Consider the following 72,088-nt stretch of genomic DNA (forward strand, 5'->3'; position numbering starts at 1 on the left):
GGGGGACCCATCCTGTGCATGAACTCTGTAACTGTCATACTGTGCTTCCGTGCTGTTTTAGGCCTCTTGCACACAAACGTTTTTTTCTTCCCTTTTTTGCGTTTCGTTTACAGAACCATTAATTTCAGTGGATCCGCAAAAAAAACGGCAGGTACTCCGTATGCCTTCCGTTTCTTTCAAAGATAGAACATGACCTATTATTGTCCGCATAACGGACAAGGATAGTACTGTTCTATCAGGGGTCAGCTGTTCAGTTCCACAATAAAACGGAATGCACACGGACATCATCCGTATTTTTTTGAGGATCCGTTTTTTACGGACCGCAAAATACTAAAAAAGCTGCACGGTCGTATGCAAGAGGCCCTATAATGTGAATTCAAATGATTTGAGAATAAATAAGCTTACGCAGGTTAAGTGAATAAATATATTTACCAAATGTGGTAAAAAATATAAATAAAACAGACAAATCACAACCGGAGTAGTTAAAGGGGGAAGGGGGGGGGGGGACTCCTGCTGACATGTTGTAGCACATGGCCGATACCCCATGGAGATACAAGAGATAGGGATACACCTTACAACATCCTACCTGGATGGTGTTCCTCAATAGAGTTCCACTTAACTGTCTGTGTGCAGCAAAGTTTATGCCTTTCAGCCCCTCTTCCCAGGTATGTCCACCATGCAGCCCGTATGTCTCTGAGATAATCACCCAGGAATTTGGCCTTCTCAGCTCAGTGGGTTCCCTACCTCACTACATTCCAAGGAATAAAGTGCGGTTGTGACAGTCAAGGTGCTCCACAGCATAGAGACAGATCACTATATTCATATTCATGCACAGTACTTGCATCAGACTGCGCATGAGTGAGTAGACGGACATCAGCAGACGGCCGGCGGTTGGAGACAGCATGCACAGTAGCGGTTTAGAAACAAGGAATGCCGGCAGGAGGTGGTGACGTCAATGATGATTGACCATCTCGTGCTTCAGAGAGGAAGAGAGAAGACGGGCTTGGACTGGAAGCTATGAAAATGCTGAAGGAGCGGTCAGGTGACCGTGAAGAGGATCCTGGAAATGCTGCTGCTGAATTGATCTCCCATTCTTCTCTCCACATGTTAGATTGAGGCCACATTTTTCATCTTAGGGCCAGAGAACCCCTTTAAATATAGGAGTTTTGATATAGAGAAGAAGATGAGAGTGATCAGTTACTCTGAAGCCCTTGAAGAAGCCTTGAGGTGACATCAGTTGGGCATAGTTGTTTTATGAAATGCTTTTAAACAAGTGTCTATCTTGGGAGTACAATTAATAAAAGGAAGTTGGATATTACACAGGGCGTCTGCTCCTGTGGTTCTGTGGGTACTAACCTTGGACAGTACAAGAGCGGATCAGGAGACTCTGAAGGTGGTTGAGAGGATAGCAGGGGAGTGGTGAAGGCCGGAGCTCTGCTCCTGGAGGTCCTCAGGTGTATCCGACTGACCGGGTTACACACTGAGATCGCTGACAGAGTGCGGTGTGATCAGAAAAAAGTGACTTCTGATGCTTCACGTTTCACGTTTTTTATTTGACATTTTATCTCACAGGAGATTAGAGGAACTTGTCTGAAAAGTAGTTTTTATTGTGAGATTGCCTATTATAGCGTCCTTGTGGCACTATGAGATGCTTCATTAAATAAAAAAAATCAAAGTAAAAAAAACAACAACACTTAAAAAGGGCAGAATTGCTGCTCTTGTGGAATACCACCAGGAAGAATACGGCTTATTGCGGCTAGCCGGGAGAATTAATGGCTTCAATCGCACAAAGGAAAATACTCAAATAGGGATAGGCCCCCACTCATCTTCTACACATGGCCATCCTAAACCGTACATACATGTCTAATCCTTATTGGATGGGTTAAACTCTCTCTAATCCCCCATTGGATACATCCATGCATGAACAACATGTGCTTTCTCCATGTTCGTCCTAGCCAACATCTGCCATCTAAAAAGTGTACCAATGAAAACAAGTCTTCCTGCAAAAATCAAGCCCTAATACGGCTCCATAGAAAGAAAATTCAGCGATGGTGTAAAAAAACAATGTAAGTGTGTTTGGTATCGGTGTAATAATATTGACCAAGAGAGTAATGTTATTGAGTTATTTATGCTTAAAAATGAAAGCCACAAATCATAGACAATGGGGGCATATTGCTAGGATATTCCCCCATTGTCTTATAGGTGTGGGTCCAACACCTATATAGAGAACATTGCCCCGAAAGTTAAGGAGGGCGCATGCGCAGCCGCCCTCCATTCATTTCTACGGGGCTGCTGGCTCGGCTATTTCCATTGAGCCCATAGAATTGAAAAGGAGTGGTAGGCGGTCATGCGTGGTACGCTCCCATTCACTTCTATGGGGAGCTGGCTTGGTGGTGGCCGGAGTCCTCCAGCCAACGCCTTCCGGGGCTCCGTTGCCGATATAGGTGTGGGACCTGCATCTATAAGACAATGGGGGCATATCCTAGCAATATGCCCCCATTGTCTGAGACAACCCCTTTAATAAAAGTTAATCTGTCAGTAATGTGTACCCCAAAATGGCACCATTATAAAACACAAAACAAGCCCCCATACGGTTACATAGATGGAAAAATAAAAAAAGTTATAGCTCTTGGAAGGTGACGAGGCAAAAAAATCGCTTTGTCATTCAGGCCCGAAACAGGCTTCAATATTGCTGACTGCATTTTATTGCACTACTTTTATTTATTTCATGCTTTTCTGTGAGACTAGGAAAAATACATTTTTTGATATCTTGCTCATTTTAAGTTTTCACATAGAAATTATATAATATCAATTATTTTGTTTGGAAAACTGTCATTTGTTCTCCAGGTGAAGACGGCACGAGAGGCTCCCATGGATATCTCCTGGATCTCCCTATTATGATGTAGAAAATAATCCTTTTAGTCTCTCCATACATGAGAGAATTCACATCAAAAGACTATTTCTTCATATTTAGAAAGTAGCAAATATTGTCCTAAGGAAATCATAACTTAAAAGATAAAGATTCACACAGTAGAGAAGCCATTTTCATGTTCAGATTGTGGAAGATGTTTTAACCATAAATCAGCTCTTGTTTATCCGAGAATTCACACGGGAGAAGCCATTTTCATGTCCTGGGTGTGGACAGTGTTTTGGTCAGGAATCAAATATTATGGAGCCTCAAATAAGTCACACAAGGAAGAAGCCATTTGTATGTTCTGAATGTGACAAATGTTTTACCAAGAATTACAATCTTATAGAACATCTAAGAACTCACACAGGAGAGAAGCCATTTTCATGTCCTGAATGTGAACAGTGTTTTGGTTATAAATCAAGTCTTAAGGAACATCTAAAAGTTCACACAGGGGAGAAGCCATTTTCATGTTCTGAATGTGACAAATGTTTTACCCAGAATTACTATCTTATAGCTCATCTAAGAACTCACACAGGAGAGAAGCCATTTTCATGTCCTGAATGTAAACATTGTTTTGGTTATAAATCAAATCTTATGGAACATCTAAGAACTCACACAGGACATAAGCCATTTTCATGTCCTGAATGTGAACAGTGTTTTGGTTATAAATCAAATCTTATGGCACATCTAAGAACTCACACAGGACAGAAGCCATTTTCATGTCCTGAATGTGAACAGTGTTTTCGTTCTAAATCAAATCTTGTAAAACATCTAAGAATTCACACAGGGGAGAAGCCATTTGTGTGTTTTGAATGTGGGAAAGGTTTTACAGCTCGAACAAGTCTTGTTGTACATCAGAGAAAACACACAGGGGAGAAGCCATATTCATGCTCGGAATGTGGAAGATGTTTTGCCAATACATCGGCTCTTGCTAGTCATATGAAAACTCACAAAGGGGAGAAGCCATTTTCATGTCTAGAGTGTGAGAAGTGTTTTAATAGTAAACAAACTCTTGAAAATCATCTAAGAACTCACACAGGAGAGAAGCCATTTTCATGTCCAGAGTGTGAGAAGTGTTTTAATAGTAAACAAACTTTTGGAAATCATCTAAGAACTCACACAGGAGAGAAGCCATTTTCATGTCCAGAGTGTGAGAAGTGTTTTAATAGTAAATCATCTCTTGAAAATCATCTAAGAAGTCACACAGGGGAGAAGCCATTTTCGTGCTCAGAATGTGGAAGTTGTTTTACCTTTAAATCAGCTCTTGCTTATCATGTGAAAACCCACACAGGTGATAGGTCATTTTCGTGTCCTGAATGTAAAAAGTGTTTTGGTCATAAAACAAGTCTTCAATATCATCTAAGAAGTCACACAGGGGAGAAGCCATTTTCATGCTCGGAATGTGGAAGATGTTATACCGATAGATCAGGTCTAGTTTATCATCTGAAAACTCACACAGGAGATAAGCCATATTCATGTCCAGAATGTAAACAATGTTTTGGTCACAAATCGGTTCTTAAGCAACATTTAAGAACTCACGCCGGGAAGAAGCCATTTTCATGTCCTGAATGTGAGAAGTGTTTTAGTCAGAGATCAGGTCTTACGCGACATGTAAGAGCTCACACCAGAAATAAGTAATTTTTTGTGTACTTAATGTGAGAAATGTTTCTCAGAAATTATATCTTATAGACCATCTAAGAACCCACACAGAGGAGAAGCCATTTTCTTGTCCTAAATGTGGAAAATATTTTGCCCATAAATCATAGCTAGTCATCCATAAGAGAAGTCACACAGGGGAGAAGCCCTATTCATGTTCAGAATGTGGGAGATGTTTTACATATAAATCACATCTTTGCCATCAGAGAAGTCACACATTAGAAAAGCCATTTTCATACCCAGAATGTAAACATATATATATTTTTTTTTTTCTTAGAAATCTGTTCTTATGGCACATCTAAGAACTCACACAGGGGAGAAGCCATTTTCTTGTCCTAAATATGGAAAATATTGTGCCCGTAAATCATATCTAGTCATTCATCATAGAAGCCACACAGGGGAGAAACCATATTTAATGTTCAGAGTGTGGGAGATGTTTTGCCCATAGAGTAGGTCTTGGGAGAAGCCATATTCCTGTTCCAAATGCAACAAGTGTTTGTTAACAAATTTTGTGGTACATCTAAGAACTTACAAGAGGAGAAGCCATATTCATGCCCAGAATGTGGAAAATTTTAGCGCTTGTTAAGCATTTATCCCTTTTGGCTACCGTTTTTTTTTTTTCGTTTTCATTTTTCTTCCCTATTTTACGTGAGCCATAACTTTTTTTTTATATATATATTTCCGGTCATATAGCTGTATGAGGGCTTATTTTTTGTGGGACAAGTTGTACTTTCTAATGCCACCATTAATTATGGCATAAAATGTTGTGGGAAGTGGGAAAAAAATTCCAAATGGGCTGGAATTGGAAAAAAAAACAATCTCTCTACCGCTTTTACGGGTTTTGTTCCCACAGCGTTTTGTTTACGGCAAAACTGAACCATGCCCTTCATTACCTGGGTCAGTACGATTACAACGATACCCGATATGTATAGGTTCTTTATGTCTAAATACAGGTGAAACTAGAAAAATTAGACCATTGTGCAAAGTTCATTTATTTCAGTAATGCAACTTAAAGGCCCCTTTCACACGGGCGAGTATTCCACGCGGGTGCGATGCGTGAGTTGAACGCATTGCACCCGCACTGAATCCTGACCCATTCATTTCTATGGGGCTGTTCACATGAGCGGTGATTTTCACTCATCACTTATGCGTTGCGTGAAAATCGCAGCATGTTCTATATTCTGCGTTTTTCACGTAACGCAGGCCCCATAGAAATGAATGGGGTTGCGTGAAAATCGCAAGCATCCGCAAGCAAGTGCGGATGCGGTGCGATTTTCACGCATGGGTTCTAGGTGACAGTCTATTCACTGTATTATTTTCCCTTATAACATGGTCATAAGGGAAAATAATAGCATTCTGAATACAGAATGCAAAGTATAATAGTGCTGGAAGGGTTAAAAAAAAAAAAAAGTTAACTCACCTTATCCTCTTGATCGCGTAGTTCCCGTCGGTCTCTTCTTTAGCTGTGGGCTAAAGGACCTGTGGTGATGTCAGATCACATGCTCCATCACCATGGTGATGGACCATGTGATTGGAGCATGTGATCTGACATCACCACAGGTCATTTAGCCCACAGCTCATTCAAGAAGTAAAGAGACCGGGAACTACGCGATCAAGAGGAGAAGGTGAGTTAACTTTTTTTATTTTTTTTAACCCTTCCAGCACTATTATACTATGCATTCTGTAGTCAGAATGCTATTATTTTCCCTTATAGCCATGTTATAAGGGAAAATAATACAATCTTCAGAACATCAATCCCAAGCCCGAACTTCTGTGAAGAAGTTCGAGTTTGGGTACCAAACATGCGCGATTTTTCTCACGCGAGTGCAAAACGCATTACAATGTTTTGCACTCGCGCAGAAAAATCGCGCATTTTCCCGCAACGCACCCGCCTCTTATCCGGGCCAAAAATATGACGCCCGTGTGAAAGGGGCCAAAAGGTGAAACTAACATATGAGACTCATTACATGCAAAGCGAGATCTTTCAAGCCTTTATTTGTTATAATTTAAGCTGTAAGCCATAAAGTCTCAATTTTGAGGTCCCCTTTGCTCAGGGGGTATGGAATAATTAGCTGACTAGAGTGCGACACTTTGAGCCTAGAATATTGAACCTTTTCACAAAATTCTAATTTTAAGCTGCATTAATGCAAATCTTTTTAATTTGCATTGCTGAAATAAATGGACTTTTGCACGATATTCTAATTTTTCGAATTTCACCTCCGAGTGGGCGTCATGTTTACACATTGCACCAGTGCCGTACATGTACGGCTCTGGTAGCGAAAGGGTTAAACTGCACTCCTGTCTACAGCATGTAAATCCACCAGTCTGTTCCAACAGAGCGGCAGTGCTCATAGTAGTATTTGTCCGGTAGAAACCTAGCAATTATACCAGAAATTTGTCAGTTCCCATTATAGCCAGTGGAGCACCGGCAGTGTCCAGCTACGCCAGAAACTGTAAATCTAGTCAACTAGCAGAGATTTACTTGGCAGAGATATGAATGTAGCCTGAGAAGACATTTTAATGTTGAGATGGTAGATGTGGAGCTTCACTGAAGGACCTGCTGCCGCAGGATGTCCACTGGTGTAAAACAGAGAGACCATAGGATCATCGGCAAGAGCGGAATGTATATACCATGCAGCAGAGAGTTGGATATGAGGAAGATTTTGATCAGTTTTTACAAAACTTTTTTTTTGGAAGTGAGGTAACCAAAAACTCTGATTTTCCTTTTTTTTTCTTTTATTTATTTTATTTTTTTACAACATTCACCATGCAGTTTAAAAAAATGGGGTACCTTTTACGGAAACTTGAGCCTGAAATCTTTTGGTCACTTAATATTCCTGTATTAAAATGTATAAGGATTCTGCATGTCTAGGGGACGACACCTACACGGCAACCCCGCAATTGTGTTTCATGGGGTGTCGATCAGAAGACAGAGCTCCCCATGAATAACCACTCAGATGCTGTGGTCACTATTGACCTTGGCATCTGGGGGGGGGGTAAAGAGAGTTGGTCATCTCGATTTAGGACCATTATCTACAGTAATAGATGTAGATACGGAGTCAAGATCACAGTTTTTTTTATTGTCATACCTCTCCCTGTTCGCCCACTGTCAGCACTCAGAGCTGCACTGAAATACATTGTCAGGACTGCTGCGCATGCACACATGAGTCCTCCCTATTATGATAGCACAGGACATCAGTCCAGACTGTCTATGTCAGCGCAGCTTTGAGTGCCGACAGGAGGAGAATCAGGGCAGTAGGAAAATAAAAAAGTGATTTGGACTCCTTGGGGGAGGTTTCTCAAGACTGGCATTTTCTGCTCCTGTCCTGTTACCTAATGGCAGCAGTGATTGTAACGGCTCCATTCTCCTCTCTATTCTCTGCGCAAGCAAAAAGGGTGCTGCTAGAGATCAGTGCTGGGTCAGGTCAGATATCATTAGGGCACATGAAGGGAGATAAGAGACAGGCTGAGAAGGTGAATTCTTCGGAGCAACACTTTACATTTTACAGGCTGATTTCTAGTAAACATACACACCCTGCCTTATATGTTACAATATTAATTAGTTCCGGGACGACCATTGTAACTTGAGTCCATAACTTTAAGGAAAACCAGTAATTGGTTCCAAAGTCCAAGAATGTCTTCCCAAAATAAGAAAAAGTGAATTAAAAAAAAAAATAAGTAGATAATGAAGACAAAAAAAAAGCAAGTCTTGCATAGTGTATGCATGAACTAGAAAAATAAAATGAAGCCCCTGTCACCTGGTGTCCAAAGCAGCAGCTCATCCTGGCACAGACACCTTTTTCCTTTTACTCGTCTGTCCATTAATATGCTTGCAAACGGGGATCACTGTGTATTACAAAAATGGTTAAAAATAACTTTCCCTGCACGATATTAAAAATAGATTGAGCTGACACCCTTCCGTGCACCTTCCATCATGCCTTTTACATTACATTGGTTCTCTGACACTACAGAATGGATTTCTTACCTCTAGGATGGGCCGTGTATATAGATTGGTGCAGAGCCCCTCTGATGGTCAACTAATGACATGGACCATAGGGATTCAGTCAGTGCCTTGGCCCCGTCGGGGTTTACCAGGCTCAGCTCTGTACTTTTGGTAATAATACAACTTTCCAATTTACTTGCATTTCTTCTTTTGCCCCGTTTGCCCGCTCTGAAAGCCGAGCATGTCGATGAGGAGTAGCTGAGAAGAGTGGGAGTAATCAAGGGAGGTTGACGGGAGGAACCGCAAGGGGAAGCGTCGTATCGGCGCTGAAGATTTTCCATCGACATCAGCTCTGGGGACTAAGGGACCCGATGACACTCTGCAGCTGATGTCATGTAGTGAGGCCGGCTGGTGTGTCACGTGACCACAATTCAGAGTGGGTGAACGGTGCAAAATTGAAACCGCTAATAAATTGTAAAGTTGTATGGAGGGCTAGATCAAGGCTAACTAAGCAATGTTTTAGGTCTCAGATAAGCCTTTTAAGGATTGTCGTAATGCAGCTGGAGGTGTGAGGAGTTGGAGAAGTAGTAAGAGGCCTGACAAGAGAAGCTGCAGGTCCTATCCATAGGGGGGTCAGGTCCCTGGAGGGGTGGAGGAGTGCCAAGCAGGGTGGAAACTACTAAATTAACAGATTGCTGGGCAGAGGGTAAACTGCCGCTGGAGGAGTGAGTATTGCCAAGAACTATGGTTGGTTTTTATGTATCATGGACAGAGCTGGAAGCATGCTCTAAACTACAACAGAGACCACAAGAGCCGTCATGGAGTCTCATATTGAATCTTTATGTATTGCAACTGCTAAGTGTTTGTGCCTCATAGGAGTGAAACCGTTATTCTTTGCACTGTATATATTGCAACCATTATGAACTGTGCCCCCTTTTGAGAAAATTAAAGTTACTTGGAATTGCACCAGCCTCTGTCTTCTTGTCAATTACCATGTCGTTCCTCGGGGGGGTAGGGTAGTGACCATGTGTGTCCCAATTGACCCAGCACTTCATAGCCAGAAGGGTGACATCAGTGTGTAGTGCCAGCTGTTTGTAATTATTAAATAGGGAAATATTGATGCTTTTCGTTGGTATGTATTAGGCTGAATTTACACATGCATGTTTTTTAATAATATATGGTATAAGTCAATACAATAATCGATCACAGGGATGACAAACAGCAATCCCTGGATAATCCTAAAGTAAAGAACATAATAAAAGTAAATGATAGTCAGAACATATCACCAATAACTTTAGGCGGGTATTAGGCATAAGGAATCCCACACTGTCCGGACCACCGGAGACTGTTCTGCAGGATTGTTGAGGGAAGCTGACTCCAAAGAACGGATGTCCTGCATTCTGGAGAGAAGCATCGACCTAGCAGGAGGGGTGGTCTGTTTCTAGGATTTGGGAATTGGTGACTTGGCATCTGTGCAGAAGTATAGAAACAGCCTCCCTAGTCCCACTGGTGGTAGGATCTAGTGCAGGGATCAGCAACCTATTTTTTTTTTGGATGAGGGACAATTAAAATCTAAACTGAAGTCCTCAGTGTGCCGTGCTAAACAGGAAAGTGATGTAACACAAGCCATATGTGGTAGAAACTGAATAATCAGAACTTACCATGTAGCTGTGCTTTATCCAAGGTCTCAGAGTGGTCTGCAGTAAGCCTGCTTCCAGAGAGGCAGAGGATGGCATCTATATGTAAGAAGATCTGCTCCCACAAATCTGTCCAACCAAAGACTAACAGCATTGCAAATGCCATCTTCTCCAAAGGTCTCCAACGTTTTAGAATAATTGCCTTCCAGCAAATATGATCTAGTCCCTGCTCCTCCAAATCTGCCTATGGTACCAGTATATACCGGACCCCCCACCAACCATATACTTACTGACAGTGGTGGGGAGAGCAGTGCTCATTCAGTCATTTTAACTGCCCTCCATACCACTGTCAGTAAGTGTATGGTTGGTGGGAGGCCACACATACATTGGTCACCCCACACAGTAATAATCAGGGATCCCCCACCCCATGCACTAATCATATTCAAAGTTATCATATGCAGGCTCACGGCCCCCCGGACACCGTTGAGGTGTCACCATGTGTTGCTGCTCTCCGGAAGGGATGGTAAGATGTGGTGCACACAAATGGGAAATAAGTCCAGAGAGTTGGGGTCTGCAGTAAACCAGGGTGCTTCTTTACTGGAGGAATCCAGGTGCAAAACAATACAGGAGAGGCATTAGGCTGGCTTCTTCAGTCTCCTCCCTGGCTGAAGAAGGGCTTGATGCGGAGGAAAGGCCCGAGCTAGCTGCCCCTCTTTCTCTTCAAAAGGCTGGTACCCTGGTCCAAGGCTGGTGATCCAGGGTCTCTGGCAGCGTATCCCTGTCTCAGCGTCTTCTTCTGGTCACTCAGTAGTCTGGCAGAGTCTCCTCTTCCAAGCATTGTTCCCTAACTGCAGTACACTAGGGGCTCTAACTGCTCTCCTTATATATAGTTTTTGCTAGACTGGAACCTTCTAGCGGGAGGAGTGGAGTGGAGAAACTCCGCACAAACAGATACAATGTTACACTTTCCATCTCTCAGACTTACATTAGAGCTTTAATGATACTCAATGACACAGAAGGTTTTCCAGACATTTAAAAGGTCACGGTGTCTGCTTTTTGGTGGTAAACAAGTCTGGGTTTTTCCCTCAAAAACATGGTCTTCTTTAACCACTTCAGCCCCGCTAGCTGAAACCCCCTTCATGACCAGGCCACTTTTTACACTTCTGCACTACACTACTTTCACCGTTTAACGCTCGGTCATGCAACTTACAGCCCAAATGAATTTTACCTCCTTTTCTTCTCACTAATGGAGCTTTCATTTGGTGGTATTTTATTGCTGCTGTCATTTTTACTTTTTTTGTTATTAATCAAAATGTAACGATTTTTTTGCAAAAAAATGACTTCACTTTCAGCTGTAAAATTTTGCAAAAAAAACGACATCAATATATAAATTTTTCGCCAAATTTATTGTTCTACATGTCTTTGATAAAAAAAAAATGTTTGGGCAAAAAAAAAATGGTTTGGGTAAAAGTTATAGCGTTTACACACTATGGTACAAAAATGTGAATTTCCGCTTTTTGAAGCAGCTCTGACTTTCTGAGCACCTGTCATGATTCCTGAGGTTCTACAATGCCCAAACAGTAGAAAACCCCACAAATGACCCCATTTCGGAAAGTAGACACCCTAAGGTATTCGCTGATGGGCATAGTGAGTTCATAGAACTTTTTATTTTTTGTCACAAGTTAGCGGAAAATGATGATTTTTTTTTTTTTTCCTTACAAAGTCTCATATTCCACTAACTTGCGACAAAAAAAAAATTCTAGGAACTCGCCATGCCTCTCACGGAATACCTTGGGGTGTCTTCTTTCCAAAATGGGGTCACTTGTGGCGTAGTTATACTGCCCTGGCATTCTAGGGGCCCAGATGTGTGAGAAGAACTTTGCAATCAAAATGTGTAAAAAATGGCCTGCGAAATCCGAAAGGTGCTCTTTGGAATATGTGCCCCTTTGCCCACCTTGGCTGCAAAAAAGTGTCACACATCTGGTATCGCCGTACTCAGGAGAAGTTGGGGAATGTGTTTTGGGGTGTCATTTTACATATACCCATGCTGGGTGAGAGAAATATCTTGGCAAAAGACAACTTTTCCCATTTTTTTTATACAAAGTTGGCATTTGACCAAGATATTTATCTCACCCAGCATGGGTATATGTAAAATGACCCCCCAAAACACATTTCCGAACTTCTCCTGAGTACGGCGATACCAGATGTGTGACACTTTTGCGCATCTAGGCTGCAAAAGTGCCCAAATTCCTTTTAGGAGGGCATTTTTAGACATTTGGATCCCACACTTCTTCTCACGCTTTAGGGCCCCTAAAAAGCCAGGGCAGTATAAATACCCCACATGTGACCCCACTTTGGAAAGAAGACACCCCAAGGTATTCAATGAGGGGCATGGCGAGTTCATAGAAATGTATTTTTTTGGCATAAGTTAGCGGAAATTGATTTTTTATTTTTTTTTCTCACAAAGTCTCACTTTCCGCTAACTTAGGACAAAAATTTCAATCTTTCATGGACTCAATATGCCCCTCAGCGAATACCTTGGGGTGTCTTCTTTCCAAAATGGGGTCAGTTGTGGGGTGTTTGTACTGCCCTGGCATTTGAGGGTCTCCGCAATCATTACATGTATGGCCAGCATTAGGAGTTACTGCTATTCTCCTTATATTGAGCATACAGGTAATGAGATTTTTTTTTCCGTTCAGCCTCTGGGCTGAAAGAAAAAAAATGAACGGCACAGATTTCTTCATTCGCATCGATCAATGTGGATGAAAAAATCTCTGCCAAAAAAAAAAAAAGGAGGGGAAAGGCGTCTGCCAGGACATAGGAGCTCCCCCCAACATCCATACCCACTTAGCTCGTATGCCCTGGCAAACCAGATTTCTCCATTCACATCAATCGATGTGGATGAATAAATCATTGCCGGGATTTTTATTTTTTATTTTTTTTACATACAAAGCATAGGAACACCGCCTCCTCCTCAGCTCATATGCCTCGGCAAACGGATCTTTTACTGCAGAGGAGAAAATCCCGTCTTGCAGCGCTGCATACACCGACTTGCGTGTAATCTGACAGCAGCGCAATGCTTCTGTCAGAATGCACATCGGTGCTGCAGCTAATCGATCGGTTGGTCCACCTGGAAGGTAAAAAAACAAAAAAAGAAAAAACCAGGCCGCAACGCAATAATTTTATTAACTTTGGAACAGAACATATAAACTTTAACTTTTTGAACTAAACATTAACCTTTTTGCTTACTGGTGTTTTTTTTGTTTTTTTTACCTTTATAGAACAAACCTCTCCTTCCCCATGGGTCAATGTGCAAAGCGCAAATCGCCCAGAGATGTGGCGAAGTGCGTTATGCACTTTGTCCCAGGTGAAAGGAGACGTTTGCAGCAGCAGTGAGTGAATGGGCCCTAATAGCCCTGTGTGCCTGTCCTGGTGAGATGATCCCTATGCTAGGTGTACCTGTGTGTGGTACTTCCGGAAAAACACTCTCCAAAGCATAGGGCAGGGTGGTCAGAACAGTCAGGACAGAAATAGCGGGTGTCACGCCTTATTCCACTCCTGCTACAGACACAACATTTTTTTCGGGGTTGTGGTCGGTTTGAGGTACCAGGAACGACACTGGGGAAATGTCGCTCGTGTAGAAGGCTAACTACACTGGTGGATGGGGCCACGGAACCTCCTGGGTACAGGAGGCTCTCGATGATCTCTTCCTGAAATTTGAGGAAGGATCCAATTCTCCCAGCCTTACTGTAGAGAACAAAACTATTATATGCAGCCAATTGAATCAAATATACAGACACCTTCTTATACCAGCGTCTGGTGCGTCGGGAAACTAAATACGGAGACAACATCTGGTCATTGAAGTCCACCCCTCCCATGTGAAGGTTATAGTCGTGGACCGAGAGGGGCTTTTCAATGACACGGGTTGCTCGCTCAATTTGTATTGTCGTGTCTGCGTGAATGGAGGAGAGCATGTAAACGTCACGCTTGTCTCTCCATTTCACCGCGAGCAGTTCTTCGTTACACAGTGCAGCCCTCTGCCCCCTTGCAAGATGGGTGGTAACGAGCCGTTGGGGGAAGCCCGCGCGACTAGTTCGCGCGGTGCCACAGGCGCCAATCTGTTCTAGAAACAAATGCCTAAAGAGGGCCACACTTGTGTAAAAATTGTCCACATAAAGATGGTACCCCTTGCCGAATAAGGGTGACACCAAGTCCCAGACTGTCTTCCCACTGCTCCCCAGGTAGTCAGGGCAACCGACTGGCTCCAGGGTCTGATCTTTTCCCTCATAGATCCGAAATTTGTGGGTATAGCCTGTGGCCCTTTCACAGAGCTTATACAATTTGACCCCATACCGGGCGCGCTTGCTTGGGATGTATTGTTTGAAGCCAAGGTGCCCGGTAAAATGTATCAGGGACTCGTCTATGCAGATGTTTTGCTCTGGGGTATACAAATCTGCAAATTTCAGGTTGAAGTGGTCTATGAGGGGCCGAATTTTGTGGAGCCGGTCAAAAGCTGGGTGGCCTCTGGGACGGGAGGTGGTGTTGTCGCTAAAGTGCAGGAAACGCAGGATGGTCTCAAATCGTGACCTGGACATGGCAGCAGAGAACATGGGCATGTGATGAATCGGGTTCGTGGACCAATATGACCGCAATTCATGCTTTTTAGTTAGACCCATGTTGAGGAGAAGGCCCAGAAAAGTTTTAATTTCGGAAACTTGGACTGGTTTCCACCGGAAAGACTGGGCATAAGAGCTTCCCGGGTTGGCGGATATAAATTGTGTGGCATACCGATTTGTTTCGGCCACGACTAAGTCCAAGAGCTCCGCAGTCAAGAACAGCTCAAAAAATCCCAGGGCCGAACCGATCTGAGCTGTCTCAACCCGAACTCCAGACTGGGCGGTGAAAGGGGGAACTACAGGTGCGGCTGAAGTTGGGGGCTGCCAATCAGGGTTTGCCAGCACCTCAGGGACTCTAGGGGGTACGACGGGGTCACTACTGCTCGTGCCACCGTACCAGCTTCAACTGCCCTTCTGGTGCTCGCCACTTCACCAGGTTGTACGGCAGTGCTGGTACTAGGTCCAGGGAGGGCTGGGCTGCTGGTGTATGCCTCACCACGTAATCCGACAGCACCAGCCCCACTCTGCTGCCCTTGAAGCGGATCCTGCGCAACCTGTGGTCTAGCGACACGGGGCCGGGTACGCCTGGTGGTATCAGGGACCTCAGCCTCCTCGTCCGAACTTTGGGTCAGAGAGCCACTGCTTTCTACAGGTTCGTATTCTGACCCGCTAGATTCGTCAGATGAGGGTTCCCACTCCTCATCCGACTGGGTCAGAAGCCTGTAGGCCTCTTCAGAAGAATACCCCCTGTTTGACATTTGGGCAACTAAATTTAGGGGTATTCCCTGAGACTACCCAAGAAAAAAAGCAAGCCTGTCTTACAAATGGGAGGCTAGCGAAGTACCGGAGGCCGCTGCGGTTGATAAAAAATATCAAAACTGATTTTTTTATCGCCGCAGTGCGTGTAAAGTGAATGTGCAGTGATCAAAAAATAATAATTTTTTTGTCACTGCGGTGGGGCGGGCGTGGGTGAAGGCACGTGTGGGCGACCGATCAGGCCTGATCGGGCAAACACTGCGTTTTGGGTGGAGGGCGAACTAAAGTGACACTAATACTATTATAGATCTGACCGTGATCAGTTTTGATCACTTACAGATACTATAAAAGTACAAATGCTGATTAGCGATACGCTAATCAGCGAATAAGGGACTGCGGTGCGGTGGGCTGGGCGCTAACTGATCGCTAACTACCTAACCAAGGGACCTAAACTATACCTAAAACCTAACAGTCAATACCAGTGGAAAAAAAAGTGACAGTTTGCACTGATCACTTTTTTCCTTTTCACTAGGTGATTGATAGAAACATAGAAACATAGAATGTGTCGGCAGATAGGACCATTTGGCCCATCTAGTCTGCCCAATATACTGAATACTATGGATAGCCCCTGGCCCTATCTTATATGAAGGATGGCCTTATGCCTATCCCATGCATGCTTAAACTCCTCCACTGTATTTGCAGCTACCACTTCTGCAGGAAGGCTATTCCATGCATCCACTACTCTCTCAGTAAAGTAATACTTCCTTATATTACTTTTAAACCTTTGCCCCTCTAATTTAAAACTGTGTCCTCTTGTGGTAGTTTTTCTTCTTTTAAATCTTCTCTCCTCTTTTACCTTGTTGATTCCCTTTATGTATTTAGCAGTTTCTCTCATCTCCCCTCTGTCTCTTCTTTCTTCCAAGCTATACATGTTAAGGTCCTTTAACCTTTCCTGGTAAGTTTTATCCTGCAATCCATGTACTAGTTTAGTAGCTCTTCTCTGAACTCTCTCTAGAGTATCAGTATCCTTCTGGAGATATGGCCTCCAGTACTGCGCACAATACTCCAAGTGAGGTCTCACCAGTGTTCTGTACAGTGGCATAAGCACTTCACTCTTTCTACTGCTTATACCTCTCCCTATACATCCAAGCATTCTGCTGGCATTTCGTGCTGCTTTATTACATTGTCTTCCCACCTTTAAGTCTTCTGAAATAATTACTCCTAAATCCCTTTCCTCAGATACTGAGGTCAGGACTGTATCACTGATTGTATATTCTGCCCTTGGGTTTTTACGCCCCAGGTGCATTATCTTGCACTTATCCACATTAAATTTCAGTTGCCAGAGTTCTGACCATTCTTCTAGTTTTCCTAAGTCCTTTTCCATTTGGCGTTTCCCTCCAGGAACATCAACCCTGTTACATATCTTTGTGTCATCAGCAAAAAGACAAACCTTACCATCGAGGCCTTCTGCAATATCACTTATGAAGATATTAAACAATATGGGTCCCAGTACAGATCCCTGTGGAATCCCACTGGTAACATGACCTTGTTTTGAATGTTCTCCATTGACTACAACCCTCTGCTGTCTGTCACTCAGCCACTGCCTAATCCACTCAACAATATGGGAGTCCATGCTCAATGACTGCAGTTTATTGATAAGTCTTCTATGTGGGACAGTGTCAAAAGCCTTACTAAAATCCAGATAAGCGATGTCTACTGCACCTCCTCCATCTATTATTTTAGTCACCCAATCAAAAACATCTATAAGATTAGTTTGACATGATCTCCCTGAAGTAAACCCATGCTGTTTTTCATCTTTCAATCCATGGGATTTTAGATGTTCCACAATCCTATCCTTTAGTAGGGTTTCCATTAATTTGCCTACTATTGATGTCAGACTCACTGGTCTATAGTTGCTCGATTCCTCCTTACTACCTTTCTTGTGAATGGGCACGACATTTGCCAATTTCCAATCTTCCGGGACGACTCCTGTTACTAATGATTGGTTAAATAAATCTGTTAACGGTTTTGCCAGCTCACCACTAAGCTCTTTTAATAATTTTGGGTGTATCTCATCAGGCCCCTGTGACTTATTTGTCTTCACTTTAGACAGCAAACTTAGAACATCTTCCTCTGTAAAGGGGCAAGAAGGGGTGATCAAAGGGTTAATTGGGTGCTGGGAGGTGATCTGGGGCTAGTATGTGGTGTTGGTGGGTACTCACAGTGATGTGTGCTCCTCTGCTGGAACCAACCGACCAAAAGAAGGAGCAGAGGAGCACAGCAGCCATATAACCACATCATATTTACTAATATGATGGGTTATCTGGCTGCTGATTAGTTTTTTTGAAAATCATCAACCTGCCAGCCACGATCATTGGCTGGCAGGTTGATGACGAACTTGCCCTTTGAATTTTGCCGGCCCGCGATGCGCATGCGCGGGCCGGCTTTCCCCGAAATCTCGCGTCTCGCGTCCACCCAGAACAACACGACCGCCGCGAAGACGCAATCCTGCGTACGGCGGTCGTGAGCCGGTTAAACTCTATGGCAGCTGTGGAAAATTACTAGCTTCTCAATCAAAGCCCTAACAGTCTCTCAGTATTCATTAACCCTTTCCACAGAGCCCTGTAAACACAGTGCAAATGAACAGGATATATATCACAACATATAAAATACAGGTACACAGTATTAAACAGTTAATCATTTTAAGAGAAATAAAGTAAGAAGTTTTAACTTTGATTAGGGGATATAGCCAAATGTCCAAGTACTCCCTGCTCCAGGGCACTACAGGAGCCCCGAGAATTTCACCCCATGTATCCATGTAATTATATTGGGGACCTCCCCATCCACAGAAGCCAAAATATGATAAATGAGAGAGATCAGACCTCTTGTCGCTGTACCCAATTGACGCAGGCACTCAGAAGGGCTATGGAAGGACAACTGAGAGACCCAAAGATAGAGGTCACATAGTGGCACGCCTGATAGCGGTGGAACCTTTCAGTGGTTTGGAGAGTAAATTGAAGTCATAACTGGGAAAAGATTTAAGTGTCAAAGTAGAAACATCCACAATGTCTGCTAAGCAAAACTGACCCCCTGACAACGAGGCCTGGACCAAAGAAGACGTCAAACATGATGAAATGGAAGGATTATATAAAAAGGATATCAGAGAAATGTGACGAGGCCAATACGAAACGTTTATGACAGGTGTCCCGTATGTGCTTCATAAAGCTCTAACGGAGAAGGGGACAATTTGCGGGACTGGGAGTTCAGTGCCACAAAAGCAAGTTTGGGCGGACCAGAGCCAGCCACAAATTTTCAATCTCAGTCCCTATAGTGTAAGCTTACAGGGAAGCCCAAAATGGAATTAAATCGCAGATGGGTCGGCCAGTAAAAAAGTAAAATATTAGGAACTGAAAGCCCTTCTCTGTCATGTTCCTATGACCTTGTATATATCTAGCCAATGTGCTTCTTCCATGAGTGTGTGTTGTATTAGATATTGGGGGTTGTAGTGATGGTCTTCACATCTCTCTGTTACCAGACATAAGGTTTGCTAATGACCACTGTGACCCTCAGGAAATGTTAGGTTTCGGATCTCAACACTTTTACAGGGGTCTCAGTGGTCTGGCCGTGCTTCAAAGCATTCTTCTCCGAGGGGGTAGTGAACCCTGGGCCCTGCTAGAGATTGTACAGACAGGGGAGGGGTGGATGTGTTTCTGGATATATCTGAAACTAGGGGTACTAGTCAGTTGTTGGGAGGTGTGAGAACAAGCTGAGGTGTTCACTCCTAGATTTGCTTCAATATAGAAACTTGGAATATCTATAGCTTTACCTGCAACTTCATGTGTGAACTCCAACAAACTGCTCACGGGTGACAACTACGGCTCAGTGCCTCTTTGTCAGTCACAAGCCGATTTCATGATATTCTGGTGGCAGCGGTGGGATCGAGGCACTGAGCAGTATGAGGAGGCAAGAACTTGAGGAGCTAACGGTGGGCACCCTGAGGAAGTGGTGCAGGAGTCGTGAGATTGTTCCAGAGAGAAAGAAGAAGCCTGAACTTATTGATCTCCTGATACCACTTCTGGTCCAAGAACAAGATGTCGCCTCAGACTCCGGATACAGACCTCATGGAGGAATAGTTGAACTGAAGGATGAAAATGCTCGGTGGAGAATTAAGCTGATGAAACTAGTCTGTAAGGAGGTGGCAAGGAGGGACAAAGCCCAGCACCAAGGGATCAATGGAGATCTTGGTCCTCAGGACATTCTCAAGCTGTCAGTAGCATTTCTTACCTTTCAGGATGGCAAGGAGGACATTGATGCATGTCTAGAAACCTTTGAGATCCTGTGTAAGTCTCACTGTATTGCAGAAGAGGGCTGGACACGTATATTGGCTGGGAAACTTACAGGTACCGCGAATTCCACCTTTTGTGCCCTTTCAGAGGAACAATGTTTGGACTATGCTGGGGCTAGCATGTTATGCCATCACCCCTGCATATTATAGACAGAGTTTCCGTTATCTACTAAAAGGGACCCATGACACCCATTTGGAGTTTAGCAATAAGCTGTCCCATGCCCTGGACCAGTGGACCCATGGCTATTGGGCAGGGACTTTTGAAGACCTCTGCCAGCTATTTCTGAAAGAGTTCTTAGAAAAGTGTCCAGTAGGAATTAGGAAATGAGCGATGTATCAGGAACCCCAAACATTGGAGGAGACAGCCTGCCTTGCAGATATTTGGAAAGTCAGTCCACAACTCAGAGAATCTCGGCACAACTCACCATAACACCAGCCAAATCAATAAGCGGAGGCGAATAGGATTGTCTCAGAGTCTGCACTGCAACTCACCGATTTCATCCTCACCCATATATTTACAACGCACTGGCAGTAAAATGGCACTGCAATATGCAAATCTCTTCATGGCAAAATTGGGCTTTAGTTGTCTGCCTTTGCAGCAAGTTATTAATGCACCTTGTATATGGACATCGTACATTGTATATTGGTTGCTCTAAACTGTAATACAAGTGTGAATTCTGGTTCTGCCTTATCTGATGGAGACCGATGTAGAAGTAATGCGCATGCGCTTCGATCTAGGTGTGCGCCACGGCCATATCAAGCTTGGAACGCACAGCCATGTCCAGGGCATCATTCTAACGTCCGCTCTGACGTTGTGAGAGTGAGTGGCGCGCACCTCAGATTTCCTTCTGGGGCGCGCACCTAGTCAGGAGATTCCTCTGCCCGATATTACATAGCAGTGTTTGGTGGTATATTGGACATGATCATAACTTCAGCTCCTCTCCGCACATGTTGTTAGGGTAGGTCAATTAGAATCATTCTCTGCTATCTGTTTAAGATATAAAGAGTGACTTGACACTTATACCTCCAATCATAAGCCTCTGGGTGAAAAGGCATTGGGGGAGGACTCTGGCATATCGGTCTGTATTATCAATTGTACCTTCAGTTGTTATTTCATATATTTGTAGCTGTTTGCCACCTTAAACTACCTCTTACATGAGTTATTCATTGGATCTTTTTGGCAATCTAAGCTGTTTATTTGGACCTGATATCAGCAGCGCCCTCTTGTGTCCTCATTGGTCAAGAACCTGTAGCCCCCCTTATTTTATGGATTAAATATTTTGATATACTGTACATTAATAAAGTATACTGAATTTAATAAGTAAAATCACCCAAAATGAATCACCGAAACTTTGGCTTTGTTTACAAGCAGCATTTTTTGGGAGATTTGTAACAACTTTGATTCATTTAGAATTGAAACCCACTTAACCAGTTTGATTTAAGGGCTTTATCCTGGCTTTTAACCTTTACCCCCATACAAGGATCTGGTCTTTGCTGCAGGCTACCCACCAGTACACTACCTTTTGCAATACTCCCGATGTAATTTGCAGCAGACCAACAGGGATCATAAACATTGGTGCGAAGCCCAAGGCAGAGTTCATGCAATGTTTTGAAACTAATCTTAGGCCGGGACAGGCAGCAAAGGGTCTGTACGGTAGACAGACTAAGGTCAGGGCAGGCAGCAGAGCAACAGAGTCAGTGAACAGGCAGAAGTTGGGTACAAGGGCAGATAATCAGAATAGCAAACCTTTACTGGTTAAACTAGAAAACTAGGAGCCTAAACCTCAGGCAGCGGGTGGAACCCCAGTCCAGCATATATCGGAGGGCTTATTAGCTCATTAGTCAAGCAGTTGCAGATACAGAGCCAGTGAAGATTAACCTTTGCAGTACTGCAACAGATGTGCGTTACGGAAAAAAGGCGGCCATGAACTGCACAGAAGACGTCCCCACTGCTCCACAGCCTAGTGATGACGTGCTTTACACCCTCCATCCAACACCTGGCATTGTGCCAATGGAAGGCTTGCATGCAGCTGCTCAGAAATGGAAACCCATGGCCTGAAGCTCCCAGCACAGCTCAGCTTATATGCTGATGTTAATGGCAGAGGAGGTTTGTTATGAAGTCATCAGAGCATTGGTGACTTTCATGCACTTGCTCCTCAGCACTCGGTGACCCCACTCTGTAACTTCCCGTGGTCTCCACGTCATCGCTGAGTTGCTGTGGTTTCCTCTACTTCACAATAATACCCCTCACAGGTGATGGTGGAATATCCAAGAGGGAAAACGTGCCAGGAAGTGACTTCTGGCAGCGGTCTCATCCTATTACAGGACCACGCTGAAATTCAGGGGCCTTTTTACAATCAGCTGCTCTGTCTGTAATGACGACTGCATGGCCGAGGCTGGATGTTATACACCTGTGGTAATGGCAGACCGGATGGCCAGGGGCTGGATGTTATACACCTGTGGTAATGGCAGACTGCATGGCCGAGGCTGGTTGTTATACACCTGTGGTAATGGCAGACTGTATGGCCGAGGCTGGATGTTATACACCTGTGGTAATGGCAGACTGTATGGCCGAGGCTGGATGTTATACACCTGTGGTAATGGCAGACTGCATGGCCAGGGGCTGGATGTTATACACCTGTGGTAATGGCAGACCGGATGGCCAGGGGCTGGATGTTATACACCTGCGGTAATGGCAGACCGGCTGGCTAGGGGCTGGATGTTATACACCTGTGGTAATGGCAGACCGGATGGCTGGGGGCTGGATGTTATATACCTGCATAGTTGCCAACTGTCCTGAATTTGCCAGGACTGTTACTGATTTTCAGAGACAGTCCTGGCAAATTCGCATTGTCCCGGGCCGTAAATAGGCTAACACAAACCCCACCCATATGTGGATACTTCCAGGTGGGTCTGGGCTGTTCCCATGGTCGTGGCTTACATGCCCAGATTTTACTGAGATGTTGGTAAGTATGCAACTGTGGTAATGGCAGACTGCATAGCAGGGGTTGGATTTTGTACACTGTGGTAATGGTAGATTGCATGGCTAGAGCCTGGATGTTATACATCTGTGGTAATGGTAGACTGTATGAGTAGATACTGAATACACGTGTGTTAAAGGGGTATTCCCATCACAATGATCACTGTTAAATCTGTTAATGATTTGACTGTGATAATTTTTGTAAATACATTTTATTACCCAATTCCCACCCTTTTTGAGAAAAAAAAGTCCCCTCTTACCTGATGTTGTCTTTCGTCTCCCCTGGTTATGGCCACCTCTCGCCTATTGAAACCCGTGGCCGCGCTTTCGCAGAAGAGTGAAGATTTTCTCCCGGGCAATGTCCTGAACGTGCATGCGCCATGATTTTTTTCTCTCTGACCAGTATAGTCGACGCAGGTAAGTATGAAAACTGTTGATGGGAATACCCCTTTAATAGCAGACTGCATGGTTAGGGGCTGCATGTTATACTGTGGTAATGGCAGACTGCATAGCAGGGGTTGGATTTTGTACACTGTGGTAATGGTAGATTGCATGGCTAGAGCCTGGATGTTATATATCTGTGGTAATGGTAGACTGTATGAGAAGATACTGAATGTTATACACCTGTGTTAATGGTAGACTGCATGGCTGGAAGCTGGCTGTAATACACATGTGGTAACGGTAGACTGGATGGCGAGGCTGGATATTATACACCTGTGGTAATGGCAGACTGCATGGTTAAGGGCTGGATGTTATACACGGTGCTAATGGTAGACTGTATCGCTGGAAGCTGGCTGAAATGCACATGTTGTAACTGTAGAGTGGATGGCTAGAGGCTGGATATTATACACCTGTGGTAATGGCAGATTGCATGTTTAGGGGCTGGATGTTATACACTGTGGTAATGGTAGACTGCATCGCTGGAAGCTGGCTGTAATACACATGTGGTAACGGTAGACTGGATGGCTAGAGGCTGGATGTTATACACCTGTGGTAAAGAATATATAGTGTGTAAAGGCAGACTGAACGTCTGGGGCTTGACGTTGTATGCCTATGATAGCATTAAACGAAACATCCACTTAATTCAGGTGTTTCTTTCAGCCCCATTGCCACAGGTGTATAACAAGATATATATTAAAAACTCCCTACTAGCAGTGTGATCTCCAGTGCATGTCCACATATATATTTACATGGAATTGCATAAGTAATAACACCCTAATATATTTTCAGACAGCACCTGACACTGTTCTGTGCACTTTTCCTTTTTTTTTGAGTTTTTTAAACTTTAATTAAATATCTGAAGGATAGATTTTTGATTTGAAGCATAGATGAGGGCAGGGTCCCTCGGGGACACATCTGCAGCTCTCTCCCCCACCTCCTAGCTACATAGGGTGAAAATAAAATATTGTCCACGTAGCTCCATTTCTGTCTGTACCCTTGGAGGGACGGCCCTAGAGAAGACGTCCGGCCATGTGGCGGATGATAATGGCAGCACCCAGTGCATAAAGATACCGCTCCAGTATAGCGATTAGTCACTGACTGGTGACAGCGTCTCTTCAACAGCAGGAGCTCTCCATGAATAAAGTGCAGCCAGTCCCCATCCCTGCCGGGCCTCGTGTCTGTGGACCCCCGTCCTGGAGGAGGTCAGCTCAGTGCATATCTCAGGTATAATAATCCTCTACTCTCCGCACGTGCTGGCGTGTGCTTCAATTTCAATGTCCCGGAAACGGAAGCCACAAAGTGGGCACTGAACCCAGGACACGGGGCTGTGAGGAGCGGCCGGCCGCGGCCCAACGTCATCCCAGTCATCATCATCAGACGAGAGAACGATGCTGTGTGACCCTGGGGCTTCTCCGCAGGTGGCGGCGTGGAGCGGGAGGAGGGCTGCCGGAAAGTGACCTGATGATACATTATGTAATAGCACAGCAGCGTTAATAATACGATTATATCACAAAATCCTAACTGAAGACCATACACAACACGGCGTCTAATAAAATGTACTGGAAATCCTGTAATAAAGTTCTAATGTATGTGCGATCCTATAATACACATATAACCCTATAATAATGGCTGTAATAACATTATAAGTCTAGGAGGTGGCAGCTCGTGTGCGCTCTCCATCGTCATTGCTGTCACCTCGTCCTGAGGCTGCTCCTCACCTGCACAGATTGGACAGATGTTTGTGTCGGTCTCAGGGGGGCGCTGTGCTGTGCTGGGACTGTCACGCTCTTTCCTCGATCCCAGGTGTCTCTCGCTGTTACAAGTCTGCACTCTCCTTCTGACAATGGAGAAGAGTACAGAAGATATTACACATTATATAAGAACCAGTCACATATCCTGATGTGAGCTAATCTGCTGCCGCCTGACATTGTGCTGTGCACCTCCTCATCAGCAGGCTCACCCTGCACTCTGCTGTACCGCACTGCGGGTGTGTAGTGACCTCTACATGTGACTACTGTCCAGTGTCTGATGTCAGCAGAGAGTGCACCTCCTCCTCATCAGCAGGCTCACCCTGCACTCTGCTGTACCGCACTGCGGGTGTGTAGTGACCTCTACATGTGACTACTGTCCAGTGTCTGATGTCAGCAGAGAGTGCACCTCCTCCTCATCAGCAGGCTCACCCTGCACTCTGCTGTACCGCACTGCGGGTGTGTAGTGACCTCTACATGTGACTGCTGTCCAGTCCTGATGTCAGCAGAGAGTGCACCTCCTCATCAGCAGGCTCCCCCTGCACTCTGCTGTACCGCACTGCGGGGATGTAGTGACCTGTATATGTGACTGCTGTCCAGTCCTGATGTCAGCAGAGAGAGCACCTCCTCATCAGCAGGCTCACCCCGCACTCTGATGTACCGCACTGCGGGGATGTAGTGACCTCTACATGTGACTGCTGTCCAGTCCTGATGTCAGCAGAGAGTGCACCTCCTCATCAGCAGGCTCACCCTGCACCCTGCTGTACCGCACTGCAGGGGTGTAGTGACCGCTACATGTGACTACTGTCCAGTCCTGATGTCAGCAGAGAGTGCACCTCCTCCTCATCAGCAGGCTCACCCTGCACTCTGCTGTACCGCACTGCGGGGATGTAGTGACCTCTACATGTGACTACTGTCCAGTGTCAGATGTCAGCAGAGAGTGCACCTCCTCCTCATCAGCAGGCTCACCCTGCAATCTGCTGTACTGCACTGCGGGGATGTAGTGACCTCTACATGTGACTACTGTCCAGTGTCTGATGTCAGCAGAGAGTGCACCTCCTCATCAGCAGGCTCCCCCTGCACCCTGCTGTACCGCACTGCGGGGATGTAGTGACCTCTACATGTGACTGCTGTCCAGTGTCTGATGTCAGCAGAGAGTGCACCTCCTCATCAGCAGGCTCACCCTGCACCCTGCTGTACCGCACTGCGGGATGTAGTGATCTCTACATGTGACTACTGTCCAGTGTCTGATGTCAGCAGAGAGTGCACCTCCTCATCAGCAGGCTCACCCCGCACTCTGCTGTACCGCACTGCGGGGATGTAGTGACCTCTACATGTGACTGCTGTCCAGTCCTGATGTCAGCAGAGAGTGCACCTCCTCATCAGCAGGCTCACCCTGCACTCTGCTGTACCGCACTGCGGGATGTAGTGACCTCTACATGTGACTACTGTCCAGTCCTGATGTCAGCAGAGAGTGCACCTCCTCCTCATCAGCAGGCTCACCCTGCACTCTGCTGTACCGCACTGCGGGGATGTAGTGACCTCTACATGTGACTACTGTCCAGTGTCAGATGTCAGCAGAGAGTGCACCTCCTCCTCATCAGCAGGCTCACCCTGCAATCTGCTGTACTGCACTGCGGGGATGTAGTGACCTCTACATGTGACTACTGTCCAGTGTCAGATGTCAGCAGAGAGTGCACCTCCTCCTCATCAGCAGGCTCACCCTGCAATCTGCTGTACCACACTGCGGGGATGTAGTGATCTCTACATGTGACTACTGTCCAGTGTCTGATGTCAGCAGAGAGTGCACCTCCTCATCAGCAGGCTCACCCTGCACTCTGCTGTACCGCACTGCGGGGATGTAGTGACCTCTACATGTGACTACTGTCCAGTCCTGATGTCAGCAGAGAGTGCACCTCCTCCTCATCAGCAGGCTCACCCTGCACTCTGCTGTACCGCACTGCGGGATGTAGTGATCTCTACATGTGACTACTGTCCAGTCCTGATGTCAGCAGAGAGTGCACCTCTTCATCAGCAGGCTCCCCCTGCACCCTGCTGTACCGCACTGCGGGATGTAGTGACCTCTACATGTGACTACTGTCCAGTGTCTGATGTCAGCAGAGAGTGCACCTCCTCCTCATCAGCAGGCTCACCCTGCAATCTGCTGTACCGCACTGCAGGGATGTAGTGATCTCTACATGTGACTACTGTCCAGTGTCTGATGTCAGCAAAGAGTGCACCTCCTCATCAGCAGGCTCACCCTGCACTCTGCTGTACCGCACTGCAGGGGTGTAATGACCTCTTGTCACAACCAGACAGCTGAGAAGCTCTGACAGAGGCCTTTCAGAACCTCCTCTTTGAGTTTCTGTGTTGTGCTATTCAGCTCCTCCTCTCCTTAGCCTCTCTCAGCTGTCATGTGTTGGACTAATTGCTTCCCTTTAAATTCTTCCCCAGAAGGCTTTTCTGGGCGGCTTATATTTCTTCCTGGAGTATGTGTGCATGCCCATCTGGTTCTCCTCTCCTCTACAAAGTTAAGTGTTGAACTGTTATCTGTTATTTTCTGTTTGCTGGATCCCAGGTGACCCTGACTCCCTCCGTGTCTGGTGTAGAGAGCCGGTGGTCGTGTCCCCTCACTATTGTAGGGTGCTCAGGGGTTATATAGTCAAGGTACGTGGATATGCATACCTCCACCATTCGGATCTATGCATAGGCTAAGCAGCCAGGGAAAGTGCCAGGTCTTCTACAGTGGTCTCCCTTTTGTTCCTTAGCTGTTGGATCCAGCGAGTCATTTATGCATGTTGTTTTGCCTTGTTACCTGTACACCTTCCGTGACATTATAAGCCGCCAAAACCGTCTTAAGCATGGATCCGGTTTCACTTTTGGCTGAACGCTTCCAGGGTCTTTCATTGGAGGTAGCTGACCTCCGTAAGACTTTTTCTCAGCTTCAAGTGACCGGTTCAGCTTGCGTTCATGGAGCTTGTTCTGAGCCTAAGATCTCGCTCCCGGATACGTTCTCCGGGGGTAGTGAGAATTTTGTGCGTTTTAGAGAGGCTTGCAAACTCCATTTTCGCCTTCTTCCCCTTTCCTCTGGAGATGAGGAACGGAGGGTGGGGATCATTATATCGCTGCTCAGGGGTAACGCTCAGTCCTGGGCCTTTTCGCTGCCGGAGGGGGCACGGCCTCTCCGTTCAGTGGATGAATTCTTTTTAGCCCTGGGTCAGATATATGATGATCCGGATCGTATTGCTCTGGCGGAGTCTAGACTACGTCTCTTATGCCAGGGTAAACAGTCCGCAGAAATATACTGCTCAGAATTTCGGAGATGGGCAGCTGATACTGGTTGGAATGATGCTGCACTCCGAAGTCAATTTTGCCATGGTCTTTCAGAGGGATTGAAAGATGCATTTGCCTTTCATGAAAGGCCTATTTCTTTGGACTCTGCTATGTCTCAGGCCGTTCGTATTGACAGGCGTCTTAGAGAGAGAGGAGAGATCTCTCCTTCCTGTCATACTCGGTCCCAGGACTGTGCAGCGGTCCCATTCTGTGCGCAGGGGTCTCAGTCGCTGTCAGCCCCTTCTGAGCAGGAGCCCATGCAGCTGGGGTTGATTGCTTCTTACAATAGAAGATTCAGCTCGCATGGGAGGGTTTGTTTTTGTTGTGGAGGTATTAATCATTTGGCAAATATTTGTCCCTCTAGGAGATTCAGGCAGTTCTCTGGGTATAATAAAGAAACAAAGAGGAAAAAATCTTTGAAAAATGTTCCGTCTGTTACTATTGGCAGGGTTGAGGCGGAAATTGAAGGTTTTCCGTTTGCTTGTAGTTCCCGTTTTGTCCTGCCGGCTAGGGTGGCGCTAGAGAGCAAGAACATTTTTTGTGAGATTTTTGTGGATAGTGGAGCAGCGGTCAATCTCATTGATAATCAATTTGCGATAACTCATGGTTTCCAGGTGTGCGCTTTGAGAAAGGATATTCCTGTTTTTGCTATCGATTCCGCTCCACTTTCTCAGAAATCATTAAAGGGCATAGTTCACAATATCCGTTTGATTGTGAGTGATGCTCATGTTGAGGATGTGTCATGTTTCGTCCTTAGCGGTTTGCCCACCCCTCTGGTGTTGGGGCTGCCCTGGCTCACTAAGCATAACCCCACCATTGATTGGCAAGCGAGGCAAATAAATGGTTGGAGTGACTTTTGCAGAGAGAATTGCCTCATGACATCTGTTTCTGAGGTTGCTACTAAGACTATACCATCTTTTCTCTCTGAATTTTCGGATGTCTTCTCTGAGAGTGGAGTTCAGGATTTGCCCCCGCACAGGGAGTACGATTGCCCTATTAATCTCACCCCAGGCGCCAAGCTGCCTAAATCTCGTTTATACAATCTTTCCCAACCTGAGAGGATCGCTATGCGTACTTATATCTCTGAGAGTCTGAGAAAGGGACACATACGACCCTCGAAGTCACCTGTTGCCGCTGGTTTTTTCTTTGTTAAGAAAAAAGATGGTTCTTTAAGACCTTGTCTGGATTTCAGGGAGCTGAACAATATCACAATTCGTGACCCTTATCCGCTTCCTCTGATCCCGGACCTATTTAACCAGGTTGTTGGGGCTAAAGTCTTTTCCAAATTAGATTTAAGAGGGGCATACAACCTGGTCAGGGTCAGAGAAGGGGACGAATGGAAGACGGCCTTCAATACCCCTGAGGGCCATTTTGAAAACTTGGTTATGCCTTTTGGTTTGATGAATGCCCCAGCCGTTTTTCAGCATTTCGTGAACAGCATTTTTTATCATTTGATGGGAAAATTTGTATTGGTGTATTTGGATGACATTTTGATTTTTTCTCCCGATTTCAAAACTCATAAGGAACATTTACGTCAGGTCTTGCTCATTCTGCGGGAGAATAAATTATATGCGAAACTGGAAAAATGTGTGTTTGCGGTTCCAGAAATTCAATTTCTGGGGTTTCTTCTCTCCGCTTCTGGTTTTCGCATGGACCCCGAGAAGGTCCGCGCTGTGCTTGAGTGGGAGCTTCCTGAGAATCAAAAGGCGCTGATGCGTTTTTTGGGCTTTGCCAATTATTACAGGAAGTTCATTTTGAATTATTCTTCTATTGTTAAACCACTCACTGATATGACCAGAAAGGGGGTAGATTTTTCTTCTTGGTCAGTAGAGGCGCGTAAGGCTTTTTCTGATATCAAGGAGAGTTTTGCTTCCGCTCCCATCTTGGTGCAACCTGATGTTTCGTTACCCTTCATAGTTGAGGTTGATGCTTCTGAGGTGGGTGTGGCGCCGGTCTTGTCTCAGGGTTCCTCTCCTGCCAATTGGCGACCGTGTGCCTTTTTCTCAAGAAAAGTCTCCTCCGCAGAGAGAAATTACGATGTGGGAGATAGGGAATTGTTGGCCATCAAGTTGGCTTTTGAGGAATGGCGCCATTGGCTAGAGGGAGCCAGACACCCTATTACCGTATTTACTGACCATAAAAATCTGGCCTACTTGGAGTCAGCCAAGCGTCTGAACCCGAGACAGGCCAGATGGTCGTTGTTCTTTTCTAGGTTTAATTTTGTTGTCACGTTCCGCCCTGGAGTTAAGAATGTGAAGGCAGATGCCCTGTCACGTTGTTTTCCGGGAGGCGGGAATTTTGAAGACCCGGGTCCCATTTTGGCTGAAGGTGTGGTGGTCTCTGCTCTTTTTCCTGAATTGGAGGCAGAGGTGCAGGCAGCCCAGTCAGAGGCTCCTGATCTTTGTCCTCCTGGGAGGTTGTTTGTGCCTCTCGCTTTAAGACACAAGATTTTTAAAGAACACCACGATACGGTCCTTGCTGGGCACCCGGGGGTAAGAGCCACACTGGATCTCATCGCTCGGAGATTCTGGTGGCCTGCGCTTCGTAAGTCGGTTGAGGGTTTTGTGGCAGCCTGCGAGACTTGCGCTCGTGCCAAAGTCCCTCATTCACGGCCATCAGGTCCTCTCCTTCCCTTACCCATTCCTTCCCGTCCTTGGACACATCTGTCCATGGACTTCATAACGGACCTGCCTCGTTCCTCGGGGAAGACTGTGATTCTGGTGGTGGTGGACCGTTTTAGCAAAATGGTGCATTTCATCCCTTTTCCTGGTTTGCCCAATGCTAAGACGCTGGCGCAGGCATTTATTGATCACATTGTCAAATTGCACGGTATTCCTTCAGACATAGTCTCTGATAGGGGCACGCAGTTTGTTTCCAGATTCTGGAAGGCTTTCTGTTCTCGCTTGGGGGTTCGGTTGTCATTCTCTTCTGCTTTCCACCCGCAGTCGAATGGTCAGACAGAGCGCGTCAATCAGAATCTGGAGACATATCTGCGTTGTTTTGTGGCGGAGAATCAAGAGGATTGGTGTTCTTTTTTGTCCCTTGCTGAGTTTGCTTTAAATAACCGTCGTCAGGAGTCCTCTAAGTCACCATTTTTTGGTGCATATGGGTTTCATCCACAGTTTGGGACTTTCTCGGGAGAGGGGTCTTCTGGTTTACCTGATGAGGACAGATTCTCCTCGTCTTTGTCATCTATTTGGCAAAAGATTCAAGATAATCTAAAGATCATGAGTGAGAGATATAAGCGTGTGGCGGATAAGAGACGTGTGCTTGGTCCGGACCTGAATGTTGGTGATCTGGTGTGGTTGTCTACCAAGAATATCAGATTGAAGGTTCCCTCCTGGAAGTTGGGTCCTAGGTTTATTGGGCCTTACAAAATCCTGTCTGTCATCAATCCTGTTGCCTACCGTCTTGATCTTCCTCAGACTTGGAAGATCCATAATGTTTTTCATAAGTCCTTATTGAAACCTTATGTTCAACCCATTGTACCCTCGCCTTTGCCTCCTCCTCCGATTATGGTTGATGGGAATCTTGAATTTCAGGTCTCTGGGATTGTGGATTCTCGTCTGGTCCGCGGTTCTCTTCAGTACCTTGTTCACTGGGAGGGGTATGGTCCTGAGGAGAGGATGTGGGTCCCAGTGACGGACATTAAAGCCTCTCGTCTCATCAGGGCTTTCCATAGGTCCCATCCTGAGAAGGTGGGTTCTGAGTGTCCGGAGTCCACTCGTAGAGGGAGGGGTACTGTCACAACCAGACAGCTGAGAAGCTCTGACAGAGGCCTTTCAGAACCTCCTCTTTGAGTTTCTGTGTTGTGCTATTCAGCTCCTCCTCTCCTTAGCCTCTCTCAGCTGTCATGTGTTGGACTAATTGCTTCCCTTTAAATTCTTCCCCAGAAGGCTTTTCTGGGCGGCTTATATTTCTTCCTGGAGTATGTGTGCATGCCCATCTGGTTCTCCTCTCCTCTACAAAGTTAAGTGTTGAACTGTTATCTGTTATTTTCTGTTTGCTGGATCCCAGGTGACCCTGACTCCCTCCGTGTCTGGTGTAGAGAGCCGGTGGTCGTGTCCCCTCACTATTGTAGGGTGCTCAGGGGTTATATAGTCAAGGTACGTGGATATGCATACCTCCACCATTCGGATCTATGCATAGGCTAAGCAGCCAGGGAAAGTGCCAGGTCTTCTACAGGGGTCTCCCTTTTGTTCCTTAGCTGTTGGATCCAGCGAGTCATTTATGCATGTTGTTTTGCCTTGTTACCTGTACACATTCCGTGACATTATAAGCCGCCAAAACCGTCTTAAGCATGGATCCGGTTTCACTTTTGGCTGAACGCTTCCAGGGTCTTTCATTGAAGGTAGCTGACCTCCGTAAGACTTTTTCTCAGCTTCAAGTGACCGGTTCAGCTTGCGTTCATGGAGCTTGTTCTGAGCCTAAGATCTCGCTCCCGGATACGTTCTCCGGGGGTAGTGAGAATTTTGTGCGTTTTAGAGAGGCTTGCAAACTCCATTTTCGCCTTCTTCCCCTTTCCTCTGGAGATGAGGAACGGAGGGTGGGGATCATTATATCGCTGCTCAGAGGTAACGCTCAGTCCTGGGCCTTTTCGCTGCCGGAGGGGGCACGGCCTCTCCGTTCAGTGGATGAATTCTTTTTAGCCCTGGGTCAGATATATGATGATCCGGATCGTATTGCTCTGGCGGAGTCTAGACTACATCTCTTATGCCAGGGTAAACAATCCGCAGAAATATACTGCTCAGAATTTCGGAGATGGGCAGCTGATACTGGTTCTACAGGGGTCTCCCTTTTGTTCCTTAGCTGTTGGATCCAGCGAGTCATTTATGCATGTTGTTTTGCCTTGTTACCTGTACACCTTCCGTGACACCTCTACATTTGACTGCTGTCCAGTCCTGATGTCAGCAGAGAGTGCACCTCCTCATCAGAATGCTCACCCTGCACTCTGCTGTACCGCACTGCGGGGATGTAGTGACCTCTACATGTGACTGCTGTCCAGTGTCTGATGTCAGCAGAGAGTGCACCTCCTCATCAGCAGGCTCACCCTGCAATCTGCTGTACCGCACTGCGGGGATGTAGTGACCTCTAAATGTGACTACTGTCCAGTATCTGACTGTCAGCAGAGAGTGCACCTCCTCATCAGCAGGCCCACCCTGCAATCTACTGTACCGCACTGCGGGGATGTAGTGACCTCTAAATGTGACTACTGTCCAGTATCTGATTGTCAGCAGAGAGTGCACCTCCTCATCAGTAGGCTCACCCTGCAATCTGCTGTACCGCACTGCGAGGGTGTAGTGACCTCTACATGTGACTACTGTCCAGTGTCTGATGTCAGCAGAGAGTGCACCCCCTCCTCATCAGCAGGCTCACCCTGCACTCTGCTGTACCGCACTGCGGGGATGTAGTGACCTCTACATGTGACTGCTGTCCAGTCCTGATGTCAGCAGAGAGTGCACCTCCTCATCAGCAGGCTCACCCCGCACTCTGCTGTACCGCACTGCGGGGGTGTAGTGACCGCTACATGTGACTACTGTCCAGTGTCGGATGTCAGCAGAGAGAGCACCTCCTCATCAGCAGGCTCCCCCTGCACTCTGCTGTACCGCACTGCGGGGATGTAGTGACCTCTACATGTGACTACTGTCCAGTGTCAGATGTCAGCAGAGAGTGCACCTCCTCCTCATCAGCAGGCTCACCCTGCACTCTGCTGTACCGCACTGCGGGGATGTAGTGACCTCTACATGTGACTGCTGTCCAGTGTCAGATGTCAGCAGAGAGTGCACCTCCTCATCAGCAGGCTCACCCTGCACTCTGCTGTACCGCACTGCGGGATGTAGTGACCTCTACATGTGACTGCTGTCCAGTGTCAGATGTCAGCAGAGAGTGCACCTCCTCATCAGCAGGCTCCCCCTGCACTCTGCTGTACCGCACTGCGGGGATGTAGTGACCTCTACATGTGACTACTGTCCAGTATCTGACTGTCAGCAGAGAGTGCACCTCCTCATCAGCAGGCCCACCCCGCACTCTGCTGTACCGCACTGCGGGGATGTAGTGATCTCTACATGTGACTACTGTCCAGTATCGGATGTCAGCAGAGAGTGCACCTCCTCATCAGCAGGCTCCCCCTACACCCTGCTGTACCGCACTGCGGGGATGTAGTGATCTCTACATGTGACTGCTGTCCAGTGTCTGATGTCAGCAGAGAGTGCACCTCCTCATCAGCAGGCTCACCCTGCAATCTGCTGTACCGCACTGCGGGGATGTAGTGATCTCTACATGTGACTGCTGTCCAGTGTCTGATGTCAGCAGAGAGTGCACCTCCTCATCAGCAGGCTCACCCTGCAATCTGCTGTACCGCACTGCGGGGATGTAGTGACCTCTACATGTGACTACTGTCCAGTGTCGGATGTCAGCAGAGAGAGCACCTCCTCATCAGCAGGCTCACCCTGCACCCTGCTGTACCGCACTGCGGGGATGTAGTGATCTCTACATGTGACTACTGTCCAGTATCGGATGTCAGCAGAGAGTGCACCTCCTCATCAGCAGGCTCACCCCGCACTCTGCTGTACCGCACTGCGGGGGTGTAGTGACCGCTACATGTGACTACTGTCCAGTGTCTGATGTCAGCAGAGAGTGCACCTCCTCATCAGCAGGCTCCCCCTGCACCCTGCTGTACCGCACTGCGGGGATGTAGTGACCTCTACATGTGACTGCTGTCCAGTCCTGATGTCAGCAGAGAGTGCACCTCCTCATCAGCAGGATCACCCTGCACTCTGCTGTACCGCACTGCGGGGATGTAGTGACCTCTACATGTGACTACTGTCCAGTGTCGGATGTCAGCAGAGAGAGCACCTCCTCATCAGCAGGCTCACCCTGCACTCTGCTGTACCGCACTGCGGGGATGTAGTGACCTCTACATGTGACTGCTGTCCAGTCCTGATGTCAGCAGAGAGTGCACCACCTCATCAGCAGGCTCACCCCGCACTCTGCTGTACCGCACTGCGGGGGTGTAGTGACCGCTACATGTGACTACTGTCCAGTGTCTGATGTCAGCAGAGAGTGCACCTCCTCATCAGCAGGCTCCCCCTGCACTCTGCTGTTCCGCACTGTGGGGATGTAGTGACCTCTACATGTGACTACTGTCCAGTGTCTGATGTCAGCAGAGAGTGCACCTCCTCATCAGCAGGCTCACCCTGCACTCTGCTGTACCGCACTGCGGGGGTGTAGTGACCTCTACATGTGACTGCTGTCCAGTGTCAGATGTCAGCAGAGAGTGCACCTCCTCATCAGCAGGCTCACCCTGCACTCTGCTGTACCGCACTGCGGGGGTGTAGTGATCTTTACATGTGACTGCTGTCCAGTGTCAGATGTCAGCAGAGAGTGCACCTCCTCATCAGCAGGCTCCCCCTGCACTCTGCTGTACCGCACTGCGGGGATGTAGTGACCTCTACATGTGACTACTGTCCAGTCCTGATGTCAGCAGAGAGAGCACCTCCTCATCAGCAGGCTCACCCCGCACTCTGCTCTACCGCACTGCGGGGATGTAGTGACCTCTACATGTGACTACTGTCCAGTGTCAGATGTCAGCAGAGAGTGCACCTCCTCATCAGCAGGCTCACCCTGCACTCTGCTGTACCGCACTGCGGGGGTGTAGTGATCTTTACATGTGACTGCTGTCCAGTCCTGATGTCAGCAGAGAGTGCACCTCCTCATCAGCAGGCTCACCCTGCACTCTGCTGTACCGCACTGCGGGATGTAGTGACCTCTACATGTGACTGCTGTCCAGTGTCAGATGTCAGCAGAGAGTGCACCTCCTCATCAGCAGGCTCCCCCTGCACTCTGCTGTACCGCACTGCGGGGATGTAGTGACCTCTACATGTGACTACTGTCCAGTATCTGACTGTCAGCAGAGAGTGCACCTCCTCATCAGCAGGCCCACCCCGCACTCTGCTGTACCGCACTGCGGGGATGTAGTGATCTCTACATGTGACTACTGTCCAGTATCGGATGTCAGCAGAGAGTGCACCTCCTCATCAGCAGGCTCCCCCTACACCCTGCTGTACCGCACTGCGGGGATGTAGTGATCTCTACATGTGACTGCTGTCCAGTGTCTGATGTCAGCAGAGAGTGCACCTCCTCATCAGCAGGCTCACCCTGCAATCTGCTGTACCGCACTGCGGGGATGTAGTGATCTCTACATGTGACTGCTGTCCAGTGTCTGATGTCAGCAGAGAGTGCACCTCCTCATCAGCAGGCTCACCCTGCAATCTGCTGTACCGCACTGCGGGGATGTAGTGACCTCTACATGTGACTACTGTCCAGTGTCGGATGTCAGCAGAGAGAGCACCTCCTCATCAGCAGGCTCACCCTGCACCCTGCTGTACCGCACTGCGGGGATGTAGTGATCTCTACATGTGACTACTGTCCAGTATCGGATGTCAGCAGAGAGTGCACCTCCTCATCAGCAGGCTCACCCCGCACTCTGCTGTACCGCACTGCGGGGGTGTAGTGACCGCTACATGTGACTACTGTCCAGTGTCTGATGTCAGCAGAGAGTGCACCTCCTCATCAGCAGGCTCCCCCTGCACCCTGCTGTACCGCACTGCGGGGATGTAGTGACCTCTACATGTGACTGCTGTCCAGTCCTGATGTCAGCAGAGAGTGCACCTCCTCATCAGCAGGATCACCCTGCACTCTGCTGTACCGCACTGCGGGGATGTAGTGACCTCTACATGTGACTACTGTCCAGTGTCGGATGTCAGCAGAGAGAGCACCTCCTCATCAGCAGGCTCACCCTGCACTCTGCTGTACCGCACTGCGGGGATGTAGTGACCTCTACATGTGACTGCTGTCCAGTCCTGATGTCAGCAGAGAGTGCACCACCTCATCAGCAGGCTCACCCCGCACTCTGCTGTACCGCACTGCGGGGGTGTAGTGACCGCTACATGTGACTACTGTCCAGTGTCTGATGTCAGCAGAGAGTGCACCTCCTCATCAGCAGGCTCCCCCTGCACTCTGCTGTTCCGCACTGTGGGGATGTAGTGACCTCTACATGTGACTACTGTCCAGTGTCTGATGTCAGCAGAGAGTGCACCTCCTCATCAGCAGGCTCACCCTGCACTCTGCTGTACCGCACTGCGGGGGTGTAGTGACCTCTACATGTGACTGCTGTCCAGTGTCAGATGTCAGCAGAGAGTGCACCTCCTCATCAGCAGGCTCACCCTGCACTCTGCTGTACCGCACTGCGGGGGTGTAGTGATCTTTACATGTGACTGCTGTCCAGTGCCGGGTGTATAGCCTACATTACCCATAATGCACTGCAGCAGGTAGCTCACACTGAACCAGCAGTGGACAGCAGGGGTATAAGACATGATGTAACACTGGAATTCTGAAAGATATAATGCAGCAGCAGAATTATGAATGCAGCCCTAGATATGATTGGAGTAGAAGACATGATTTACCGTAACTGAACCTTATATTTAGCATTTTTTTTTTTACGTGTTTTTTTTAATGTATTGTGCCCCCCCCCCTCCTCCTTGCTTACAGCAACAACATCTTAATTCGCACTTATTAAAAGTACCTTACCAGGCCAGTGCTCCGGGTCTAATTACAAGCTGCAGGCACTTCCAGGATCACGTGCCGTACATTGTGCGTGTGAGGGAAAGCAGAAAGGCGTACATTTTGTGTTCATTTTATATCTATGTATAACCTGCACTTACATTAGAGGGGGGTTTATCCTTGGAAGAAAGCAGTACAACCTCCACAGTGGGCCCCTACTCCCCCCAGGCTGGTCATTAAATTTATTATCTCAAACTAAACATATTAGCTCAAAGCTTGTCTCCACTATGACACCGTTACTGCGTTTGTCTGTGTATAAATACGTGCACTGCATTACGGGGAACACATCTTGTATGTGTCTCTGTGTCCGTCACCTCGAGGCGGCTCACTCAACTTCAGAACTATCGGTTTGCAACCACATGCATGTGATCCCTGCCTGGCTACAACCCACAGTGCATAATACTGGGAGAGCCATTAGTTAAGAGCTGTCATCTTGATATCGCAGAATTAAACCTTGAGGGTTACGAAGAGGAGATGGTGAACTGACCTGGAGGGAAGCTGACGACTGGGAGGAAAGTCTGGCCCTGGAGGAGGGCAGTCTGCAGAACTCTGAAAGGACTGGTAAGAAAGTCTGGCCCCGGAGGAGGGCAGTCTGCAGAACTCTGGGAGGACTGGGAGGAAAGTCTGGCCCCGGAGGAGGGCAATCTGCAGAACTCTGAAAGGACTGGTAAGAAAGTCTGGCCCCGGAGGAGGGCAGTCTGCAGAACTCTGAAAGGACTGGTAAGAAAGTCTGGCCCCGGAGGAGGGCAGTCTGCAGAACTCTGAAAGGACTAGTAAGAAAGTCTGGCCCCGGAGGAGGGCAGTCTGCAGAACTCTGGGAGGAAAGTCTGGCCCCGGAGGAGGGCAGTCTGCAGAACTCTGGGAGGAAAGTCTGGCCCCGGAGGAGGGCATCTGCAGAACTCTGGGAGGAAAGTCTGGCCCCGGAGGAGGGCAGTCTGCAGAACTCTGGGAGGAAAGTCTGGCCCCGGAGGAGGGCAGTCTGCAGAACTCTGGGAGGAAAGTCTGGCCCCGGAGGAGGGCAGTCTGCAGAACTCTGGGAGGAAAGTCTGGCCCCGGAGGAGGGCAGTCTGCAGAACTCTGGGAGGAAAGTCTGGCCCCGGAGGAGGGCAGTCTGCAGAACTCTGAAAGGACTGGTAAGAAAGTCTGGCCCCGGAGGAGGGCAGGCTGCAGAACTCTGGGAGGAAAGTCTGGCCCTGGAGGAGGGCAGTCTGCAGAACTCTGGGAGGAAAGTCTGGCACTGGCGCAGGGCAGTCTGCAGAACTCTGGGAGGAAAGTCTGGCCCCGGAGAAGGGCAGTCTGCAGAACTCTGGGAGGAAAGTCTGGCCCTGGAGGAGGGCAGTCTGCAGAGGACTGGGAGGAAAGTCTGGCCCCAGAGGAGGGCAGTCTGCAGAACTCTGGGAGGAAAGTCTGGCCCTGGAGGAGGGCAGTCTGCAGAACTCTAGGAGGAAAGTCTGGCCCTGGAGGAGGGCAGTCTGCAGAACTATGGGAGGACTGGGAGGAAAGTCTGGCCCTGGAGGGGGGCAGTCTGCAGAGCTCTGCTTGGGCATCGCTGAGCCAGGTGTCTTTCTGAGGAGGGGGTCAGTACTGGAGAGGCTGCCTATACCAGGAGGGAGCCAAGAAGGTTGGATGGTACTGCTCATACCTGCTAGGCTCCGACTGGGTGCAGGAGGGGCTGTGCGGACATCATATAGCAGGAGAATGGCCGCCCTGAGGCCTGTAGGGTGGTCTGGTTAGGTCAGTACTTTGGAGTAGGAGGAGGGGTGGGTTGGAAAAGGGATCTTGGAGTTGGACCACAAGTACCAGGCATCGCCCTTCTATTTGCGTGCAGAAAGTTGAACTAGGAGTTACAAGACCTGAAAGGGTCTAGAAAAAAAGGTCAAGGACAGGCAGAAATGTGTGCAGGACTGGCAGGGCGTGGAGGTGTATGTGGGGTCAGCACGGCGTGCAGAGGTGCGCAGGAGTCACCCCTGTCCGGGACAGCAGTTAGAGGAAAGTGATGCTTTTAGGTTGGGGTATCCCTTTAGGGGCAGCAGAGTGACAGCCCCTCTTCTCTATTACACATCTCTCTCCTGCTTACAATCGGGGTCTCTACAGTCATCTTACCTTCTTCGGGCCTCCACCATTTTCAGCCTGTGACGGTCATGTAGGGTCACATATTCCTTCTGTGAGGGGTGGAGTCTTGCTGTGACGGTCTCAGGACAAGAACCTGTGAGGACAATAAGAGGGTGGAGGATGAGAGGGGTCCAGACAGTGAACCCCCCAAGAACAATCATCCAAACAGCTGTAAAGTGGAGAGCCCCCCTTAACCCAACCGCCACCACAGCAGTAAAGTCTCGTGTGATGACCCCCATGTCCTGTACCCACCGGATGACACGGGACTGTCTTCTTGCTGACTGCCTCCACCATGCAGGGGGATGGGCGGGCTCGGAGGCACTGTGATTGGCCGGCTGCGTTTGCGGGATTTGGCTGCAGATAGCTGGAGCATGCGGGCGGAGCGGCTCATACAGGCCGGGGCTTTTCTCTGGAGCTTTTCTCTCAGTTTCTCCTCAATATGATTCCTAATGGTAAAGACATCAGATGTGAGGGGGGGAGGGGCAGAGACTGCACCCCCATAACTGCACTGTAGTAATAGGTGGGGTGGGGGCAGACCCCCAGGGAAGACGGCAATCATCCATCACCTATGGTGGACTGGCCTGCAGCATGATGGAAACAGGAAGCCATCTGGTCATGTGATGACCACTGCTGTAATGCAGGAAAGCTACAGTGTAAAGCATAGGGGCCAGTGCAGGTGGAATGCAAGCCACAAACCTAGAAAACTCATATCTAATATCTGGAAGAATTGGATTAGTGTGCCCACGGGGGGCTTCTTACCAGGCCTCTGGGTCCTCGGTGCCCGCTGTGGATTTTATTCTGGAGTGAAGGGGAGACACTGGAGAAGACCTGGAGCCCTGTAAGAAGAAGAGAGTGTAAGAGAGCAAATGACACAATCAGTTTCCTCCTCCTGGGCAGGCGCTGTCTGCAGTCTCCTCCTCCTCCTGGGCAGGCGCTGTCTGCAGTCTCCTCCTGGGCAGTGGCTGTCCACAGTCTCCTCCTCCTGGGCAGGCGCTGTCTGCAGTCTTCTCCTCCTTCTAGGCAAGCGCTGTCTGCAGTCTTCTCCTCCTCCTGGGCAGGCGCTGTCTGCAGTCTCCTCCTCCTACTGGGCAGGCGCTGTCTGCAGTCTCCTCCTCCTACTGGGCAGGCGCTGTCTGCAGTCTCCTCCTCCTACTGTGCAGGCGCTGTCTGCAGTTTCCTCCTACTGGGCAGGCGCTGTCTGCAGTCTCCTCCTCCTACTGGGCAGGCGCTGTCTGCAGTTTCCTCCTACTGGGCAGGCGCTGTCTGCAGTCTCCTCCTCCTACTGGGCAGGCGCTGTCTGCAGTCTCCTCCTCCTCTTGGGCAGGCGCTGTCTGCAGTCTCCTCCTCCTCTTGGGCAGGCGCTGTCTGCAGTCTCCTCCTCCTACTGTGCAGGCGCTGTCTGCAGTCTCCTCCTACTGGGCAGGCGCTGTCTGCAGTCTCCTCCTCCTACTGGGCAGGCGCTGTCTGCAGTCTCCTCCTCCTCTTGGGCAGGCGCTGTTTGCAGTCTCCTCCTCCTCCTGGGCAGGCGCTGTCTGCAGTCTCCTCCTCCTCTTGGGCAGGCGCTGTCTGCAGTCTCCTCCTCCTACTGTGCAGGCGCTGTCTGCAGTCTCCTCCTACTGGGCAGGCGCTGTCTGCAGTCTCCTCCTCCTACTGGGCAGGCGCTGTCTGCAGTCTCCTCCTCCTCTTGGGCAGGCGCTGTTTGCAGTCTCCTCCTCCTCCTGGGCAGGCGCTGTCTGCAGTCTCCTCCTCCTCTTGGGCAGGCGCTGTCTGCAGTCTCCTCCTCCTCTTGGGCAGGCGCTGTTTGCAGTCTCCTCCTCCTCCTGGGCAGGCGCTGTCTGCAGTGTCCTCCTCCTCTTGGGCAGGCGCTGTCTGCATTCTCCTCCTCCTCTTGGGCAGGCGCTGTCTGGTCACACAGAGGCTCCTCCTCTGTCACTGGCAGTCAGTTAGTCTAAGTGACCGCTCCCTCTCCCAGTTCCTCCTGGCAGTCAGTGACAATGACAGACCTCTCCCAGTTCCTCCTGGCAGTCAGTGACAATGACAGACCTCTCCCAGTTCCTCCTGGCAGTCAGTGACAATGACAGACCTCTCCCAGTTCCTCCTGGCAGTCAGTGACAATGACAGACCTCTGCCCTCTCATGGAGCAGAGACATGCATGATCCCTGATCTGGGATCTCCGTCAGAGACATCGCCCTCGTTTATACCCCTGAGGTGACATGATGAAAAACAGGGAGTTCTGGGTACAGTACCGTCTAGTGATGTCATCGGGGAGGGAGGAGGCAGCTAACTTCTACTATACGACAGAAGATCTGGCGGTGCGTACCTGAGGAGCTGGCCGCCCGTCCTCTTCCTCCTCGCTCAGGGTGGATCGGATACGGATGAAGGACAGGCCGAACTGCTCCTGCTTGTTGAAGGGCTGGGAACACGTGATCCGGAGCCGATCCCACCGCTCCGCCGCCGCTTCTCGTAAGAAATCTCCTGAGGAGGATGCAAAGTATACGAGACGTTAGGGCAGTCAGTGAGGCGGCTGTACCTTTCTATGTCACGCTCTAGTCACATTATATATTCAATTCACATCCAGAGCTGCATACAGCTAAACCGTATCTTCAGGCACATCCAGCACTGAATCCAGTCAAACCATGTTAAACTCCAGTCACATCCAGAGCTGCATCCAGATAAATAATCTTGTCTCATAAGGGTCTGCTTTTAGTTAATCATATGTCATATTCCAGTCACATCCAGAGCTGCATCACGTCAAATCATATCTCATGCTCCAGTCATACCGGGAGCTGCATCCGTTTGAATCATAGCTCATACTCCAGTCACATCCAGAGCTGCATCATATCTTATGCTCCAGTCACATCAGGAGCTGCATCCAAATAAATTCTAACTTATACTCGAGTCAAAGCCAGAGCTGCATCACACCAAATCTGTCGTACATTTTCATAAGTGTATAGTCTTATCTGAAGATATTATAGTCTAAATATCAATGCTCATTGCCTTTAAGAGTAGAGACAGATTCAACCAGAGTCTAATATTTCTCTATAGGACTGAAACAGGCCGAGATGATCTTAACTAATGACTTATATAATATGTCATCTATGTATAACAGTGTGTAGAGATATATATATATATATATATATATATATCGTTTAGAATATATATTTTATGCCATGTATATTCCACTGATTGGATATAACCTTAGAAGGTTTAGAAAGTATTGAAGTTGTCTTGCTACTAATTGGGTTTCATGAGGAGAGCTGAATATTATTAGCCAGCCATGTGGGCAAGTTAATGAACCCGGATGTCAAGTAAAAGGGCCCATTGTCCCTAAAGAAACAGTAGAAGATGGTGACTCCAACATGTCTAGATTATGGGTAATTAAAAGTGTCAGGAAGAAACCCTTAATGCTGATTTATACTGGATAGGTTAAAAAGGTCATGTGAATGTATCATTAGGTATTTAGAATGAATGTTGAAATTGTTATGTGGTACAACAGTGCCATCTAGAGGTAGATGGACGATATTATATTATTTTATAACTTGTTTTCTCCAGCATATCAAGGGTTAAGATGACATCATAGTAATATTAACATATGTTACACCCTCCTTAGTTGATTGGGAGATCATAATCCAGGAGGTGGTAACGTAAGATATCAGGCAGGATAAGAGAACTGGTCCCATCCGAAACTCTGCCAATCCTTGACTTGGTAATGTATATTATTTATCGCTTGTGATATTAATGAGATATTCCTCTCAGCATATAGTCAAGAGTTCCCATACTGTGGGAACGTATAGTGTTACTTAACCACTTCAGCCCCGCTAGGTGAAACCCCCTTCATGACCAGAGCACTTTTTACACTTCGGCACTACACTCCTTTCACCGTTTATCGCTCGGTCATGCAACTTACCACCCAAATGAATTTTACCTCCTTTTCTTCTCACTAATAGAGCTTTCATTTGGTGGTATTTTATTGCTGCTGACATTTTTACTTTTTTTGTTATTAATCAAAATGTAACGATTTTTTTGCAAAAAAATGACATTTTTCACTTTCAGCTGTAAAATTTTGCAAAAAAAACGACATCCATATATAAATTTTTCGCCAAATTTATTGTTCTACATGTCTTTGATAAAAAAAAAATGTTTGGGCAAAAAAAAAATGGTTTGGGTAAAAGTTATAGCATTTACAAACTATGGTACAAAAATGTGAATTTCCGCTTTTTGAAACAGCTCTGACTTTCTGAGCACCTGTCATGATTCCTGAGGTTCTACAATGCCCAAACAGTAGAAAACCCCCACAAATGACCCCATTTCGGAAAGTAGACACCCTAAGGTATTCGCTGATGGGCATAGTGAGTTCATAGAACTTTTTATTTTTTGTCACAAGTTAGCGGAAAATGATGATGATTTTATTTTATTTTATTTTTTCTTACAAAGTCTCATATTCCACTAACTTGCGACAAAAAATAAAAAATTCTAGGAACTCGCCATGCCCCTTACGGAATACCTTGGGGTGTCTTCTTTCCAAAATGGGGTCACTTGTGGGGTAGTTATACTGCCCTGGCAATTTAGGGGCCCAAATGTGTGAGAAGAACTTTGCAATCAAAATGTGTAAAAAATGACCGGTGAAATCCAAAAGGTGCACTTTGGAATATGTGCCCCTTTGCCCACCTTGGCAGCAAAAAAGTGTCACACATCTGGTATGGCCGTACTCAGGAGAAGTTGGGGAATGTGTTTTGGGGTGTCATTTTACATATACCCATGCTGGGTGAGAGAAATATCTTGGCAAAAGACAACTTTTCCCATTTTTTTACACAAAGTTGGCATTTGACCAAGATATTTTTCTCACCCAGCATGGGTATATGTAAAATGACACCCCAAAACACATTGCCCAACTTCTCCTGAGTACGGCGATACCAGATGTGTCACACTTTTTTGCTGCCAAGGTGGGGAAAGGGGCACATATTCCAAAGTGCACCTTTCGGATTTTGCAGGGCATTTTTTACACATTTTGATTGCAAAGTTCTTCTCACACATTTGGGCCCCTAAATTGCCAGGGCAGTATAACTACGCCACAAGTGACCCCATTTTGGAAAGAAGACACCCCAAGGTATTCCGTGAGGGGCATGGCGAGTTCCTAGAATCTTTTATTTTTTGTCGCAAGTTAGTGGAATATGAGACTTTGTAAGGAAAAAAGAAAAAAAAGAAAAATCATCATTTTCCGCTAACTTGTGACAAAAAATAAAAAATTCTAGGAACTCGCCGTGCCCCTCACGGAATACCTTGGGGTGTCTTCTTTCCAAAATGGGGTCACTTGTGGCGTAGTTATACTGCCCTGGCAATTTAGGGGCCCAAATGTGTGAGAAGTACCTTGCAATCAAAATGTGTAAAAAATGGCCTGCAAAATCTGAAAGGTGCACTTTGGAATATGTGCCCCTTTGCCCACCTTGGCAGCAAAAAAGTGTGACACATCTGGTATCGCCGTACTCAGGAGAAGTTGGGGAATGTGTTTTGGGGTGCCATTTTACATATAACCATGCTGGGTGAGAGAAATATCTTGGCAAAAGACAACTTTTCCTATTTTTTTATACAAAGTTGGCATTTGACCAAGATATTTTTCTCACCCAGCATGGGTATATGTAAAATGACACCCCAAAACACATTCCCCAACTTCTCCTGAGTACGGCGATACCAGATGTGTGACACTTTTTTGCAGCCTAGATGCGCAAAGGGGCCCAAATTCCTTTTAGGAGGGCATTTTTAGACATTTGGATCCCAGACTTCTTCTCACACTTTCGGGCCCCTAAAAAGCCAGGGCAGTATAAATACCCCACATGTGACCCCACTTTGGAAAGAAGACACCCCAAGGTATTCAATGAGGGGCCTGGCGAGTTCCTAGAAATTTTTTATTTTTTGCATAAGTTAGCGGAAATTGATTTTTTTTGGTTTTTTTCTCACAAAGTCTCACTTTCCGCTAACTTAGGACAAAAATTTCAATCTTTCATGGACTCAATATGCCCCTCAGCGAATACCTTGGGGTGTCTTCTTTCCGAAATGGGGTCACATGTGGGGTATTTATACTGCCCTGGCTTTTTAGGGGCCCTAAAGCGTGAGAAGAAGTCTGGAATATAAATGTCTAAAAATGTTTACGCATTTGGATTCCGTGAGGGGTATGGTGAGTTCATGTGAGATTTTATTTTTTGACACAAGTTAGTAGAATATGAGACTTAGTAAGAAAAAACAAACAAAACAAACAAAAAATTTCCGCTAACTTGTGCCAAAAAAAATGTCTGAATGGAGCCTTACAGGGGGGGGGGTGATCAATGACAGGGGGGTGATCAATGACAGGGGGGTGATCAATGACAGGGGGGTGATCAATGACAGGGGGGTAATCACCCATATAGACTCCCGGATCACCCCCCTGTCACTGATCACCCCCCCTGTAAGGCTCCATTCAGACATCCGCATGATTTTTTACGGATCCATGGATACATGGATCGGATCCACAAAACACATGCGGACGTCTGAATGGAGCCTTACAGGGGGGTTATCAATGACAGGGGGTGATCAGGGTGATCACCCCCCTGTCACTGATCACCCCCCCTGTAAGGCTTCCATTCAGACATCCGCATGATTTTTTACGGATCCATGGATACATGGATCGGATCCACAAAACACATGCGGACGTCTGAATGGAGCCTTACAGGGGGGTTATCAATGACAGGGGGTGATCAGGGTGATCACCCCCCTGTCACTGATCACCCCCCCTGTAAGGCTCCATTCAGACATCCGCATGATTTTTTACGGATCCATGGATACATGGATCGGATCCACAAAACACATGCGGACGTCTGAATGGAGCCTTACAGGGGGGTTATCAATGACAGGGGGTGATCAGGGTGATCACCCCCCTGTCACTGATCACCCCCCCTGTAAGGCTCCATTCAGACATCCGCATGATTTTTACGGATCCATGGATACATGGATCGGATCCACAAAACACATGCGGACGTCTGAATGGAGCCTTACAGGGGGGTTATCAATGACAGGGGGTGATCAGGGTGATCACCCCCCTGTCACTGATCACCCCCCCTGTAAGGCTCCATTCAGACATCCGCATGATTTTTTACGGATCCATGGATACATGGATCGGATCCACAAAACACATGCGGACGTCTGAATGGAGCCTTACAGGGGGGTTATCAATGACAGGGGGTGATCAGGGTGATCACCCCCCTGTCACTGATCACCCCCCCTGTAAGGCTCCATTCAGACATCCGCATGATTTTTACGGATCCATGGATACATGGATCGGATCCACAAAACACATGCGGACGTCTGAATGGAGCCTTACAGGGGGGTGATCAATGACAGGGGGGTGATCAGGGAGTGTATATGGGTGATCACCCGCCTGTCATTGATCACCCCCTGTAAGGCTCCATTCAGACGTCCGCATGTGTTTTGCGGATCCGATCCATGTATCCATGGATCCGTAAAAATCATGCGGACGTCTGAATGGAGCCTTACAGGGGGGTGATCAATGACAGGGGGGTGATCAATGACAGGGGGTGATCAGGGAGTGTATATGGGTGATCACCCGCCTGTCATTGATCACCCCCCTGTAAGGCTCCATTTAGACGTCCGTATGCGTTTTGCGGATCCGATCCATGTATCCGTGGATCCGTAAAAATCATACGGACGTCTGAACGGAGCCTGACAGGGGGGTGATCAATGACAGGGCGGTGATCAATGACAGGGGGGTGATCAGGGAGTTTATATGGGGTGATCATGGGTGATCAGGGGTTTATAAGGGGTTAATAAGTGACAGGGGGGGTGTAGTGTAGTGTGGTGTTTGGTGCGACTGTACTGACCTACCTGAGTCCTCTGGTGGTCGATCCTAACAAAAGGGACCACCAGAGGACCAGGTAGGAGGTATATTAGACGCTGTTATGAAAACAGCGTCTAATATACCTGTTAGGGGTTAAAAAATTCGGATCTCCAGCCTGCCAGCGAGCGATCGCCGCTGGCAGGCTGGAGATCCACTCGCTTACCTTCCGTTCCTGTAAGCGCGCGCCTGTGTGCGCGCGTTCACAGGAAATCTCGCGTCTCGCGAGATGACGCATATATGCGTGACTGTGCGCAGGGCTGCCACCTCCGGAACGCGAATCTGCGTTAGGCGGTCCGGAGGTGGTTAAACACCTCCCTAATGCTAGTTGTCCTCTTAGCGAAGATGCATATTGCTAATGGGAGATTAGATATTGTCTGAGTAGAGGAAAAACTCTGGGAAATTATATTTCCATAGTCTGATTGCCGAGTGGGGTATAATATCATATTAATATAATTTATAGTTTGATTGTCATAGGCTGAGACAGAGTCAAGGGACAACAATTATTGTTCCTGTATTAATCTGTATGTTGTTATGTTATAACCTGTTGGTAAACAGAAAATCCTGAGCTTCTCTTGATGTATTAATTATTGGTCTGTTTGATAAAGATATAGCATTTATATCTTATCATATGTAACTTTAAGTAATTCTGTGCTGGTGAGAAAGTGATAGTGGATCACACCACCATCTAGTGGTGGTTTGTTGGTACTGCGTCAATTTGTCTAGCCATTGATCTTATGTCTGTTTTATTTTGGATTTTTATTCATTTATAAATAAATTATTATATATATTTTGCATAATTGATTGCCCCTTCGTTTTCATTAATTGCATAAATTAATTTTAGAGTCTCATGATAAAAGAAAAGGGGTTTTATATCCGCCTAGTGGATTTCCTGACTAATTTCCATATTTTATTGATATTTTATATTTTATATAAAAGATACCTTGACAAATCATAGCTCATGCTCCAGTCACATCAGGAGCTGCATCAAACGGAATCATAGCTTATAATCTCTTTACCCTCCTTAAACATCCGGACCCCTCTGTAGTTCTTCCTGGCCCTGGAATCCACCGGTGACATCAGCGTGGCCATGGGCAGGAGAGTGGTGAACCCTTTATCTGGAGGCCAGATGGATCGTCCCACGTCGATCTGCAGGAAGGCTGAACCACTGTTCCCTGGATGCGGGGGGAGACACAACACACTCAGGTCACATCAGAGGCCATGAGAGCGGAGACGGCAGGACACCGAGATCTGCTCCATCTGTAGTACCTATGTCAATGTATCCAATGTGGCAGGCCCGCTCCAACTGCAGCTCCACCCTGAGCTGCCGGCTGCGGTCCCGGGGACAAGCGAGCCACGGCTGGACGCAGTCCTCTATCAGCAGGTTCTCCACCGGGTGTTTAGGGTCCTGGAACACAAACAAAGTCTATGTGTCCCTCCACGTGCCAGCGGCTTATCAAGGCATGATACATGCGTGACATCCAGAACCTTCTACAGTCGTGGCCAAAAGTTTTGAGAATGACACAAATATTGGAAATTGAAAAAGTTGCTGCTTAAGTTTTTATATCAGCAATTTGCATATCCTCCAGAATGTTATGAAGAGTGATCAGATGAATTGTCCTTCTTTGCCATGAAAATTAACTTAATCCCAAAAAAACCTTTCCACTGCATTTCATTGCTGTCAGTAAAGGACCTGCTGAGATCATTTCAGTAATCGTCTTGTTAACTCCGGTGAGAATGTTGACGAGCACAAGGCTGGAGATCATTATGTCAGGCTGATTGGGTTAAAATGGCAGACTTGACCTGTTAAAAGGAGGGTAATGCTTGAAATCATTGTTCTTCCATTGTTAACCATGGTGACCTGCAAAGAAACGCGTGCAGCCATCATTGCGTTGCATAAAAATGGCTTCACAGGCAAGGATATTGTGGCTACTAAGATTGCACCTCAATCAACAATTTATAGGGTCATCAAGAACTTCAAGGAAAGAGGTTCAATTCTTGTTAAGAAGGCTTCAGGGCATCCAAGAAAGTCCAGCAAGCGCCAGGATCGTCTCCTAAAGAGGATTCAGCTGCGGGATCGGAGTGCCACCAGTGCAGAGCTTGCTCAGGAATGGCAGCAGGCAGGTGTGAGCGCATCTGCACGCACAGGGAGGCCAAGACTTTTGGAAGATGGCCTGGTGTCAAGAAGGGCAGCAAAGAAGCCACTTCTCTCCAAAAACCCATCAGGGACAGATTGATCTTCTGCAGAAAATATGGTGAATGGACTGCTGAGGACTGGTGCAAAGTCATATTCTCCGATGAAGCCTCTTTCCGATTGTTTGGGGCATCTGGAAAAAGGCTTGTCCGGAGAAGAAAAGGTGAGCACTACCATCAGTCCTGTGTCATGCCAACAGTAAAGCATCCTGAGACCATTCATGTGTGGGGTTGCTTCTCATCCAAGGGAGTGGGCTCACTCACAATGTTGCCCAAAAACACAGCCATGAATAAAGAATGGCACCAAAACACCCCCAACAGCAACTTCTTCCAACAATCCAACAACAATTTGGTGAAGAACAATGCATTTTCCAGCACGATGGAGCACCGTTGTCATGGTCTTACCTCCTTGCTGTTCCCTTCGTTTGACATGTGCTGGCGGCCATCTTGGTTTCTGGGTTTTCTTGTAGCCTCCCACCCTGCGGCTCCTCCTTCCCACTGGGAGGAGCTGGATGCCTAGCTCATATATATAGGAGGTCTGTGGCTTCAGTTCCTTGCTTGGTCCTCCTGTGTTCACATGCTTCCAAGACTGCTGCTGCTTCTGGTTCCTGATCCTGGCCTCGTCTGACTACCCCGTTGGTTCCTGATTCCGGCTTCGTCTGACTACCCCGTTGGTTCCTGATTCCGGCTTCGTCTGACTACCCCGTTGGTTCCTGTTCCTGGCTTCGTCTGACTACCCTTCTGGTTCCTGACCTCTGTCTCCGCAAGACCCTGCTTCGGTTTAGCCATCCGTTCGGACTTTGCTACGGCTTGCTCTTCAATAAAACCTTCTTATTTTCCACTTATCTCTTGTTGTACGTCTGGTTCATGGTTCCATGACATTAGGACCAAGCCATGAATTCTGACGGTACAGGGCCACCCTCGCTACCTACGCTGGTTGCCAGACTTGATCAGCAGGATCACCTGTTGGGTCGGTTCGCTGTGGCGTTGCAAACCCTGCTTGAACGCACGGCTCATTTAGCTTCCGTTGCCGATGGGTCGGTTGTCGCTCCTGGGCCCGCTCCTACTGCCGCTCCGGTTGTTGCGCCAGAGTCTACCCTGACACCTGTTGCTGCGCCTGTGGTGTTTCAGGGTATGACCGGTTCTGCCCCCCTTCCACAGCGCTTTGGGGGAGAGCCAACTCAGTGCCGAGGTTTCCTTAACCAGGTGGGCATTTACTTCGAGTTGCTGCCACATGCCTTTCCTACTGAGAGATCAAGGGTGGGCTTCTTGATCTCGCTGCTCTCGGACAAGGCCTTGGCCTGGGCCAGCCCTTTATGGGAGAACAACAATCCGGTGGTTGCCGAGTTTTCCGGTTTTGTTGCTTCTCTTCGGAAGGTATTCGATGTGCCGGCTCGTGCTGCCTCTGCTGCGAAGCTCCTTATGTCCATCAGACAGGGTTCACGATCCGTAGCTGAATACGCCATTGAGTTTCGTACCCTGGCAGCAGAGGTGGGCTGGAATAATGAGGCTCTGGTCGCTGCTTTCTCTCATGGTCTCTCGGATGCCTTGAAGGATGAGGTTGCAGCTAAGGACCTACCAGTGGAGCTCGAGTCTCTTATTTCTTTCCTGATTTTGATTGACACCAGACTCAGGGAGAGACCTTCCTTTAAGGAGAGCCTGCGGAGGTCTCCTAACAGATTGGCGCCTACGTTTGCTGTCCCACCCGTGCCTCCCTCTCCTCCCACGCCTCCTGGGGATGACTTGTCTGGGGGTGAACCCATGCAGCGGGGGTTTGCTCGCCTGTCTGAGGGGGAGAGGGTACTCCGGAGACGCGAGGGCCGATGCATGTACTGTGGTCTCGGTGGGCATTTTCGGTTGGCATGTCCGAACCGTCCGGGAGAACGCTCGCACCTGAGGTCCTGTCGGGGGCAGATCTTGGGTGGAGTCTCCTCGTCCCCGGTTTCCCGTGTTGACAAACCACTGATCACGGTTGTCCTCTCCTGGGTCGGGGGCTCGGTGACGACCCAGGCGTTGGTGGACTCTGGTGCTGGTGGTTTGTTCATTGATAGAGTGTTCGTTGCCGCCAATTCCATTCCTCTGCAGCCTCGAGGTTCCCCACTGGCTCTTGAGGCGATAGACGGCAGACCCCTTCTGCCGCCACACGTGACTCATGAGACCCTTCCAGTGGGGATGGCCATTGGTGCCGTTCACAGAGAGTCGGTCTGTCTCCAGGTTATTTCGTCTCCACACTACTCGGTGGTCTTGGGGTACCCCTGGCTCCAGAAGCATAATCCGACTTTCGATTGGAGATCGGTCGAGATCCTCTCGTGGTCACCGCAGTGTGGGGCTAGTTGCATCCATGGGCCTGTCAAGTTGCTGTGTACTTCCTCGGACTCTCTGTTGCCTCCTGAATACGAAGAGTACCGGGATGTATTCGATAAGGTGCGCGCGGTTGCCCTACCTCCGCACCGCCCATACGATTGTGCCATAGAGTTACAATCCGGTGCCGTTCCTCCTCGTGGCAAAGTCTATCCACTGTCGGTAGCGGAGAATGAGGCCATGGAGGAGTACGTGAGGGAGGCGCTTTCACGCGGACACATTCGCAAATCCTCGTCCCCGGCAGGGGCTGGATTTTTCTTTGTGAAAAAGAAGGGCGGCGAGTTGAGGCCTTGCATCGATTACAGGGGTCTCAATCGCATCACGATCAAGAACGCTTACCCGATACCCTTGATTTCCGAGCTGTTCGATCGCCTCAAAGGGGCCACGGTCTTTACCAAACTCGACCTGAGGGCGGCATATAACCTGGTAAGGATCAAGGCGGGCGATGAGTGGAAGACCGCGTTTAACACCAGGACCGGTCATTATGAATCCTTGGTTATGCCCTTTGGGTTGTGCAATGCGCCCGCAGTCTTCCAGGAATTCATCAACGATGTTTTCCGTGACCTGTTGCAGCAGTGTGTGGTGGTCTATTTGGATGACATCTTGGTATATTCTGCATCCATGGAGGCCCACATTCTGGATGTCAGACGAGTGTTGCAACGCTTACGAGAGAACAAGCTGTTCGGTAAGCTTGAGAAATGCGAATTTCACCGATCCCAGGTAACCTTCTTAGGTTACATCATTTCCGCTGAGGGGTTCTCCATGGATCCTGAGAAGGTTTCGGCTGTCTTACAGTGGCCCCAGCCCAGTGGGCTTCGTGCCCTGCAGCGCTTTTTGGGCTTCGCCAATTATTATCGGAAGTTCATCAGGGACTTTTCCATGCTAGCCAAGCCTCTCACGGATCTGACCAGGAAGGGCAGTAATCCTCAGGTCTGGCCGCTCGAGGCCATCCGAGCTTTTGAGGCTCTAAAGTCCGCCTTTGTGTCGGCTCCGATTCTGTCGCATCCCAACCCTGGGTTGCCTTTTGTCCTCGAGGTGGACGCGTCTGAGACGGGAGTAGGCGCCCTCCTGTCTCAGCGTAGAACACCAGAGGGTCCTCTGCTTCCTTGTGGGTTTTACTCCCGGAAACTGTCTTCCGCGGAGTGCAACTATCAGATTGGTGACAGGGAGTTATTGGCCATCGTGCAGGCCCTTAAAGAATGGAGGCACTTGCTCGAGGGCTCGGTGGTTCCGGTTCTCATCCTGACGGACCACAAGAATCTGACCTACCTCTCTGAGGCCAAGAGATTGACACCACGTCAGGCCAGATGGGCTCTGTTCTTGTCACGTTTTAATTACGTGGTCTCCTACCTACCCGGCTCCAAGAACATCAGAGCGGATGCCTTATCACGGCAGTACTCCGAGCTGTCCGGGGAGGAGTCGATTCCGACTACGGTCATACCCCCGAATCAGATCCTGGCCGCTATTCGCACCAGCCTGACTTCTCCTCTGGGTGAGCAGATTTTGGCGGCTCAATCTGGTGCTCCCTCTGGGAGACCCAACGGCAGATGTTTTGTGCCTGAGGAGTTGCGCACTCGGTTGTTGCGAACCTACCATAACTCCAAGGCCGCGGGGCACCCTGGAAAGAATCAGCTGTCCTGGGCGGTTTCACGTCTGTTCTGGTGGCCTTCTCTACGTTCCGACATCGCCGCATATGTAGCGGCATGCTCCGTTTGTGCCCAGAGTAAGTCCCCTCGGCACCTTCCGTTGGGCCTTTTGCAACCCATAGCCACCGGGGAGCGTCCATGGTCACACCTGGGGATGGATTTCATTGTGGACCTCCCTGCATCCCGAGGCCATACGGTCATTCTCATGATTGTGGATCGGTTTTCCAAAATGTGCCACTGTGTTCCTCTCAAGAAGTTACCCTCTGCACAAGAGTTGGCCTCGATTTTTGCCAGGGAGGTCTTCCGGTTGCACGGTTTGCCCAAGGAGATTGTGTCGGATCGGGGGAGTCAGTTTGTGTCCAGGTTCTGGCGCGCCTTTTGCTCCCAGTTGGGGATTCATCTCTCTTTCTCCTCGGCCTACCACCCTCAGTCCAATGGGGCCGCAGAACGATCCAATCAGGCCTTGGAGCAATTCCTTCGTTGCTATGTCTCCGATCACCAAGACAATTGGGTTGACCTCCTGCCTTGGGCTGAGTTTGCCAGGAACACGGCGGTGAACTCTTCCTCTGGGACGTCTCCCTTCATGGCCAATTATGGGTTCCAACCTGCCGTGTTACCGGAGGTATTCTCTCCCCAGGATATTCCGGCTGTGGAGGATCACCTTTCCGTCCTACGTGCTTCTTGGGTACAGATCCAGAGGTCCCTTGAGGTCTCTGCGCAGCGCCAGAAACTCCAGGCTGATCGCAGACGAGCGCCCGCTCCTTCCTACCAGGTCGGAGACCGCGTATGGTTGTCCACCCGCAACCTCAACCTTCGAGTGCCCACTCCCAAGCTGGCGCCTCGCTTTGTTGGTCCCTTCCGAGTGCTTCGCAGGGTAAACCCGGTAGCCTATGCCCTTGCGCTTCCTCCTGGCATGCGGATCTCCAACGTGTTTCATGTCTCCCTGTTGAAGCCACTGGTGTGTAATCGTTTCACTTCCTCGATTCCTCGGCCTCGTCCGGTCCAAGTGGGCAATCGTGAGGAGTATGAGGTGAGCAATATCCTGGACTCACGCCTGGTCCGCGGCCGGGTGCAGTTTTTGGTCCATTGGCGTGGTTATGGTCCAGAGGAGCGTTCCTGGGTTCCCTCCGCAGATGTCCATGCTCCTGTCTTGCTCCGAGCCTTCCACGCACGCTTCCCTCAGAAACCGTTCCTTACTCCGCGGAGGAGGGGCCCTTGAGGGGGAGGTACTGTCATGGTCTTACCTCCTTGCTGTTCCCTTCGTTTGACATGTGCTGGCGGCCATCTTGGTTTCTGGGTTTTCTTGTAGCCTCCCACCCTGCGGCTCCTCCTTCCCACTGGGAGGAGCTGGATGCCTAGCTCATATATATAGGAGGTCTGTGGCTTCAGTTCCTTGCTTGGTCCTCCTGTGTTCACATGCTTCCAAGACTGCTGCTGCTTCTGGTTCCTGATCCTGGCCTCGTCTGACTACCCCGTTGGTTCCTGATTCCGGCTTCGTCTGACTACCCCGTTGGTTCCTGATTCCGGCTTCGTCTGACTACCCCGTTGGTTCCTGTTCCTGGCTTCGTCTGACTACCCTTCTGGTTCCTGACCTCTGTCTCCGCAAGACCCTGCTTCGGTTTAGCCATCCGTTCGGACTTTGCTACGGCTTGCTCTTCAATAAAACCTTCTTATTTTCCACTTATCTCTTGTTGTACGTCTGGTTCATGGTTCCATGCCAGGAACACTGAGCACCTAAGTGGTCTTTGTCACTGTCACAAGCTATGTCGTGGTCTACAGAGTCTATGAAAGAACAAGGTAGTTGAGTACTATGGGCAATTCCTTTATGAGGAAGTTGTTTTTACATGGTTGGAAGATAGAGGGATGTCCATTATCTAATGTGCTTGTAAGCATGCTATTAGGGAAGTTGGTTTGTATGCTTCCTAAGCAGACTTCTCCTACTATGACCCATCCTAGGTCATGCCTTTGGGCATAAGGAGCATGATGTGGGCCATTAATCTGCTCTCTAGATTTATGAACTTGTAAGATATCTTCCCCAGGGAGTAGGATTATCTGAGCGTTAGATCGAATTTGGTAAGAGATGGGCTACACGCTGTAATGGGGGTTATGTATGGCTACCTCTGGTGTAGGGATCTCGTGTCTATTATCAGGGATTTGGTTACATTCAGTAATAGTTTGGTAAGAAAGACACTTTTACCATCTATGGACTCAATAAGGTAACCAGTAGCTCTCCTCCCCGCTGTTTCTACAGTACCTGCACAGGTCTTTAGAGAGTAAGGAGTGTTGGGCCCTTTGATGTTGAAAATGTCAAGAAAGTAGATTTGGCTAGGGACGCATTACTTTGGTCATCTAGGATGGCGTAAACATTGATGGCTTTGTCTCTGCAGCCCTTTGGGTATACTTTTGTTAGGCAGATTTTTTAGCAGGGACCTGCTGCCTATGAGACCTTTACAGACTTCAGTGCATTGTGAAGTAACTGCTGGAGGGTTAGCTTCAGAGGTACTTTCCTCCCCGCCATACTCTCTGGCACTGTTACTCTGTGATGAGGTCCATGGGGAAGCCCAGGATGTAGGGCCGTGTTGTGATCTGAGTTGTTGCATTCTGTGCATTTTACACTAACCTGACAGTCTTTGGCAATATGTGATGTAGATGAGCAGCACTTGTAGCAAATGCGGTTCTCTTTGAGGAAGGCTTTGCGATCTCCTATGGACGTTTCTCTAAAGGCTCTGCATTCAGAAGAGGGTGTGGCTTCTTGTGTAGAGGGCACTGCTTACCAGGATCTTTGACTGTTTCGCGGCTGGGGGAGCTGTAATGCCTGTAAGAATCTGCAGGTGAAATGTTAGTTTTGTGCACTGCCACTGATCCTTTGTGTGGTCTGTGGTCATAGGGAGTGGCACAAGACTGTGATAGATCAAAGCTAGGGTCATTACGAATATTAGCTTCTAGCCTTACAAAGTCACAAACACACTGAAGGGAGGGAATGGCACATTGTAGGTATGTTTGTACCTTGACCGTGGGAGACCCATTTCTCCTGTAGGTTGTGAGGAAGCTTTAATACAATAGGCTTGACACCTCTGGCAGTGTCGAGGAAAGCAAGCCCCGGTAAATTCCCTTCGGCTTTGGCAACCTGTAATTCCATCAGTAGATCACTTAAATCCCTAAGTTTCTGGAACCCTTTGCTAGATATTTTAGGGAATTCGTCAATTCTTTTAAAGGGTTTCTACCACTTAGGTGTCACATATTTGGCTGTCAGACACTAGCGATCCGCTAGTGTCTGCTCTGGCCAACCATCCTAATATAATTGCTTTTGGGGCGGTGGTTTGGCTAAAAAACAACTTTTATTAATATGCTAATGAGCCTCTAGGTGCTAGGGGCGTCATTAGCACCTAGAGGCTCCGTCTACCTTTAGAAACTGCCGCCCCCAGCGCGTCCCTCCAGCCCGCCCATCTCCTCCTGAATGCGATCCTCGTATGTATTCTGCGCATGCGCAGTAAATGTCTGACAGCTTCCCTGCTCAGACATCTCCACTGCGCTGTTCCTCGGAGCACTATGGCGTCATCGCGCAGGCGCAGTGGAGATGTCTGAGCAAGGAAGCGGTCAGACATTCACTGCGCATGCGCAGAATACATGAGGATCGCATTCAGGAGGAGATGGGCGGGCTGGAGAGACGCGCTCCGGCGGCGGCAGTTTCTGAAGGTAGACGGAGCCTCTAGGGCTAATGACGCCCCCATAGCACCTAGAGGCTCATTAGTATTAATAAAAGTAGTTTTTTTAGCCAAACCACCGCCCCAAAAGCAATATATTAGGATGGTTGGCCAGAGCAGACACTAGGGATCGCTAGTGTCTGACAGCCAAATATGTGACACCTAAGTGGTAGAAACCCTTTAAACAATGCATCCTCTATGACCTCTGCAGAACATAACATTCATAAAGTCTATCCCAGATCATTTTTAGGCCAATCTCTGGATAGTTTATATTAATATCCCTGATTCTCTGGCATGTTCTACAGAGTCTTTTCCAAGCCGATCTACAAGGAAGTCTATCTCCTCACTGTATCAGACCCAAGTCTTTTGTAATGTTATAAAAGGAGGCCCGCCATGCTCTATAGTTTTCAGGGCGATCACTGAACTTCGCCAGTCCCTTTGTAACTAGCTCACGTTTAGTAAAGAACCTGGCAAAGTCTATTGTGCTCTGGTTACTACTAAGGTTGGTTGGAGGTGGAAGGTCACAGTGAGAGTGTGGTGTGCGATCATACCTGTATGGAGTCTCTGACTTAGGCCAGCCCATGTCATACCGTCTTGTGGGATAAGGTGGCTCTGCAGGCTGGACTGGAAGCTGGCTTCCTTGGTGTGCAGGGAAGTTAGCTGGAGTTTTGTCACGTGGCTCTGGGCTCTCTTGTTTGTAGGACTGGGTTCTGAGCGTTACTCTTTCTTTTGGACGGTACGATTGCTCTGTGGCATAGGTGACATCTTCAGTTCCAGGGAATGGATCGGCATTGCTGTTTGGTCTGGAGTGTTGACGGACGTACTCTGAAGTGCATTGTACAGGATCTTGCTGGCCGAGTTCTGGACTAAGCACACTGCGGTGACTTCCGGTTTTCGGGTATTCCATTGCTTCCAAGAACTCTGCTTCAGCTATGGCGGCTGCCGTTTCTTTCTCTACGGCGAGTTTCTCTAGCTTTGCATCTAAGAGGACCTATTGCTTTGCTTTCTCAGCCCTTTCTTCTTTCATCTTAATTTTTGTTTGGCAAAGGCTGCTTTGACCTTCGCGGCTGCATTGCTAACGGAAGATGATTTGGTGGAACCATCCTTCCCTGATCTTGTCTTGTAGCTTGATACTGTGCTACGCGACATGGTGTTGGTGAAGACACTTAACTGCGTGGAGACTACTGTGCTGTGGAATGCCAGTCGCTGTGCTTAGAGAGCGGTCACAGTATGCAATCAAATGTGTCTACATTGCTTGAAGCGGCTATCCCCTTGCAGCACTGGACTGTATAGAAGTCGCTGTGGTGTCCGTTTGCAGATATTGCGTGGACCGTAACAGACTTCTGTGTAGTCAGGTGTGCTTCTCTCGTAGAAGTCGTCGTTTACTGTCCTGTTCTCACAAACATGTACCCCCGGGGTCTATATGCAGTTCAACAGGCAGATATCACCATTCTACTAGTTAATAAGATGAGACTTCTTTCTGTAATCTGTGGCTTTATTAACCAGCAGTAGATAAGGTAAACTATAGGAAAATGAACATACAAGAACTGAGTATACAGCACAGTGTACACAAAACCAATACAAAAACATAAATAAATCCCTTACCGACGATGCTTTAGTAAGAGACACGCAATGTGCAGCTGCTCTTCCATGAGGTGAGGAGGAAAAGGAAGCAGGAGCTTGTCTCTTTCCCAGAAAGCACTGTGAGCAGGAAGTCAGGTGACCTAATGAATATGCATAACTTAAAAAGGCAGAAGATGCACTTACAGCTAAAGGTCACTAGATGGTGCTGAAGACCACACATGAGCACTCACATTAGCAAACTATGCAGAGAAGACAGTACAGGGGGGTGGTCCCCTTCCTTTAGTTGTAGTCTCTAAAGGGAAGCAGCTCATAGAGCACCTTGACTCCTTACAGTTTAAGAGACAGAGTAACATGAGGGGGTCAACAGCCAAAGGCACCCCACAAAAAAAAGGTACCAGAACAGTTAGCTAGTCCAGCTATCAGACTGAAGCCTGAGTTTACCCCAAAACCTGCTGGAACCAAGAGAAAACCGAATATTTTCTGGATGCAAGTTTATTCAATTAAAGCTGTTGAAATTTCACTAAGTCTGGACTTGACTTATTCTCCACTTCCTACGACTCTCCCCTTTATTTCTCCTGAGCCTAACCCCGAAGATTGACGGTATCCAGGCATGAGCACAGTGACGCACACAAAACTAATAAGGCCTCATCACTAGCATTCCTTACTGTCACTGCTGCTGCCACCCTCCCCACTCTGTCATGGGGCCAATGCTTGAATCTTGAGGGACTGCACAGTTAAGTCTACAGGGATAAATTAGACCCCATTTTGGTGACTTGGATGCGGACACATTTCAATAGGGCCTCAAAAGATCCGGACAGCTCTCTGTGTGCTGTCCGCATCCATTGCTCCGTTCTGTGTCCCCGCTAAAAAAATATAACATGTCCTATTCTTGTCCGCGCTTTGTGGACAAGAAAAGGCATTTATATTGAAGGTTGTCCGTGCCGTTCCGCAAATTTCGGAACGCACACGGACGCTATCCGTGTTTTCCAGATCCGCGACTTGCGGACCACAAAACACACCACGGTCGTGTGCATGCGGCCTCACAGTGACCTATAATACTGATGCACATTACATCTAGAGCTAGCAGAGGGGATTAAAAAGAATGTTTGTTTTTTTTTTTATGGGTGATTGTCTTATGTAGGGGCTCATTTTTTGCTGCATGAGTTGACAACTTGATTGGTACTATTTTGCAGTACATACAACTTTTTGATCGCTTGGTATTACACTTTTTGATGTAAGGTGACTTCACTTTTGGGGGTCTGATCCCCTCTGCAATGCATTACAGTACATGTGTATTGTAATACATTGCCTTTTAGTGTATTACGCTGTGTAATACACTAACAGTTGCCTAAGAGACCCAGCCTGGATCTCCTAGGCTTCCATAGAAGGCAGGTCCAGATGCCTCTGCAGCGTCGGGACCTGATGGGATCCCTCACTGACTGCAAACACAATCTATGCCACAGTCAGCACTTTAAAAGCCAATGTCGGTGGATACAGCAGGGGCCCGGCTGTTAGTGACTGTAGAAATACGCCAAATTGCGGGAAGTCACTTCTCACTATGACGTATTACATCATATGAAGGGAAAGGGTTAAAAGCCATTGCACTGCAGGGGTGCGCACGGATCTTTACTGAAGGCTGCTGTATGCTTTTTTTTTGTTTAACAGAAGGGATTAGATATGAATCTTGGTGCACTACACAGTGATGTAGATGGCGATAAATTACACCTGTAGTAGTGACGGTACAGTACCTACAGGACGGATTAACTATGAATGTGGGGGTGTAATGATGTGGGGCAATTCTGTTATGTTGTGAACTGCATAAATACTGCAACATTTCCCTTTGGTGAAGAGATGGCAGGAAAGCATAAGCCAGTCTAATGCCTTATTCACACGTCAGTGCTTTGGTCAGTGATTTCCATCTGTGATTGTGAGTACTGTTGAGCGCGAATATTTGAATAGCGAGTATTAATCGCAAATATCGCAACTTCGATAATTTGCGAATATTACGAATATACTGCTGGCGGCACCTGACCTCTGACAGGGTGCTGTGATCCACACAATTAACCCCTCACGCACCTTTCATTGTGATGGCAGTAGGGGCCCAGTATGTATGTGCCTGTTAGTATACTCTAACTTCAAGCATCCCCGTCACCATGGGAACGCCTCTGTGTTAGAATATACCATCCGATTTGAGTTTTCAAGCTCTAACTCAGATTCATCTTTTTTCAACATCTAAAGTCATGATTCCTCCTGTCTTGCTTGTGGGCCAATGACTCATTGACCACAAGCATTTTAAGCAGGGAGGAATCATTTGTTTAGATGTAAAAAATGACGAATATTCGAAAAACAAATATATAGCAGTATATTCTGTAGTGCTATATACTCGTGCGATTTTTTATTTTTTATTACCGATTTTTCGCAAAAAACGAATATCTTGAATAGGAATATTCGCGAATATAAGACGAATATTCTACCATATATTCTCGAAATATCGCGAATTCGAATATTGCCCCTGCCGCTCATCACTAATTGTGAGCCAAAACCAGGCGTGAAGCCTTCACACAGATCAGGTATAGGGTCAGATCTGCACCTGTTCTGTGTTCAGAGCCGCACATAGTTTGAGCTCAAATTCACTGATGGAAATCACTGACCAAAACACTGACGTGTGAATAAGGCCTAAGTCTGTATTGGAGCTTCCTGTTAGAGAAATACAATGAACTTATTTAGGTTGCAAAGTTTGGAAATAGCTAATTTCTGGGCCGTCTTGGACTCTTACAAGTTTATTATCAAACTGAAAATGCAGGTTTGGCACTGCACTGAGTAAATGGCTTGTTGCATCGTGTACTCCCTTTGTGAGGGGAGGAGGTTCCTGTGAGGATCGGGAAGTGTCCAGACGGAGTCTCTGGATGGTGGTGCTGATGAACAGTGAGGGAGCAGCTTGGCTGATTCTACAAATGAACGGACTGTCTCACGGAGAATGGCGACATCACAAAGTGGAGGTTTGCCGCGACGACCTCAGGAGTGTAGTGTCTTAAGGGTCCAGTTCTGGAGGGGTCCAGGAAATAAGGAAATGCCTCAAGAATCTGCTCAATGAGCTACAAATGCTGCTTGGCCACATCACATTGCACCACACGGTTGAAGTGGCACGTGGGCATACAGATAAAACATCAAGTAGTGTTTCATTGTGATGGACGGGCTGCAGGCTAAAGCGTAGCCAGAAGAGACTCAAACGCTGACACCTTCTTATCCTAGGAAAGTCTTGGCTGCTCATCGGGTGTCACACTACTGGAGCTGGAGCAAGGATAAGAGCAGCAATTAAAGGGACAGACATCAATTACTGGTTGATTACAAATAGCAAAGCCTTATTTAAAGGGACAGATGTCATTTACCTGTGGATTACAAATAGTATAGCACAATACTTAGGGTGCCCCAAAAGGAGGAACTCGTCCAGGAGGAACATACAAGTGCAACTACGCTGATTAAGGACTTTGGGGAAAAAGTCTAATTGACTGTTATACTGTTAGGCCGTGTTACATAACTGATGGTTCATTCTCTGTTACCAATCTGCTTTATATTTTCCCAGGTCCTAGTTCACTACCTCGTCTAGTAAACTTAAAGGGAATCTGTCATGTGGATATTTGATTATAACCTAACTAATTATATACAATCATTAACTACTAAAAAGTGCCTTAGATGTATTCACTTACTGGTGTGACGATGGTTATCTCATAATATACACACAAAGATGCCGCATGCTAATGAGCTGATTCGAGTCCGGCGTGATGTCATTGAGTCCAGCGTATATTTAATTCAGAGCTATAGCCACTCCCCTGCAAACCTGCTGCTGATTCATATGGAAAAAAACTGTCAATCAGCAGCAGGTGGGCGGGGAGAGTCAGGAGCTCATGAATATTCAGGACTCATCATTAGGAGCTGGAGCTTTTCAATACAAGATGTTGGCAGATTGACTGGGTCAATTAAAGAAAGTGACCCAGCATTTTGCTAAGAGAATCAGTCACTTATTTATGTTGCCCATAGTTAGGACACCATAAAACTGGTGACAGGTTCCCTTTAAGTGCTGGGAAACAATCTTAATCTTTCATTATGGTTTTCCAATTTGTTCAAAAAAAATGTTGGCTGTCCGTGGTTTTGGGATAAGTTGTCCAGAAAAATGAAAATTCTAGTTGGCAACCCAGTGACCTGGCTATACCTGATTTATCGCGATTCGTGGCAAATTAATTTGTAACAAAACAAATTTCTTATAGAAGTTCAGCGAATCGACCGAATCGACTTTTTAAAAACTTCGCTCATCAATAATTGTTAGTATAAAGTTGTTGAGGTTTAGAGGGGTGCCATGTGCCTCCATGTCCCATTGGTGTCATCTATGTTGAGGAAAAACTGTACTATCTTAATGTCTAGGGTGGATCTTGTATACTCACTGTTCACTCAATGGTTTCTCTGCTGAAGCAGCACAATCTTCTCAGGAATCTAAGAAAAGAAGAAAAGTGATAGGTTGTCAGGAGAAGACTCTTGTGGTGTAAGTGGTGGTTGGCGGTCAGAGACTAGACAGGCTGGGGGATGGACATGGGCCCCGCTTCTGGAGCCCCTTATTGAAATACAGGACCCGGGATGATTGATCATCAAGCAAGACACCAGGGATAGTAAAGCAGTCAATGGGTGCACTGAAATGTGTAAGTGCCATGGAAGACATGCAGAGAAGTCCTCTAGAATGACCGCTACTATCTGCATGTCAGCTACATCTATGAGATGGAAGTCACCATCAGTCCTGCTCTATTAGCTCCATATGTCCTAATAGGGAAGAGCAAACTAAGTGTGTGCAAAATTCATAAAAACCTGCACTTACCTTAGCCCCCAGCTCTCCCCTCTGCTGCTAATGGAGGAAATAGAAAAATATAAATATATAAGATATTATAGTAACATTAAGAGAATAACAAGGGAGAACTACAGGGGCCATGTCCTGCAAGTACTCACAGGCCTCTTGGACGGTTCCTCCTAAAGCACTTGGGGACCCAGGATCTTCTTCTTGGTCTACAAAAAAATCCAAAAAGGGCAAATGAAAGGTGTGATGAGCGGAGGATGGAGGATCAGTCTATACGATATGATCAGCTCATTATCTCTGGACTCTGCTCTTACCTTTCCTCCCCCTCTTCTTCCATTTCTTCTTCTCTGTTGGACATAAAACTAATTTAAAGTTAAATTTATAATATATGGGGATGATCATTATGAAGAGCTCTAGGTCAAGATGGAAGGAATTATTAAGAGTAGTCATTCGGGGGTCAAGTCATGGAGAAGGCTTTTAGGACACCAAGGGTTGTGGTCTGGCTGTAACCTCAGCCTTACTCCTGTTATAACCTTACATGGTCTCCATGGTATAAAATGTGGGACATCGGCTGATGGTTCTTATCCTAAAGGACAAAAGACAGATCTGGTTAACTGGACACTCTCAGTACATGTGCCCCATATACCCATCATGCCAGCCCTAGAATGTGCTGCAGGACTGGTGCCCACTAATGGAACTTCTATCTGGAGTTACCAGCAATAATTATATCTCTATAATGTATTATAAGCAGAAGATTTACACTCAGAAAGTGTAAAAGTCAGATAATAAATCCGCTTCATGGTGAGTACGTCAGGTCTGGGGTAAATAGGGGCAGAATTCTGGGGCATTTAGTAAATCTCCCCCATGGTTATTAGCTACAGAATCTATTCCTTCCTAATTCCCCATATATAGGAGGATTGTTATCAGTTCACACATCAGGACTACTCCCCCATCATCCTACAAGGAAGACTCCTATATTCTAACAGTAGAGAAGAAAGTTGGTTATGGTGAAGTATAGTTACCGTATTGTGGGCTGGGACGTGTACACTCTGTACCACCACCTGATGGAGAAAGAAGAGGACAGATATGACTTCTACATGTTCTAGAAATTTTTATGCCCAGAAATGATAGACTCGGCCTCGTTATTGAGCAGCAGCACCATATTCTACAGCAGCCAATCAGATCTTGGCATTTACCCCTCTTTTATGACCCCCTTGGCCTTGAGTTATTTGTCTATTGGGATAATGTAGGTTCCAAGAGGATGAACACCATATATTGGGGCGATCAGACTATGTGGCAGATTTATCACGTTTGGAGTTTCATATATCTATTTTCCACAATAGATTTTTTTGCACAAAAAAGCAAACTTCCTTAATAGTCCTCGCCTCCTGAGAGATGTGTTCTCAGTGCAGAATCAATGCCTGCTTTGAGCTGACACTAGAAATAATAAATATGTCAGATATTAGGTGGCCACGCCCCTCATGGATAACCCTGCCCATTTGTCCCTCAATGTCGTCAACAATGGTTTTGAATTTAAAATATTTCACAGTGATGTACATACCTACATCACAAAGTTCTCCGAACTCTTTCTCTGCCTCCTTGATAAGCTCCTCTGCAATGCGTTTCTCCTTATCCTGATGTTTCTCCTCCTTCAGATGTTCTAATTTGTTCTCCTTATCCTCATTTGCCCCATGATGTTTCACCTCCTTTTTTGTCTCCCCCACTACCTCCTCCAGATGTCCCTTCTCCTTAGCTTCCTCCTCCAGATGTTCTTTTTCCTTATTTTCCTCTTCACCCATCTCCAAATTCTCCTCCTCCTCCAAATGTTTATCTTCCTTTTTCTCCTCCTGACCAGATGTTCATCCTTCTTATTCTCTTCATCCTCCTTCTCCTTAGTCTCCTCCTCCTGATGTTATCCTCTTTATTCTCCTCTGTCAGATGTTCCTCTTCCTCCTTTTTCTCTTTCTCCTCCTCCATCCTGTAAAGAGTAAAAAAAATACAGGTTAGAAAAAGTAACTGATGTAATTTACCAAAACTCACCCACAACCTCTATCAAAATGTCACTGTGTCTAGTTGTCTAATCTATTCTCAATGTTTACGATTCTCATACTGTAGCTAAAACTATCAGTCCTCCCTCACTGGTGATCACACCAACCCCTACCAGCCCCTGAGGACTTCTACATGCCCATAACACTCAGTGCCCAATCATTGTACCCATCCTGCACCAGCCCTTCACCATCTGTACCCACATACAGGGCGCTCACAGGTATCAACACTGGATCTTGCACTTATGGGTTTATATTCCCTCCTGTCTATGATCAGATATAGGATAACATGTATTATGTATTTACCTGAATTTCTCTATGTCGCTCGCTATATCGCCAAATCTTAAAAAGGGAGAGAAGAAAAAAACACAAGATAAGAAGAGAGCAGCAGAGACCTTACATGGAGGAGGCCTATAGGAAGAGGGGAGAAATGAGAGAAAAGAAAGGAGTCTAAGACAGAGTGTACTTACCTCCAGTACTAGCTGCAACCCTCAAGAGAGTGTCAGCTCTGTGTCTCCCTATATTATGTGTGTGATGTCATAATAACCGGGCGGGACTAAGAACCAGATCATTCTGTGACATCATAAGCAGCAGCACATTAGGAGCCACTAACTATAGCATGAAAGATGATCTGTCACATCTGTGTGTTTAGTAATTACTTGTATTCTCTGTAAAATACAATTATAGAGCCTATCTCCATAGAACTCTGCATTGTGCTATACCTCTTTTATTCCCTTATCACTGTCAGCACTGATTGGATAGTATGTCATATAGGCAAGGATAATGGTAACACCCAGTTGGTGTTTCTTGGAGGAATAACTGAGGAATTCTACAATGCTGGGTTCTAAGATTGAGCCAAATTGTATTTTATGGAGCATACAAACATTTACTAAATCAGACGTGTCAGGAGAGCTGACCGATCATTTGTAAAATACTCTATAAAATGGAAGTAAGAGAGGAAGTGAGGAAGAGAAATAAGGAAGGATGGATGGACGGGTGAACTCAAATTATTAATAAAGATGAAGGTTTCTATAGAATGTGAATGAAGGAGGAGATGGGACAGAGAAGCTCAGATGGCCTGACATTACAGGAGGAGACCTATAGGAAGAGGATGAGGAAGGACAGAAGGAAATGAAGACACAACAGGGGAAGACAGAGTGTACTTACCTCTCCACCACTAACTGTAACCCTCAAGGGAGTGTCAGCTCTGCAGCACCTTATATAATGTGTGTGATGTCATAATAACTGGGCGGGGCTGAAAAATCATAAATTCCGTGACATCATAGGCATCAGCAGCTGTGGTTTAACCCCTTAATACCACACATATGTAATGCACTAGAACTCTGTATGTATGTTATTTCTCTATGTAAATTTCGCCCAGTATTTTGGGGGCAGACGGCGCTTTCTTTCTGTGGTTTATATCTATAGGGGACATTTTTGTTTATTGTTTTATAGTCATGGAAAAGCTGAAAATGTCTAGAAATTGTTCTCATATTATTGTCTTGATCCTGGAAACAAGGACACGTAACCATAGTTAAGAGGTCGGCACCTGCACCAGCAAAGTTCTTATTAAGACTGGTATCAAATGGGCCCCAAACCCTTATTCTGGGGGTTCCCTGGTGTAAAGCCTCCACATTGTATAAAGTACAGGATATAAATGGATCATTTTGCAGCCGCTGTGAAACATTGTAACACGCGCTGTAACATTGACGCTGTTCACATTCTGCGGCTTTTCTTGTGTACGGGGACACCTGATATATTCCGGGGATAACCTGCAGGCAGGGGCGGACTGGCCATAGACCCTACAGGGAAATTTCTTGGTGGGCCGATGCCCAGGGGGCCGCCCGAGCCCTTCTCACAGCTGCTGGCCAGGTACAGTACATAATGATCTAATGCTAGGAGTACAAGGTCCTTATGCACCCGGCCAGCCGCCATGTGCCCTCCTGAATTCCACTGTATCGCCATCCTCAGTATGGTAATGGGGCAGTATTTTATCCTGCACTGTGGTATTTTGCAACATGGGTCCCCTCTTAGTTTTTTTTTCCAGGGCCACTTCCCATTCCCAGTCCACCCCTGTGTGGGGAATAAACCATAGGGAGGTATCCTGACCAGTATTAACCTCCTGGAGCAGGGTCATTATGGCGGAGGCTTCATGAGATGAGAATATGTAAATGAAATGACCTAAAACACTCCAGACCTCGCTAGTGCTCATCTAGGGGGATTGTGGATCATTGTTGGGCTGGGGTGGTCAATGTGGGGATGGGAGGCAACTGTAAGACTGCAGGAGGGCAGCGACTAAAACAAGTGAATTAAGTGTCCCCCCGAGACCCCATCACTTCCATAAAACCATCTGAGACCCTGTAACTACAACTCCCAGCATATCCTGAATAGAGTTGAGCGGACACCTGGATGTTCGGGTTCGAGAAGTTCGGCCGAACTTCCCGTAAATGTTCGGGTTCGGGATCCGAACCCGATCCGAACTTCGTACCGAACCCGAACCCCATTGAAGTCAATGGGGACCCGAACTTTTCGGCACTAAAAAGGATGTAAAACAGCCCAGGAAAGGGCTAGAGGGCTGCAAAAGGCAGCAACATGTAGGTAAATCCCCTGCAAACAATGTGGATAGGAAAATGAATTAAAATAAAAAGAAAATAAAAAAATTAACCAATATCAATTGGAGAGAGGTCCCATAGCAGAGAATCTGGCTTCACGTCACCCACCACTGGAACAGTCCATTCTCAGATATTTAGGCCCCGGCACCCAGGCAGAGGAGAGAGGTCCCGTAACAGAGAATCTGGCTTCATGTCAGCAGAGAATCAGTCTGCATGTCATAGCAGAGAATCAGGCTTCACGTCAGCCACCACTGCAACAGTCCATTGTCATATATTAGGCCCAGCACCCAAGCAGAGGAGAGAGGTCCCGTAACAGAGAATCTGGCTTCATGTCAGAGAATCAGTCTGCATGTCATAGCAGAGAATCAGGCTTCACGTCAGCCACTGCGACAGTCCATTGGCATATATTTAGACACAGCACCCAGGCAGAGGAGAGAGGTCCCGTAACAGAGAATCTGGATTTATGTCAGCAGAGAATCAGTCTGCATGTCATAGCAGAGAATGAGGCTTCACGTCAGCCACCACTGCAACAGTCCATTGGCATATACACTCACCTAAAGAATTATTAGGAACACCGGTTCTATTTCTCATTAATGCGATTATCTAGTCAACCAATCACATGGCAGTTGCTTCAATGCATGTAGGGTTGTGGAACTGGTCAAGACAATCTCCTGAACTCCAAACTAAATGTCAGAATGGGAAAGAAAGGTGATTTAAGCAATTTTGGGCATGGCATGATTGTTGGTGCCAGACGGGCCGGTCTGAGTATTTCACAATCGCTCAGTTACTGGGATTTTCACGCACAACCATTTCTAGGGTTTACAAAGAATGGTGTGAAAAGGGAAAAACATCCAGTATGCAGCAGTCCTGTGGGGCGAAAATGCCTTGTTGATGCTAGAGATCAGAGGAGAATGGGCCGGCTTCAAGCTGTTAGAAGAGCAACGTTGACTGAAATAACCACTCGTTACAACCGAGGTATGCAGCAAAGCATTTGTGAAGCCACAACACGCACAACCTTGAGGCGGATGGGCTACAACAGCAGAAGACCCCACCGGGTACCACTCATCTCCACTACAAATAGGAAAAAGAGGCTACAATTTGCGCAAGCTCACCAAAATTGGACTGTTGAAGACTAGAAAATGTTGCTGGTCTGATGAGTCTCGATTTCTGTTGAGACATTCAAATGGTAGAGTCCGAATTTAGCGTAAACAGAATGAGAAATGTATCCATCATGCCTTGTTACCACTGTGTAGGCTGGTGGTGGTGGTGTAATAGTGTGGGGATGTTTTCTGGGCACATTAGGCCCTTAGTGCCAATTGGCCATCTTTTAAATGCCAAGGGCTACCTGAGCATTGTTTCTGACCATGTCCATCCCTTCATTACCACCATGTACCCATCCTCTGATAGCTACTTCCAGCAAAATAATGCACCATGTCACAAAGCTCGAATCATTTCAAATTGGTTTCGTGAACATGACAATGAGTTCACTGTACTAAAATGGCCCCCACAGTCACCAGATCTCAACCCAATAGAGCATCTTTGGGATGTGGTGGAACGGGAGCTTCGTGCCCTGGATGCGCATCCCTCAATTCCATCAACTGCAAGATGCTATCCTATCAATATGGCCAACATTTCTAAAGAATGCTATCAGCACCTTGTTGAATCAATGCCACGTAGAATTAAGGCAGTTCTGAAGGCAAAAGGGGGTCCAACACCGTATTAGTATGGTGTTCCTAATAATTCTTTAGTGTGTATTTAGGCCCAGCACCCAGGCAGAGGAGAGGAGGAGAGGTCCGTAACAGAGGATCTGGCTTCATGTCAGCAGAGAATCAGTCTGCATGTCATAGCAGAGAATCAAACTTCACGTCAGCCACCACTGTAACAGTCCATTGTCATATATTTAGACCCAGCACCCAGGCAGAAGAGAGAGGTCCCGTAACAGAGATTCTGTCTTCATGCAGAGGAATCAGTCTGCATGTCATAGCAGAGAATCAGGCTTCACGTCCCACCAGTGCAACAGTCCATGTATATATTTAGGCCCCGCACCCAGGCAGAGGAGAGAGGTCCCGTAACAGAGAATCTGGCTTCATGTCAGCAGAGAATCAGTCTGCATGTCATAGCAGAGAATCAGCTTCACGTCAGCCACCACTGTAACAGTCCATTGTCATATATTTAGGCCAGCACCCAGGCAGAGGAGAGAGGTCCCGTAACAAGAATCTGGCTTCATGTCAGCAGAGAATCAGTCTGCATGTCATAGCAGAGAATCAGGCTTCACGTCACCAAATTGGACAGTCCATTGGCATATATTTAGGCCCAGCACCAGGCAGAGGAGAGAGGTTCCGTAACAGAGAATCTGGCTTCATGTCAGCAGAGAATCAGTCTGCATGTCATAGCAGAGAATCAGGCTTCACGTCACCCAACATTGGAACAGTCCATTGGCATATATTTAGGCCCAGGCACCCAGGCAGAGGAGAGAGGTCCCGTAACAGACAATCTGGCTTCATGTCAGCAGAGAATTAGTCTGCATGTCATAGCAGAGAATCAGGCTTCACGTCAACCACCAGTGCAACAGTCCATTGTCATATATTTAGGCCCAGCACCCAGGCAGGGAGAGAGGTCCCGTAACAGAGGATTGGCTTCATGTCAGCAGAGAATCAGTCTGCATGTCATAGCAGAGAATCAGGCTTCACGTCAGCCCCACTGTAACAGTCCATTGTCATATATTTAGGCCCAGCACCCAGGCAGAGGAGAGAGGTCCGTAAACAGAGATCTGGCTTCATGTCAGCAGAGAATCAGTCTGCATGTCATAGCAGAGAATCAGGCTTCAGTCACCCAACATTGGAACAGTCATTGGCATATATTTAGGCCCAGCACCCGGCAGAGGAGAGCGGTTCCGTAACAGAGAATCTGGCTTCATGTCAGCAGAGAATCAGTCTGCATGTCATAGCAGAGAATCAGGCTTCACGTCACCCAACATTGGAACAGTCCATTGGCATATATTTAGGCCCAGGCACCCAGGCAGAGGAGAGAGGTTCCGTAACAGAGAATCTGGCTTCATGTCAGCAGAGAATCAGTCTGCATGTCATAGCAGAGAATCAGGCTTCACGTCACCCAATTGGAAC

At 47.4% G+C, this 72,088-nt stretch overlaps 1 protein-coding gene and 1 long non-coding RNA gene across 2 annotated transcripts; both read right to left on the minus strand.

The window, feature by feature from the left end:
* Nucleotides 1-24,173: 24,173 nt before the first annotated feature.
* On the minus strand, nucleotides 24,174-58,792 carry XNDC1N (XRCC1 N-terminal domain containing 1, N-terminal like). The gene is made up of 9 exons (XM_044284046.1): nucleotides 58,607-58,792; nucleotides 49,251-49,407; nucleotides 49,001-49,156; nucleotides 42,420-42,574; nucleotides 40,859-40,935; nucleotides 40,352-40,545; nucleotides 40,091-40,193; nucleotides 25,004-25,122; nucleotides 24,174-24,743 (listed from the first exon to the last, which is right to left on the minus strand). Exons 1-9 carry the CDS (start codon nucleotides 58,790-58,792, stop codon nucleotides 24,523-24,525), a joined length of 1,368 nt encoding a protein of 455 aa, XP_044139981.1. The 3' UTR covers nucleotides 24,174-24,522.
* A 5,131-nt stretch (nucleotides 58,793-63,923) lies between these two features.
* On the minus strand, nucleotides 63,924-65,362 carry LOC122930752. Its single transcript, XR_006388174.1, has 6 exons — nucleotides 65,332-65,362; nucleotides 64,848-64,895; nucleotides 64,624-64,656; nucleotides 64,462-64,518; nucleotides 64,334-64,360; nucleotides 63,924-63,957 (listed from the first exon to the last, which is right to left on the minus strand). It is a non-coding gene; the product is annotated as an uncharacterized LOC122930752 (long non-coding RNA).
* Between the last annotated feature and the right edge of the window lie 6,726 nt (nucleotides 65,363-72,088).

This window comes from Bufo gargarizans, chromosome 3 (genome assembly GCF_014858855.1).
Source record: "Bufo gargarizans isolate SCDJY-AF-19 chromosome 3, ASM1485885v1, whole genome shotgun sequence".
NCBI lineage: Eukaryota > Metazoa > Chordata > Amphibia > Anura > Bufonidae > Bufo > Bufo gargarizans.

Bases quoted from the DNA above. Each gene is read 5' to 3' on its own strand.
- XNDC1N (XM_044284046.1), bottom strand. From the start codon at position 58,792: ATGGAATACCCGAAAACCGGAAGTCACCGCAGTGTGCTTAGTCCAGAA. The intron at 40,546-40,858 runs GTAAGAAGCCCC...CTTTACCATTAG, and splicing joins ACCGAGGACCCAGAGGCCTG to GAATCATATTGAGGAGAAAC. The intron at 25,123-40,090 runs GTAAGATGACTG...CTCCATTGTCAG, and splicing joins ATGGTGGAGGCCCGAAGAAG to AAGGAGAGTGCAGACTTGTA.